At 37.6% G+C, this 62,456-nt stretch overlaps 3 protein-coding genes and 1 long non-coding RNA gene across 9 annotated transcripts; 2 read left to right on the forward strand and 2 right to left on the reverse strand.

The window, feature by feature from the left end:
• Window positions 1–11,942: 11,942 nt before the first annotated feature.
• Window positions 11,943–19,006, forward strand: LOC110679381 (alpha-1,2-mannosyltransferase ALG9-like). The gene is made up of 3 exons (XM_021853838.1): window positions 11,943–12,063; window positions 12,123–12,555; window positions 18,310–19,006. Exons 1-3 carry the CDS (start codon window positions 11,976–11,978, stop codon window positions 18,980–18,982), a joined length of 1,194 nt encoding a protein of 397 aa, XP_021709530.1. The 5' UTR covers window positions 11,943–11,975; the 3' UTR covers window positions 18,983–19,006.
• Window positions 19,007–24,006: 5,000 nt separating this feature from the next.
• Window positions 24,007–36,964, reverse strand: LOC5569008 (protocadherin Fat 4). Of its 5 annotated transcripts, none has more exons than XM_021850328.1 (7): window positions 36,795–36,964; window positions 33,260–33,329; window positions 32,910–33,199; window positions 32,735–32,847; window positions 25,566–27,034; window positions 25,252–25,412; window positions 24,007–24,129 (listed from the first exon to the last, which is right to left on the reverse strand). In XM_021850328.1, the coding sequence occupies exons 2-7, from the start codon at window positions 33,306–33,308 to the stop codon at window positions 24,076–24,078; spliced, it is 2,136 nt and encodes a 711-aa protein (XP_021706020.1). In that variant the 5' UTR covers window positions 33,309–33,329; window positions 36,795–36,964; the 3' UTR covers window positions 24,007–24,075. The 5 variants fall into 5 exon arrangements, 4 of the variants coding, with proteins under 4 accessions (XP_021706020.1, XP_021706021.1, XP_021706022.1 ...); XM_021850329.1 differs by lacking the exon at window positions 36,795–36,964 and adding an exon at window positions 36,189–36,772; XR_002501374.1 differs by lacking the exon at window positions 36,795–36,964 and adding an exon at window positions 36,189–36,290 and having other exon boundaries at window positions 24,107–24,129; window positions 25,566–25,679.
• A 4,940-nt stretch (window positions 36,965–41,904) lies between these two features.
• On the forward strand, window positions 41,905–59,179 carry LOC5569007 (putative fatty acyl-CoA reductase CG8306). 2 transcript variants are annotated; one of them, XM_001652611.2, is made up of 11 exons: window positions 41,905–42,050; window positions 45,181–45,302; window positions 45,423–45,503; window positions 45,570–45,821; window positions 52,743–52,888; window positions 52,975–53,084; window positions 53,223–53,415; window positions 58,244–58,363; window positions 58,427–58,546; window positions 58,609–58,866; window positions 58,929–59,179. In XM_001652611.2, exons 2-11 carry the CDS (start codon window positions 45,189–45,191, stop codon window positions 59,065–59,067), a joined length of 1,533 nt encoding a protein of 510 aa, XP_001652661.1. In that variant the 5' UTR covers window positions 41,905–42,050; window positions 45,181–45,188; the 3' UTR covers window positions 59,068–59,179. The 2 variants fall into 2 exon arrangements, with proteins under 2 accessions (XP_001652661.1, XP_021706950.1); XM_021851258.1 differs by lacking the exon at window positions 41,905–42,050 and adding an exon at window positions 42,420–42,438.
• LOC110678405 lies at window positions 47,943–49,859 on the reverse strand. Its single transcript, XR_002501572.1, has 3 exons — window positions 48,931–49,859; window positions 48,787–48,857; window positions 47,943–48,726 (listed from the first exon to the last, which is right to left on the reverse strand). It is a non-coding gene; the product is annotated as an uncharacterized LOC110678405 (long non-coding RNA).
• Window positions 59,180–62,456: the final 3,277 nt, after the last annotated feature.

Here is a 62,456-nt window from a genome sequence, read left to right on the forward strand (position 1 = left end):
AATCGAACCAAGAACCTTGTGATCGATAGGCTCGTGCGCACTATTCTCAACTATAGGGTTTATGGACAAAAGGTCAAAAGGACAAAAGGTTAAAGGACAAAAGGTCGAAAGGACCAAAGGTCTAAAATGATTTGCTTGGTGGGAAATTTTTCCTTCTTTGGAAAAATATTTTCGAGCAGGGGAGACAAAACCCCTTTTTTGTTCTTCGACCTTTTGTCCTTTCGACCTTTCGTCTTTCGACCTTCTGTCCTTTCGACCTTTTGTCTTTCGACCTTTTGTCATAGATTCCGTCTATCGACGCCTTGATGTGGGGTAGACTGGCCCTTAAACAAAAAAGTTGTAAAACTCAACGGGGCACCCCCTAGATATGAGCCTTAGGGTAAGAGAAACGCTCTCTCAAAATTTCAACTCAATTGGTTGCTCCACCAGCTGGCGCATTCGATTTGAAGTTTGTATGGGATATTCGTCTCAAATATATTGAAAATTGATCCTATGTCACTGTTTCGTTCCGTATACTAATTGTGCACGTTCAAATAAGCCCAGAATGACAAATACACTAGTTGATACTCTAATGAACATAATTGCAGAAGGTTGTATCTGGATTTAATCTCATTTTCATTACTCTTTCTGGTGTTGAAAGTTAGGCTTAGATCAGCACTCCCGTACAGTCACTTATATGCATGCGACATGTGCCTCAGCTCGCCCAGCGTCATAGGTGGCTATGATGCGTTTAGTGGCTACCTCCAAGCTATCTTGAAGAAATACAAGCAGTATTGCATGATATACTTCAGATGGTTAAAACACAAACTTTATTAATTTTGATCATGGTACAATCTTCTACAATATTCTTCGCTATTACATCAAGTAGTGTTTTTGACATTCTGGGTCCAATTGAACGCGATCATTAATTTTCCTGAACCAAACAGTAGATGATGTGCTGTTGCTCATATGTTTGAGCTGAAAGTCCCATATTAACTTCAATTCAAATGCGCCAGCTCATGAAACGACCAAATGAGCTGAATTTTTCAGAAAGGCTTCCTCTTACCCCAAGAAATAATCCTGGGGGGTGCCCCGTGGAATCATACAACTTTATTTTTCTCCCATACTGAGCTAGGCCAGTCTAATGTGGGGTGATGCTAAAACGATAAATAAAGCTTTCGTATTGCAATTCGTCATCAAACGTCAACATCCCACCGCAAAATCGCTAGTGTTTGGAGGGGATTTTAACCTCCAAATTGCCAAATAACCTCCAAATCATCACCTCCAAGTTAGTTCTAATACACTCCGTTATTTGAAATATGGTGGCGCGTCGATCGTCGCAAGTTTATCGTTAAACAGTCAATAGTTCCATCTTTCTTAAGACAAAATGAATGAATTTCTATAGTCCAGATCGCCGCATGTAGAATTGATACGCAATAAGAACAAATCAAGAGAATCGTGTTCGACCATTCCGCCCTCCGCAACGGTCCTTGTATGAAAAAGTAAATTTTGTGTTTGAGCCTACTCCCCCTCCCCCTAGAGCGTTACGTAATTTGTGGACGGCGCCTTAGTCTGCACAAATTTAGTAGCGTTGTGTATTCAATATGACTCTCAGCTATTCTATTTATAACTGCAATGCTGTTCTCAGTGTAGTCTGTATTTTTCTGCATTGGCCCTTTCAACGAGTAGAACATAATGGGTGACGTTCAATTTCAGGCATTGTCAACAAATATGAAAAGTTACCAATACATAACCTAGTTTTTGTACATTTTTGGATTGCCGAAGAGAACAATTTTGTTGCCGAGTAATTGCATTGCCGATAAAAGAACAAGTGTCTCGTGACTTTGGTGAGGAAAAATAGACGATTTAGAGAACAAAATAGTGTTTTGTGCATAATAAATAATAAATGAAGTGTGCTCAAGTGTAGTTCAGGTGTCTGCTGTTAATTGTTGTGCTTTGTTGTTGTGTATAATTGCCTTCTTAAAAGTTCAACTGCTTAGGCTGCCGACAATACGTAAGTTCCCCTAATTTGAGTTTTGAAGTTTGATTTGATAAAAATAGAATAAAAATTGACTAAATTTCATATTTAGGAATCCAATGTGGCGGCTTCAGGAGTGTAAGAATTGTTGGAAACCCATGCAATATGGGTATTTTCGGAACGGGCACGATAAGGATATGACGAAAATCGATATCCGACGCCATTTTGAAATCCAAGATGGCGGCCTCCGGATTAGTAAAATCATTGAAAACCCATGCAACATGGGCATTTTCGGAACGGACGCGACGAGGGGATGACGAAAATCGATGCTCGACGCCATTTTGAATTCCAAGATGGCGGCATCTGGTCAAGGAAAATTGTTGAAAACTCATGCAATATGGGTATTTTCGGAACGGGCCCGACGAGGGGATGATGAACATCGATATCCGACGCCATTTTGAAATCCAAGATGGCGGCCTCCAGATTAGTGAAATCATTGAAAACCCATGCAATATGGACATTTTCGGAACGGGCGCGACGAAGGGATGACGAAAATCGATGCTCGACGCCATTTTGAAATCCAAGATGGCGGCATTTGGTCAAGGAAAATTGTTGAAAACTCATGCAATATGGGTATTTTTGGAACGGGCGCGACGAGAGGATGATGAAAATCGATGTTCGACGCCATTTTGAAATCCACGATAACGGCCTCCGGATTAGTAAAATCATACCTCGATATAACGTAACTCAATATAACATAAACAAAAACATGATTTATGAATGATTTATGATTTCCGTCATCCCCTCATCGTGCCCGTTCCAAAAATACCCATATTGAATGGGTTTCAATGATTTTACTAAACCGGAGGCTGCCATCTTGGATTTCAAAATGGCGTCGCACATCGATTTCCGTCATCCCCTCGTCGCGCCGGTTTCGAAAATACCCATATTGCATGGGTTATCAATGATTTTACCAAACCGGAGGCCGCCATCTTGGATTTCAAAATGGCGTCGGATATCGATTTCCGTCATCCCCTCATGGTGCTCGTTCCGAAAATACCCATATTGCATGGGTTTTCAACGATTTTCCTTAACCGGAGTTCGCCATCATGGATTTCAAAATGGCGTCGGACATCGATTGCCGTCATTCCCTCGTCGCGCCCGTTCCGAAAATATCCATGAGAACATACCTTGAATTATTTTTATTGGCTTTTTCCCATTATGCGCAAGATTTTGGTTTCAGTATTTGTATCAATGATAGGATAGATAGGGATAGCTATAGAATTTTGCAAATAGTATATTTTTTCCCAAACATAGATGATAAAGATATGCTTGATCCAGCGGTGATAAAAAATGCTGATAGTATCTCCATCCGTCTATCAATTGATAAAGATAATATAGTCTATCTTCTATTCATCATTTTTAAAGAAGTGATAGTATCCCTATCACTACCCATAGTGATAGTATCTTTTGATAGTATCAAAAGATAGACGTGATAATGGTAAAGGGAGAGGGATAAATTTGAAGCCTGTTACCTGGAATCGAACCAAGAACCTTGTGATCGATAGGCTCGTGCGCACTATTCTCAACTATAGGGTTTATGGACAAAAGGTCAAAAGGACAAAAGGTTAAAGGACAAAAGGTCGAAAGGACCAAAGGTCTAAAATGATTTGCTTGGTGGGAAATTTTTCCTTCTTTGGAAAAATATTTTCGAGCAGGGGAGACAAAACCCCTTTTTTGTTCTTCGACCTTTTGTCCTTTCGACCTTTCGTCTTTCGACCTTCTGTCCTTTCGACCTTTTGTCTTTCGACCTTTTGTCATAGATTCCGTCTATCGACGCCTTGATGTGGGGTAGACTGGCCCTTAAACAAAAAAGTTGTAAAACTCAACGGGGCACCCCCTAGATATGAGCCTTAGGGTAAGAGAAACGCTCTCTCAAAATTTCAACTCAATTGGTTGCTCCACCAGCTGGCGCATTCGATTTGAAGTTTGTATGGGATATTCGTCTCAAATATATTGAAAATTGATCCTATGTCACTGTTTCGTTCCGTATACTAATTGTGCACGTTCAAATAAGCCCAGAATGACAAATACACTAGTTGATACTCTAATGAACATAATTGCAGAAGGTTGTATCTGGATTTAATCTCATTTTCATTACTCTTTCTGGTGTTGAAAGTTAGGCTTAGATCAGCACTCCCGTACAGTCACTTATATGCATGCGACATGTGCCTCAGCTCGCCCAGCGTCATAGGTGGCTATGATGCGTTTAGTGGCTACCTCCAAGCTATCTTGAAGAAATACAAGCAGTATTGCATGATATACTTCAGATGGTTAAAACACAAACTTTATTAATTTTGATCATGGTACAATCTTCTACAATATTCTTCGCTATTACATCAAGTAGTGTTTTTGACATTCTGGGTCCAATTGAACGCGATCATTAATTTTCCTGAACCAAACAGTAGATGATGTGCTGTTGCTCATATGTTTGAGCTGAAAGTCCCATATTAACTTCAATTCAAATGCGCCAGCTCATGAAACGACCAAATGAGCTGAATTTTTCAGAAAGGCTTCCTCTTACCCCAAGAAATAATCCTGGGGGTGCCCCGTGGAATCATACAACTTTATTTTTCTCCCATACTGAGCTAGGCCAGTCTAATGTGGGGTGATGCTAAAACGATAAATAAAGCTTTCGTATTGCAATTCGTCATCAAACGTCAACATCCCACCGCAAAATCGCTAGTGTTTGGAGGGGATTTTAACCTCCAAATTGCCAAATAACCTCCAAATCATCACCTCCAAGTTAGTTCTAATACACTCCGTTATTTGAAATATGGTGGCGCGTCGATCGTCGCAAGTTTATCGTTAAACAGTCAATAGTTCCATCTTTCTTAAGACAAAATGAATGAATTTCTATAGTCCAGATCGCCGCATGTAGAATTGATACGCAATAAGAACAAATCAAGAGAATCGTGTTCGACCATTCCGCCCTCCGCAACGGTCCTTGTATGAAAAAGTAAATTTTGTGTTTGAGCCTACTCCCCCTCCCCCTAGAGCGTTACGTAATTTGTGGACGGCGCCTTAGTCTGCACAAATTTAGTAGCGTTGTGTATTCAATATGACTCTCAGCTATTCTATTTATAACTGCAATGCTGTTCTCAGTGTAGTCTGTATTTTTCTGCATTGGCCCTTTCAACGAGTAGAACATAATGGGTGACGTTCAATTTCAGGCATTGTCAACAAATATGAAAAGTTACCAATACATAACCTAGTTTTTGTACATTTTTGGATTGCCGAAGAGAACAATTTTGTTGCCGAGTAATTGCATTGCCGATAAAAGAACAAGTGTCTCGTGACTTTGGTGAGGAAAAATAGACGATTTAGAGAACAAAATAGTGTTTTGTGCATAATAAATAATAAATGAAGTGTGCTCAAGTGTAGTTCAGGTGTCTGCTGTTAATTGTTGTGCTTTGTTGTTGTGTATAATTGCCTTCTTAAAAGTTCAACTGCTTAGGCTGCCGACAATACGTAAGTTCCCCTAATTTGAGTTTTGAAGTTTGATTTGATAAAAATAGAATAAAAATTGACTAAATTTCATATTTAGGAATCCAATGTGGCGGCTTCAGGAGTGTAAGAATTGTTGGAAACCCATGCAATATGGGTATTTTCGGAACGGGCACGATAAGGATATGACGAAAATCGATATCCGACGCCATTTTGAAATCCAAGATGGCGGCCTCCGGATTAGTAAAATCATTGAAAACCCATGCAACATGGGCATTTTCGGAACGGACGCGACGAGGGGATGACGAAAATCGATGCTCGACGCCATTTTGAATTCCAAGATGGCGGCATCTGGTCAAGGAAAATTGTTGAAAACTCATGCAATATGGGTATTTTCGGAACGGGCCCGACGAGGGGATGATGAACATCGATATCCGACGCCATTTTGAAATCCAAGATGGCGGCCTCCAGATTAGTGAAATCATTGAAAACCCATGCAATATGGACATTTTCGGAACGGGCGCGACGAAGGGATGACGAAAATCGATGCTCGACGCCATTTTGAAATCCAAGATGGCGGCATTTGGTCAAGGAAAATTGTTGAAAACTCATGCAATATGGGTATTTTTGGAACGGGCGCGACGAGAGGATGATGAAAATCGATGTTCGACGCCATTTTGAAATCCACGATAACGGCCTCCGGATTAGTAAAATCATACCTCGATATAACGTAACTCAATATAACATAAACAAAAACATGATTTATGAATGATTTATGATTTCCGTCATCCCCTCATCGTGCCCGTTCCAAAAATACCCATATTGAATGGGTTTCAATGATTTTACTAAACCGGAGGCTGCCATCTTGGATTTCAAAATGGCGTCGCACATCGATTTCCGTCATCCCCTCGTCGCGCCGGTTTCGAAAATACCCATATTGCATGGGTTATCAATGATTTTACCAAACCGGAGGCCGCCATCTTGGATTTCAAAATGGCGTCGGATATCGATTTCCGTCATCCCCTCATGGTGCTCGTTCCGAAAATACCCATATTGCATGGGTTTTCAACGATTTTCCTTAACCGGAGTTCGCCATCATGGATTTCAAAATGGCGTCGGACATCGATTGCCGTCATTCCCTCGTCGCGCCCGTTCCGAAAATATCCATGAGAACATACCTTGAATTATTTTTATTGGCTTTTTCCCATTATGCGCAAGATTTTGGTTTCAGTATTTGTATCAATGATAGGATAGATAGGGATAGCTATAGAATTTTGCAAATAGTATATTTTTTCCCAAACATAGATGATAAAGATATGCTTGATCCAGCGGTGATAAAAAATGCTGATAGTATCTCCATCCGTCTATCAATTGATAAAGATAATATAGTCTATCTTCTATTCATCATTTTTAAAGAAGTGATAGTATCCCTATCACTACCCATAGTGATAGTATCTTTTGATAGTATCAAAAGATAGACGTGATAATGGTAAAGGGAGAGGGATAAATTTGAAGCCTGTTACCTGGAATCGAACCAAGAACCTTGTGATCGATAGGCTCGTGCGCACTATTCTCAACTATAGGGTTTATGGACAAAAGGTCAAAAGGACAAAAGGTTAAAGGACAAAAGGTCGAAAGGACCAAAGGTCTAAAATGATTTGCTTGGTGGGAAATTTTTCCTTCTTTGGAAAAATATTTTCGAGCAGGGGAGACAAAACCCCTTTTTTGTTCTTCGACCTTTTGTCCTTTCGACCTTTCGTCTTTCGACCTTCTGTCCTTTCGACCTTTTGTCTTTCGACCTTTTGTCATAGATTCCGTCTATCGACGCCTTGATGTGGGGTAGACTGGCCCTTAAACAAAAAAGTTGTAAAACTCAACGGGGCACCCCCTAGATATGAGCCTTAGGGTAAGAGAAACGCTCTCTCAAAATTTCAACTCAATTGGTTGCTCCACCAGCTGGCGCATTCGATTTGAAGTTTGTATGGGATATTCGTCTCAAATATATTGAAAATTGATCCTATGTCACTGTTTCGTTCCGTATACTAATTGTGCACGTTCAAATAAGCCCAGAATGACAAATACACTAGTTGATACTCTAATGAACATAATTGCAGAAGGTTGTATCTGGATTTAATCTCATTTTCATTACTCTTTCTGGTGTTGAAAGTTAGGCTTAGATCAGCACTCCCGTACAGTCACTTATATGCATGCGACATGTGCCTCAGCTCGCCCAGCGTCATAGGTGGCTATGATGCGTTTAGTGGCTACCTCCAAGCTATCTTGAAGAAATACAAGCAGTATTGCATGATATACTTCAGATGGTTAAAACACAAACTTTATTAATTTTGATCATGGTACAATCTTCTACAATATTCTTCGCTATTACATCAAGTAGTGTTTTTGACATTCTGGGTCCAATTGAACGCGATCATTAATTTTCCTGAACCAAACAGTAGATGATGTGCTGTTGCTCATATGTTTGAGCTGAAAGTCCCATATTAACTTCAATTCAAATGCGCCAGCTCATGAAACGACCAAATGAGCTGAATTTTTCAGAAAGGCTTCCTCTTACCCCAAGAAATAATCCTGGGGGGTGCCCCGTGGAATCATACAACTTTATTTTTCTCCCATACTGAGCTAGGCCAGTCTAATGTGGGGTGATGCTAAAACGATAAATAAAGCTTTCGTATTGCAATTCGTCATCAAACGTCAACATCCCACCGCAAAATCGCTAGTGTTTGGAGGGGATTTTAACCTCCAAATTGCCAAATAACCTCCAAATCATCACCTCCAAGTTAGTTCTAATACACTCCGTTATTTGAAATATGGTGGCGCGTCGATCGTCGCAAGTTTATCGTTAAACAGTCAATAGTTCCATCTTTCTTAAGACAAAATGAATGAATTTCTATAGTCCAGATCGCCGCATGTAGAATTGATACGCAATAAGAACAAATCAAGAGAATCGTGTTCGACCATTCCGCCCTCCGCAACGGTCCTTGTATGAAAAAGTAAATTTTGTGTTTGAGCCTACTCCCCCTCCCCCTAGAGCGTTACGTAATTTGTGGACGGCGCCTTAGTCTGCACAAATTTAGTAGCGTTGTGTATTCAATATGACTCTCAGCTATTCTATTTATAACTGCAATGCTGTTCTCAGTGTAGTCTGTATTTTTCTGCATTGGCCCTTTCAACGAGTAGAACATAATGGGTGACGTTCAATTTCAGGCATTGTCAACAAATATGAAAAGTTACCAATACATAACCTAGTTTTTGTACATTTTTGGATTGCCGAAGAGAACAATTTTGTTGCCGAGTAATTGCATTGCCGATAAAAGAACAAGTGTCTCGTGACTTTGGTGAGGAAAAATAGACGATTTAGAGAACAAAATAGTGTTTTGTGCATAATAAATAATAAATGAAGTGTGCTCAAGTGTATTTCAGGTGTCTGCTGTTAATTGTTGTGCTTTGTTGTTGTGTATAATTGCCTTCTTAAAAGTTCAACTGCTTAGGCTGCCGACAATACGTAAGTTCCCCTAATTTGAGTTTTGAAGTTTGATTTGACTTATCAAAATTCCAAATAGATCGGCCATTGTACAAGTAAGAAAGAATATGCTGATCGCTTTCTAGAAATTTTATAAACAACAAAATAATAACAATATGTTAGTGATGCTAAGGGCTGTTGATGGCACGATGCGACGCTTTAGGAGTTTTTGATACTGATTGAACATTACTATAAAGAGCGCAATTCAATCGATGGTGATAACTTTACAAACTTTATCTGTTTTTGCACTGATTGACGATGCTGATTTATATAAAAATATTTGATATTATTAGTTCATTTGTTAAGTTAACAATAAAAAAAAATTACATACCCTTGATGAAAATACTTCCCTGACCAGAAATATTCTATTTTGAGCGCCCTTTTCGAAGCTTTTCTATCCAGGTATCCATGTACTGCTTTCAATCCTGAAATTATTCTTATTGTGCATGCTCATGCATTATATTAGTGATGCTCATAATCATGCAACAGATAAGAAGGAGAGAAAAAGAGAATATAGGAACAGTGATTAGTAATGAGTAAATTATGTAGTTTTAGAATTATAAACAATTAAACAGTATTAATGAATAGCTTATAAAATGACTTTGCAGCATAGCTGAGCCTTTCGGATCGTAAGACCGATGTATAAAAATAATTTGTTTCGAAATTGTCCGCGTGGTCTTCTAGTGCCCCTATTAGATAAGAATCAGTCATAAACATACATACCGAATGCTCGCCATGACCCTATGACCAACATTTGTATATGTATAGCCTTAGCTGATGTGGCTTTTCTAATAGGTAGTTCTTTCACTCATTGATTGTCTTCAAAATCTTGTCAAGTATAGAAAATTGATTTTATTTAATTTATTACTACATTGAAGCTACATTGTACTTATTAAATATTAGGTATTATTTTATGTTTTTATCACTATTGATATTATCAAGGCCAGAATTCCCAGTGAGTGAAGAATTTTATAGTACTACAACACCATAGAAGATCGCTAAACATTACCTAATCATGGAACGGCTTTTTGCTCTATTATTTTAAGTAGATGCTATTGATCTTCCTTTGCTCCTATCCGCAACCCGGTGCACGCGCCCTGTTGGTTTTCGAAAACCTCGTAGAAGATTACAAACCGTCAATGGCATTCCCAATTACTACCCCACATTGCACATTCAATGGTCTGATTGTGCTCCCTCAGTTCGTAATCTTCTCGCCAGCTTGAAATTTTTTTTCCCGAAGTGAAAGTAATTTTGATGAGTGATAGCCTAGTGCAGCCCAACTGCATAGTACAGTAGTTTAACCAGAATCTTTAGGTCAGAAGATAAAATCTAAATTTTGTAATAAAAAGGTTGCCATTGCTTTGAAATTCACCCAACATCTAATCAAAACGATTCTACCCCATTACCCCGAATGCCGTTTTCCCGATTGCCATCACCCCGAATTCCATTACCCCGAATGTACCATTACCCCGAATTTCATCACCCCGAATGCTATTTCCCCGAATTTACAATTATCTTGACATGATGATATCGATGACATTTTCCCACGATATTGGAATTCGGGGTAATGTCATTCGGGGTGATGGGTCGTTCGGGGCTTTGGAATTCGGGGTGATGGCGTTCGGGTTAATGGCATTCGGGGTAATGGGATTCGGGGTAATGGGGTAGAATCAATCAAGATTCTACCCCATTACCCCGAATGCCGTTTCCCCGATTGCCATCACCCCGAATTCCATTACCCCGAATGTACCATTACCCCGAATTTCATCACCCCGAATGCTATTTCCCCGAATTTACAATTATCTTGACATGATGATATCGATGACATTTTCCCACGATATTGGAATTCGGGGGTAATGTCATTCGGGGTGATGGGTCGTTCGGGGCTTTGGAATTCGGGGTGATGGCGTTCGGGTTAATGGCATTCGGGGTAATGGGATTCGGGGTAATGGGGTAGAATCAATCAAGATTCTACCCCATTACCCCGAATGCCGTTTCCCCGATTGCCATCACCCCGAATTCCATTACCCCGAATGTACCATTACCCCGAATTTCATCACCCCGAATGCTATTTCCCCGAATTTACAATTATCTTGACATGATGATATCGATGACATTTTCCCACGATATTGGAATTCGGGGTAATGTCATTCGGGGTGATGGGTCGTTCGGGGCTTTGGAATTCGGGGTGATGGCGTTCGGGTTAATGGCATTCGGGGTAATGGGATTCGGGGTAATGGGGTAGAATCAATCAAAACTACTAACAACAGCGATCAATTATCAAAATTCATCGCTCCCTGGAAAATATAATCCCAAGCCCAGGGATTAAGATCTGATATTCAACATAAAAAATGAAGAAGTTTGCACCATTTAGAATGTACCGGTTGTGGCCACTCGGACTTAATGCCCTGAAGAACCGGCTATAGTTTTAATAAATACTAAACCGTTTCAATTCTCGACAACTAAAGATCAAACAAACTAAAAAGCGTTCCAATAAGCTTGGCACAGATGTTTAGATAGAAATTGGACGAGGACCCGAAAATGGTCATTTGTAGGGTCAATCAAATGCAGGACATATAGTTATCCAATTGAATAGTTTCTCGAAAGCTTTACGCTGATGCGTTTTCCTTTAAATTCTATGATAATGGCCACATTTTAGCCGATTCCGGAAATTATCTGTGACTTGAAATTTGCCTCCTACCTACAGGGGCACAAAAGCACATTACCCTTTCCATCCGACCTGACCCACCGGAATAATTCCGACCATAGGAACATTTCCGAGATCCTTTGGCCACTTTTAGAACCTAGGTATGTGTACGAGTATACTGACAAAAAAAATAGAAAATCTGCTAAGTATTCGCCGAATTACGAGAGTTTTAGTTTGTTTTTTGTACATATGTCACTCAGGCCTACACGGGATTAATTCAAATATTATGGTTTTACAACAATATCTTCATTTTCAGCTCTTTTTCCATGTTCTTAACAATTGCCTTTGTTTCTACATGGTGGCAAAAACAGTACAAAATGGCAATCTTGAGCATAGTTATTTCGACGTTTGTTGGTAAGTTTCATGTTTCACGTTAAGGTTTTGTTAAGTTAACTATTACCGCATTTTTTCAGGTTGGCCGTTTGCAGCGCTCGTCAGTTTACCATTTCTTTACAACGTGTTAGTTCAGAAACGGTTATTCCGAATGTTTGCATATTGGAGTTTCCTATTTGCAGCTTCTGTTGCGGTTCCTTTAGCTATGGTCGACTCATATTTCTATGGAAAGCTAACGTTCGCTCCTCTGAACATTGTGCTCTACAACATTTTTTCACAACATGGACCGAACTTGTTCGGAGTGGAATCCAAATATTTCTATTTCATTAATTTGTTCCTAAATTTCAACATCGTCTGGTGCTTTGCATTGTTGTGTCCATTTTTCATAGCAGCCAAGTATGTGCTACAAAAACTGACAAAGGCAAAAGTATCATCAACCGATGTCTTCTGGAGACTGTCACCTCTGTACATCTGGATGATGGTGTTCTTCATACAGCCACATAAAGAAGAAAGGTAAGATCAGCTTTTGAGGATCTCTTTTTTTGGCTAACAATAATACCTTTAATTATAACAGAAATACCTTTTGGAATAGTTTGAGTGGGGTATAGTTCAACCATTTTTCAAATTAAGGTACCTTAAACTAGGCCCAGGGAAGTTAAGGAATATTCTTTTACGAAAAGATCCTGGACCGACTGGGAATCGAACCCAGACTATTTATTGTTAGGCTCTAAATCCATTAGATATCGAAAAGCTACTCGAACATTACCCTCAAACTCGTTTCAAGAACGGGTATTGTTGATGCATTATGCTAGAAATAATCCATTTCTGGTTGACATCAATCGTGGTAGCTTCCAGACTTCGAGGGTTCTGCTGTAATATTTTATCTGTCCATGAAACAACGATATCTATGGACAGGGTGTCGACTACCTGGAAAAGCCTGGAAGGTCAGGGAATGTCAGGGAATTTTATGTTTGACCTGGAAAGTCAGGGAAAGTCAGGGAATTTCACTAAAGGTTAGGAAAAAAGTATTAAACTTCATGAAAGAATTACAATAATTTCTTACATGCTTTGAATACGAATGGGAATCAATCTTTCAAAACAGCAATTCACCATTGGGAAAACGCTTTTAAGGTACCGTGGGGCAAGTGGGTAATGGAATTCGCATAGTTGAGATTCTTCCAATTCTAGAGACTTTAAATTGAAACAAATGAGGTTGTGTATATTTTTTAGCTTGACTCCCACCATATATAAGCAGCATGCTGAAATTTATTTTTATGAAAAATTTAAGATAAAAATACAGAAAAAGTTTTTGTAAAATGTCTGCTTACTTTTCACTTGCCCCAAAAGTGGGGCAAGTGAAAAGTTTGACCGTTTTGAACAATAAATTCAAAAACAAACAGTTATATTCACGATTTCTATTAGCTTTAACACTTGTTAAGGCTTCCCAATGAATAATAACATAAGTAACATGTAAACAAAGAAAATGTTATTCTTTTCACTTCAATTTCCTTCTGTTCAGTAATGTTGGTTGAAATGATTCGACAACATTATAACTGCAACATTTCCAATGTTAGTTCTTACATTATATGACAGCAATTGCATTTCTGCTCTGTATAATTTCCACTGCTCGTTATTTGTTTTTGAGAAAGTCGGATATGACGTCGGATAACTCTTCGGGAGAAATCAAACAGAATCCTTCAATAACGTATTTAGGGTCTTTTTTATGTGGGTAGACCTATTCCCCATTTTTTATGTTTTGAACTAGCTTTACATAGACATTCCACGAGATTTCCGTGTGTTCTCTAATATTGCAACTTTTCAGTCAACGTCTTCCTTTTAATTGGCTGCCCGAAGTAGACATATTGATATTGTAATGTTTGGCAACATCTTTTAGAGAATTTCCATGATTTCTAATGAGTATACTGCCCATAATCGCATAACAGTCCCATGTCGACTTTTGACCGATTTGCGTTTTTTGCATAAATCAATTCAACATCACCAGAAGCTCGATAAAAACTGCTAAAAAAGTAGCCTTTGTTCCTAACTTGTACAAAAACAAACCCCACTTGTGTTGTCCCATCTTGAAAATATTCACATAACAGTCTCATCAAAGTCCGCTCAAAGACATAGTGGCCGGGCTCAGAATGGGTACCACTTCTATTACTACATACATTCGGACTATCGGCACTTCTAGTTATTCACTGATGTGTAGCGAAGTAAAGGGACATCAATTATACAGAGAAATCTCCATGAGTCGACGTTCTATGCCTTAATATCGACTCATGAAACCAAACTAGAAACAAAATTTCATGGTAACTATGATGATTCGCTCTAACAGCTTTCCAAATCATTTCTGTTCCAAAGCTCGATGTTTCCATGAGTCGATTGTCGCTTCAGATATCGACATATGGAGGTTTGACTTTATTTAAAACACACTTGCTTACGGCATTGTAAATGTCATGTATTCACGTTGTTTCAAAGGGTTTATGGACAAAAGGTCGAAAGACAAAAGGTCGAAAGGACAGAAGGTCGAAAGACAAAAGGTCGAAAGGACAAAAGGTCGAAAACGATTTGCATGGCGGGAAATTTTTCCTTCTTTGAAAAAAGATTTTCGACCTTTTGTCCCTTCTTTTTTGTTCTTCGACCTTTTGTCCTTTCGACCTTTTGTCTTTCGACCTTTTGTCCTTTCGACCTTTTGTCTTTCGACCTTTTGTCATAGATTCGTTTCAAAGATATTTTTAAATTAGTGAATATTGCACATAATTTATTTTATTTTTGTATTTTCAATTATGATGCATAATAGATTTTCATTTGAGATAAATATTATTATTATTTAACGAATATTAATCTTCTTTTATGTCCGTAACCATTTGGGTGGTACGAGGAGGATAAAAATCAATGAGGAACAAAAAATAAAATAAAGTTCATTATATATTTTTTTTTATTCAAATTTTGTATACCTTCTTCAAATTATTTTTTGCTAGTGCTCAGGAATATTGAACTAAAACTTATTTTTTGCGTTTTCGATAACTGGTAAAATTGCCTCAATGAGTACTTGCTTGGAAGTGTGCAAAATAAAAACTTATCAACGCGGAAGCAAGATTTCCATATAAAAACCATCAGCGATTATCGTCTTCTTCATATGCTCATTGGGAAAATACAGAAAGACTTTGGCTCGGCATCATCCCACGAGCCAATGTATTTTAGATCTATGGTCAAGGCTTACAGATGTTGCCTGAAATATTTGTTTCGTCATTCTGGATCTCTCATATAACAGATTAGCAAGTTTCGTCCAGAATCAGTTGTTCTGAAACATCTCGAATCATTTCCATCGGATTCCATTTCCGCATTATTCAAAAAATGATCTTCTGGATCTCTCATGACTGGGACTCATTACTGTAAGCGCATTCCACACCATGACGTGTGTTTTGAGAAATCATCCAATCCGATGTTTTTTTTATCTGGTGATTCATTCATGGACATACAGTAAACTATCCGTAACTCGATATTCTGATATCGCGATATCGAGTTATAGAATGTGTAGTAAATGTGGGTTTTCGTGGATACCTCGATGGTCCCTTGAATTAAAGTTACCCCGATTTTGTATTCTTTAACACGATATTTCCCTGACTCGATAGTCGCCTTAACATCGAGTTACGAAGAGTTGACTGTACTATAATAACTAAATGTTTACGGCCAAAGAACATAAAAAGCAAATGAAACAACCAGTACTTTAATAACAATGAGTGTTTTAGTAGCTGTCGAACGAGGCGATGAACATAATGGGACTGGTATGCAAATATATTGCTATATTATATTGTATATATTCGCATAACAGTCTCGCTACGATTTTTGTGCAAATTTTCAACTTGAATTCAAAAGAAATTTATTAGGCTTGTTCGTGTACTCAACAAATAGTGATATGTAGAAATATAACACATTTTAGGCCAAATAGAGACTCAAAATGGAGCGAAATTGTGTCCACATTTCAATCGTCTTTTTCACTGTTTGTAGTTTTCCAACATGGGACTGTTGTGCAAGGAGGGGCAGTATAGTGTTTCTTGAATTATCAGCACGTTATGTTTTTCTATGATAATTGCGAACCATGTTTACTTATGGCTACTTAAAGAGAAAACACAAATTCAATCTCTAATGATAAACTTTTCACTTGCCCCACATGATAAGAAAATTGACGGTGTTTAAATTTAGTTATGTTTAGGTCTACGTCGAATTAATTCTAAAACTTTTTTTATTGCAGTTTGAAACTGTCACAGAAGACAACTAAGAAGTGGTACAGGAAATTATTTTCCGCAACTTTTTTCCACTGAAAATATTAAAATAAGATTGTACGCCGCCAACTTGTTACGGAGTAACAGTTGACAGGTTAACAATTTTTCACTCTATTATGCAATAATGGCTGAGAAATCTCAGAAATCTCTTACCTATGGTAATGTTCTCAATGACCTCAAAGGTTTAAGCATGAGTTTAAAACGTTAATTCTCATATTCAGTAAAATATATCAATTGTTTTCACTTACCCCATTTACCCACTTGCCCCGCGGTACCTTATACATAATTAAATAAAATGTAATCTTCTACATATACTTATCCTAAGAATTCATAATTTTCTAACATAAAAAGTATAAGGAGTGCTCTATCTATTTAGTTCTAAAGTTTGTTCGATTTGATCATTGACTATTTTCGCGGATTTCGTTCAAAATTTTGAGATACAAATGGAACTCACTCCATAAAATCATGTCAATTCTTAAGAATTCGCCCAAAATATCGAAGTAAAACTGGTAAAACGTTATACAGTCAACTCTGCCTTATTCGTATCTCGATATCGAATTAGAGAACCATAGTAGAAATTGGTTTTCATGGCTACCGATGGTCTGCTTGCACTGGTTTTGTGTTTTGTAACTCGATACCTCCTTAACTCGATGATCCCTTCAATATCGAGTTACGGAAAATAGTAATCTCGTAATTAAGCGCAGATGCATAAAAGCCGTACATAATTTTTTTATGACTACAAATCTGGTAAATCAAAGAACTATTCTCATTGAAAAAAAAAAAACGTTGGTTACTCACTGGTATTTTTCTATATTTGTGTTCCTGAAAATTTGTGGTGTGGTACATTTTTTCGGATGAATATTTTGGACTATTTCACAAGCACGCCTCAATTCAGAAAGCAGAAATTTTATTTCAAGACGTCTGCTCGATAGTTCATTGAAATTTTATGAGATACATGTATACTTGTCTACTTATAGAAGAATTCCTAGAGGAATTTCTTCGAGCATTGCTGGAGGCACGCTGTTCTTGGATAATTCAATACAAAAAGCAATTCTGTAACACTTTTTAGAGAAACCTGAAGGAGTGATTAGTAAAATACAAACTTTTGAGTTTGGGTTGCGGAACTTCTAGGGGAAATCTTAGAAGAGATCTCGAAGAAGCATTGGAGGAAAACCTGGTAAAAATGTTTAATAATCCCAAGAGAAATTTCTCAGACATCTCTTTTGAATTCCTTGGAGCAACACTAACTTGAGTTAAGCAATTCCGTATGTTCAGTATTTTTTTAAACTAACTCTCGGCAAAAAAAAAATACGTTTGTTAGTTGATTTTCGCAAAATATTTCCAGAATCTCAGTAAAAAATAACCCACTTACTTAGATCTCGTCAAAAGTTATGTTTGCTGAGCGCTCGGCATTAAGAATTTTGGAAAATGCCAAGACTCGGCGAAAAAAAAACAGTCTAGAGATGCATTTTGAACAGAACATGAGCTTGGCTCTTGAACAGAACACAGTGTGCGGCGTGTTCAGAACATGAGCAATAAATAGAAAAATATCAAAAATAAACGCGTTACAATCCATCATTAAATTGATAACGTGTTTCCATATTTTTTGTGATTCCTGCAAAGCATGTCATTACAACAAATGTGAGTTTTGTCCATGCTCATGCGTTCAATGGCTAAGAACATGAACATGAACAACAACAAAAAGAACATGATCTGAGCAAATGCGTCTCTGGTCATGCGAATAAACGGACATGTATCTTCTTATACAAATCTCATTTTTGTTAAAATAATCGATTTCAGTGGCCTGGAATTTTTCTAGAAAACGACTGGAAGGTCAGGGAAAGTCAGGGAATTTTATTTTACATATTGAGTCGACACCCTGATGGAATACCAGATTGATGGTTCATGGTTTCAACATTTTGCTTTTTGATAAACTAAAGAGTATTCGCTATAACTAATACGATTTTATATTTCGCAGGTTTATTTTTCCAGTTTATCCGTTGATTTCGTTAAGCGGTGCATTATCATTAATAAGCCTTCTGCAAATCAACGATCAGATTCTACAACGATGTGGAAAAAACATCGCACGTCTTATCCGCCGTTTGCTTATGTATGGAGTTACTGCAGTGTTTATCACGCTCAGCCTTTCCAGATTGTACGCGTTGTACATTAACTATCATGCCCCTATGGATATTAGCTCCGGTGTGGATGTATCTCCTGTTGTGAAAAATGTATGCCTAGGAAAAGAGTGGCATAGGTTTCCCGGAAGCTTTTTCATACCGAATAACTATCGATTAAGATTCGTGCCATCGCATTTCAGAGGAATTCTTCCGGCTTATTTTGACGAGACTGAGGCAGGCACTACTGTCGTGCATAACTATTTCAACGACATGAATCAACCTAATAGTCACATGTTGTTCGATCTCGCCCGTTGTGATTATATGATAGACTTTGATAATGGCGCAGATTTTGCGCCAAATGACGATGAGCCAAATTATTCCAAAGATAGTGCAACATGGAAAATAGTGCAGAGTATACCGTTCTTAGATGCGTCATCTTCGCATAGCTTTTATAGGGCATTTTATGTGCCAAACATAGGGCAGCAATATGTTAAGTTTGGTAACTACAATCTTTTAGCTAAGAAAGAATAGAGAATACATTTGAACACAGTTCAACATGCTTTGACTATGTATCAGCGATGACAATCTCCTCAATACATCGAAATGATTATTTACAAATCGGACGAACCAGCTTTAAAATCTCCAACTATGAGAAACTGGAGGCAAACTCTATCCCCTCGGAGGGGGGAGATCATCCCGGGTAGAGGAGAATAGCAAATGAATAACAAAATTTACCATTAAAATAGAATGTTTGAATAGCAAAATTTGTTCTTTGTTTGTTTGAAATAAGAGATAAAATAACAAAAATAATAACAAAGTTTGTATGGCGTAAGAACTAAATAATATCTTATTTTGCCATTGTAATAACAAAATAATAACAAAAATATAGGCAACAGTAAATAACAAAATATGTTATTATTTAGATATTGATAGCAAAATAATAACTAAATAAGCTATTCAAGAGTAGATCAAAATAATCGTAATTTTAGTTCTTTGAATTTAATATCTAAATTTAGCATGGTTGAAAAATAAACTTTTTGCTTTCCTGTTAAAACTTTAGCTTTTAAAATCATGAACGAATATTATACGAATAGTAAAATGGGATATTATTGCAAAATTTGATATTAGTTTGTTCTCATGAATTAATTGAAAACAGTTTGCAAATATCAAAATAAGGACATATTTTACTGTGATGGCGAAGTTTGTTATTCTTTAAATATTTTATGTTATTGATTAGTTATTACATAACTTTCAAGGATAACAGACCAATGACTAATTTTGATATGATTGTATGTTTTGCTATTGATAAGATGTTTAATGTCATATACTAATAACATAATAATGGTTTAACTTTGTTTTTATTTTACCATTATTTTGTTATTCACCTCTACCCGGGATATGATAGCTCTGGAATTGAGTTAGGGGGAATATCGAGATACAGAATATCGAGTAAGGGAGAGTTGACAGTACTTTGAAAATTTGTTGAGAAATTCCTGAAGGACTTTCAGAAATCGGTAACCATACGTATAAAAAATCTGCAATTTTCAACGATTCCTAGATTTTTTTTCTTTAGATTCTTTAAAATGCTGATTTTTAGATTATGAAAAAAAAAAAAAATGATCGAAGTTACTCAACTAGGGTTGTCTTGTCTATTATGGCTTAACCAGCCGACGGTGTTTTGAAAATACCTGAAGGTCGTAGACACAAAAGTCAATTTGGACAAATTGAAATGTAAGATTGTGAAAAATAATAGAATCGTTCTGGTGGGCTTCGATCCCACGACTCCCAATACGCTAGACTGGGCGCGTTAACCAACTACGCCACAGAACGGGTAACGATTCTGCAGCGCAATCGGCCAACCTGAAACCAAAGTCCGTCACGACCCCATTTTCTCCTTCACAACCCTACATATCCTTCGGCTCTCTGAGATGCCCAATTTGACTCTCCTAAGCGTGCCTACGAACAACAGTGAGAGATTCTATTTTTAGCGTTGCACTGTTGCCTTGTTTGTGCCACACTATTCAATTCACGTTGAAAGTATGAAGTAATCGCACATTATTATTTGAATTATTTCCGAAAGATTTGTAGCAAAAGCTTGTAGCAATCCATTCTTCGATATTCCATGAGAAATTTGAGTATACTAAAGTTTTTAAGAATATAAAACTTTTTATTGGTAAAACGTAGCTAAGAGTTTAAGCAATAAGTTTATTCATGAGAAATTATTTAAAAAAAATGATGCGAAATCGAAGAAGAATTTAGTGCTGAATAAAAAAGTATGGCTGATTTTGTTGGACTTTTCTTAAAAGTCTTAGCTAGGTTAAAATTCATTGAAAAGATCTGTAACGAATTTGCCAAAAGTCCCAAATATCTTTTGACTAAGAAGCTCCTGTAGTAATTTTGTTTATTTTCAATAAATTTTATCGAACATTATACGAGTTGTATACGAATTTCCAGGATACTGACGCATTTTAGTATAACAATGGAGATGTCGAAAATTGTGCTTATCGCACATAACATAAGCTGGTTCTATCGGTAACCAATTGAATTGTTTAGTGATGAAAAATTCACAGTTTTTTGTAGCTTGATCGAAAGAGCACATTTTTCTAAGTGTAGCACGATTTTATTGCGCTTCAATATCTGAATTTTGATATAGTAAATGATTAAAAAAGATTTCATTCCGTCGACTCAATGACATTTCAATTTACATAATGACAGTTCGTCTCGAAGTAAAACTTTCCGAGGGGTGATTGAAACGCGATTTTCATACTAAATTCAAACTTGTTTTAAAAATAGTTCCAGGGCACGGAAAATTATGAAACTTTGGATTCTGGCTCAGTTTTTAACGTAGAAATAGAATATGTGAAAAACAGGATACCCCTAAACAAGCCAATTGAGCGACAACCGGATGGTTAATATTTCGGTTGTTCCAAGATTCACCGAAGTCAGAATCGCCACACTGATGCTGTGTACGACAATTGAGGTTCTCCCACTATTGATGTACAAAATAAAAGAACATAACTACTGAAGAAAATTTATTGTTTAATTATAAAGATGTTTCTTCACGATAGAATCACGTTATCGTGCCAGTACCATATTATAAACTGCTCCATATTCTGAACGGTCCGTTCCTTATGTTGAACATTCATTGTTTTTACATCCAAAATAGTAAACTGTCAGTTCGAAAAAATGAAACAATGAACCATTGTAACAATTAAAAACTAAAATACATGATTAAGTTGTTTTTTTCAACAAAAAGTTCGTTTGCTGTCCATAATAAGGAACAACGTGTGTTCATAATTAGGACCATTGATGTATATCGCATCCATAATTAGGAACATGCATGGCACTAACATATGATTTTTTAAATATTTGATAATTGATGGACGTTTTATTTTAATCTATACGTTTATTTAAACATTAGACAAATGCAACGGCAAGAGAAACCAATATCTCAGTTGTTGAATTTAAGTTATTCAAATTGGATTTTCTGAACGGTAAACAGAATATGGTGCATGCACGGTATATATTTATTTTTAATTTTCATATATATTATCCAAAATTTCTGGGGGCCCTCCCTGTTCCTACGCCAATGACCGCGAATCCTTGAATTAGCAGAATATATTACCCTAGCCCGACAAACAAGATGAGACTAGGATTCAAATTGGTAGATCTTACCCCGTAACGCACCACGAAAAGGTGATCTATCCGCGTCACGGGTTCCAGTCAACGGCAGTTACTCTAAATGGTAACCTGACGTCCTGAAAATATGCGATAATAAACAGGGATATACCACAATAGATCAACTTAATGGTCGCGGCGCACAGTGCGTTGCTCCATAGACACAAATCAAATTTCAAGTTATTTTATGCGGCGATAATAAGTATCCACAAGTGTTTAGGCGCCGTCCACAAAATATGTAACGCTCAAGGGGGAGGGGTGGAGTTGGCTCACGTGTTACTGCTCAAACAAAAATTTAAAATTTTTCATACAAAAAGCGTTACGGAGGGGGGGGGAGGTCCAAATTTTCAATTTTAGCGTTACGTAATAAATGGATGCCGTCTTATAGATATAGATCCGTTATTGAAACAAGTATCGATAAGCTATACAAAGCACTATAACTACTACAACAAGCGTCGAAAGTGACAGTTGTCAGAATAGCATGAAAACTAAATTTTGTCGCATGTTTTCGGCATTGCTTCCAACTAGTACGAAGAGTATTGAAACCAACCTATCCAATCAAAATCTAGAAGAGAACATGGCTGAAGGTTTGTAAAGTATATCTGACGTGATAAGAACACCAATTTTCACTTTGGATATGAGAAATCGGCACGTTGATTTGGCAATGAATTCAAACTTATGAATTACTAATATGTAACTTTGATTATCGATTCAAAAAAAGTTCCACCGAGTTCCACCCTGAATCACGCACATACATGTTTCTTAGAGTGTCCTCTAAGAGGTCTGAAAGATACAGCTGCAACTCCCTGCAACTCTTCGAGATTTTTGACTATTTTTAGGTATACTCCTTAACCAGCACAAGTATGAAAATAAGTTGTTTGTGATAAAAAAATCCAAAAATCTTGCAACGCTATGAGGTCTTGGCTCAACCAGACAATACATCAGAGCAAGTTTATGCTTAAAATAATATATTTCATATGTGGTTTCCAAGATTTTATTCAAATTTTGTATAAAAAACTGAAAAATAAAAAAAACGATTTTTTGGCATGAAGGCATATAAGTCACTTTTGCAGCTACGAGTGAGAAGAGACATATTTGCAAAAAACTTCTTACATAATTATGAGCAATAAAAGTACAAATTGCGTGGTTTTTCTTGGAAAATTATGAAATTGGCGCTTGGGACAGTTTTGCGATTATGCGTATATTATAAGTCATCTATCCAAATTACAGCTCTTTTGACCAGAAACAACTTTGCCTTCCATACCAAGGTGCTCAAATGGCTTGATCTTCCAGTTTTGATTTTTTGTCCCGCATCTCCATACATTCAACGCACTGTGCACAGTGTCGTTTTGTTAGCCAAGTAATTTATAAAAGTTGTTCGAAAGGAGAAGTTACACATTTTAAGCATACGCTAAAATTTACACCATTTCACTTCAAACCTCTCAAGCCGTAATCTTTTTTTTAGAATATCATGTATATTTTAAGAGCATGGATTTCGGATCTCGCTTGATACAACACTTTTCTTTTCTTAAGTAGCGTCGCCATACACATTTTACCAATACTTTAGCTTACAGTTTGAATGAAATATGGAAATCTGTTCACACCGCCATTAGCTGATGAGCATGTTACACGAAGTACTGGTTTGTGCAACAAGACCTGCAGATGGCGGTAGTGTGAAACGTCAAACACGAATAAAAACGATGCGCCCGCCTCTGGTCGTATGGTTTGAAACATATCGAATTGAAAATGATCGTTAAATGAGAGGTCGATGAAAATATTGCCAGTTTTACGTATGTTTGTCTGTAATTCAACGCTTCCGAAGTCAATGTACTGGTATAATGTGAGCATATGCTACGCTACCTACTCTTTGAAATTGATTAATTTTGTTGTGTAAAATCATCGATTTTATTTCATGTTTTCTTAAATAACAATTATATTACTTGATCTCAAAAATATACTGTTAACTTATTTTCACCATTAGTATCGTTGTCGTTAGTTACCTGGAACAGATGATAAAATTTGTAATTGTAGGATTTATCTCGCTAACAAGTTAGAAATCAAAGATCAGTGGAAATGTATTCTATAGTGAGTGATAACCGAAGTAATAAAATAGCACTTTAATTCGCCCTGCGTGCTAATATAGTGCTGTTATACAGCTGATATGCCCTACATTAGCCGTATAGTTCTATAAGCCCGAAAAGGCGAATTAGCGCGTTAGTGGTTACTTGGAAATGCTGGTCTTCTACTGCAATTCGAGTAATGATACCGGTTGTAGTTAGAAACAGAAGGAGGCCTGGCGGTGTCGGTGCTGAGAAAGTTGATGGGGATGTGTTTGAAATTATTGAATAATTTATCTTTCAATACTTGTGCCATGTGACAATGACGTTTTGAAGCTAAAAGACAAAATATGACCCCGCAGAAACAAAACTCGCTCCTTGTAGAACGTTAATATTCCAGTGTCTCGCAACGGGCACGAAGCGTGGACGTTGATAGAGGCAGAACGGCAAGCCTTCGATGTTTTCGAACAAAGAAATCGTCAAAACGTGGAAGGTTAACAAACTCGCATAGTACGATGAAACGGAACAGCTTGACGGTCTCAAGAAACTCGTTCCATCAAAAGCTCAACACATCCTAGTGAGGTGATGGAAAGGTGGAAGTAGCACTGCGCTGAACACCTTAATTGTGTCGAGAGCGCAGGTTGAGACGATGAAAAAAATGTCTACGTCAGTTTTGCGGACGATGTAAAATAAACAGCGTTCGCTTTGTGAGATGTTAGGAATGCTATTCAACAGATGCTGATAACGATAACATCCGAGCTGGAATCCTCAGCTGACCATTTGTCATTTTCACAACAACGAGTAGGGTAACTGGGGGCATAACGCGCCGGTTAAGGAAGGAAGCGATTTTAGCTGTAAAAGACATTACTATAAGCTCTTTTTATATCATGATCTGATTGAAAATTAGACAACCCGTTGAAAATCTCTTATGCAATCTCGAGTTTATGAATTTAGAGCTTATATAAAAAAGGATGATATAACCCTACTTCAACATTATACTTTTGGGGAGTTTTGATCAAAAAATGCAAATTAATTCAGATCTTTTTTCTTTAATAAATGATTTACCTTTTCACCGAGCATGCAGCTCCTCTGGTGCCAGCTTGCCCCGGTTTGAGTGGCGGGGTACGAGCAATGAAATCCTGTTTCAGAATTCGTTAAAGAATCCTGCTCCATGTCGCTGTTACGAATCGCAGTCTTATTAGGTTGCTGGGCCCGATTAACTATATCTAGAGGTAAATGAAAAAGGATTGCATTAAAATTGGTGTTGAGCGGGATAATTCATGTTTTCAAACCAAGTTTTGGCTCCAGCCAATATTGTTCTAGTTTTTTCCAGCTGTGTTTTAAAGTATACTGAATATCGATCGATTGAAGGTACTTACCCCTTATAGTTGTGGTGTACGAGTCTTGATCCCTCTCGAGGCTGGCAGCAATAATGGTTGAGGCGCTTGCACTAATCGAGCTATTGGAGCCACGAGTGTTTGCCGTTATGATTCCTATATTAGAAGTTTTATTCGATGCTTTACTTCGACTAATCAACATGGGAACATTCCTGTTCGGCCTGTTAACCGATGATCTGCAGAAATATGTGAGCACTGCCAAAAAAGCTAGTACACAAAGCACGGTCACGCCGGCCAAAGCGCTTATAGTGGTCGTTGTCCACTTTATAGCCGATTCGGTTATTTCATCAAAATCAACTGTGAGGGGGACAATGGTAGATTTAGGTGGGAACCCTGTGTCTGTTGCGATTATATGCAGTTTAAAATTCATCTTGTCAGGTACGTCGTACTTCAACCAAACAGTTCCTCCGGAGTCTACATAAAACAAATTGGCATGGTCGCCTCGTAGCGAGTAAGTGATTTTATCCCTTACATCTCCGTCTGCCGCCTCAACTTTTCCTAAAGCCAAGGGAGTCGAAAAATTACGATTTCTAATTTTGAATGTATAGTGAGGTTTTCTAAATCGAGGCTCCCAGTCATTAACGTCTAGGACTTCAACGAGCACTTCCGCATATTCTCTGTTGCTGCCATCATTCAATTCCACGGTGAATTTATGAGTAGGCTTTGTTTCAAAATCCAGCCATCTGCTTAATTTAATATTGCCATTTCTATCTATTGAAAACCAATACAGCTCGGTGTCGTTTAGAATTCTAAGGTTGGCATTCCACGCCATGTTTCCTTTAATGAGTTTTAAAATTGTACTGCCCGGGTTATAATTCTCTTTTATCTTCAGTCTGTATGTAGATTGCATAAAACTTGCTTTATCAACAGTTTCAACGACAGTAGATTGTTTTTGTGACAGTATTACTGTGCTTAGTGCGTAACGGTCATTGTTATCTAATTGAGTGGCTTTTACTACTAATGTGATTGGATTTGAGAGGTTCAAATGTTTTGTTAGTTTTAGAACTGCTGTTTTAGGATCAATGGTGAAAAACTTGGAATGCGAAGATGGAACAATGGAATATGTCAATGAAGCGTTCAATCCTGAATCTTGATCGATTGCCCTAATGGATTCTGTGTGGAACATAACTTCCGAAGGTACTTGGTTTCCCTGGAAAGATCCGTGATAAACGTCTTGGAAGAACTTTGGGTTTTGATCATCGGCATCCAGAACAAAAACCGTAAGCGTGCTGTCGGAATATTTTGGAGGAGACCCTTGATCTTGTGCACGTAAGACAACCGTAAAATTTTTGAGTGTTTCGTAATCTAACTCGTGTTTCAGCACAAGTGTTCCTTCCAAGGGGGAAATAAAAGCTACGAATTTGGAATGTGGTCCGGGCAACACTTGATACTCAATGGTGGAGTAAGGTCCAGGCTGGTCCATATCGAGCGCTCGAATGCCCTGTAAAATTCTACGTAAAGCAATGTTAATGACAATTATTCGCGAAACAATTGGTCTGCAAAACCTTACGAATCCACCGTTCCATGAACAGTACAACATCACAGCTACAACTGATATATCACGCTATTTTTTGCTTACAGATTAATCCGTTTGCGTAGGATGTGAGAGGTGGGGCTTTCCTTAGCCTAGTGGTTAGAATCCGCGGCTATAAATCATGATCTTTTCATAATGGAAATTCATTTGACTTTCCTGGGCAATTTAGGATGCGGCTTATTTTTCAAAAGTTCTCAAAACCAAAAATTCGTGTGCTCCTATGAATTCAAATCACATTAAAAGAGAAACCTTGAGCCAAAAATATTAAGATCTAGAGGTGATGCAAGCGTCTTGAAGGTGAATTTTCAATTTATCAAAAATGTCCTTCAGTGAAGTCACCACCATATCTTCGGTAATTTCTAACCAATTTTAAAACTTTTAGCACTATTATTTTGCGCCACCTCTAAATTTTAATATTTTTGGCTCAAACTATGAGGTTTTTCTTCTAATGTGATTTAAATTCATAAGAGCACACGAATTTTTGGATGTGAGAACTTTTGAAAAATAAGCCGCACCCTACTGGGCATAGAGTATAATCGCACTTGCCACACGATATACGAATGCGAAAATAGCAATTTTGGCATAGAAGCTCTCAGTTAATAACTGTGAAAGTGTGAATAAGAAAAGTGAGCTGCTGAGAAGCAGGCTCTGTCCCAGTGAGGACGTAATGCCAAAAAGAAGAAGGATGTGAGAGATATTCTTGCAACGAACTACAGTGCGTTTCGCGAAAAGCTCTAGCGCTGACGATCTTGAAAAACGCATGTAGCTTTTGGCAGTTACTTCAAATTGTTTCGGTGTGTTCCGAGCGATCATTCCTTGGTCAATTTGAAATAATCGCTTAAGCGTTTACAAGTTTTTCAGGATGCCGGTGCAAGATTTTGTTTTGCGCAACACGCAGTACTTATGACAAAGTATATTTAGAACTGATTGAATATTGTGTACTTCACACCAGGGGCCTTTTTTGGTCTAATGCTGAAGGTTCAATTCCCGGTAGTTTTAGTTATGGAAAATTCTTCAACCCGTATCAGCCCAGCAAATGGAACAAAGTTAAAGAAAAGCTGACATTTTTTTGTAATTCTTGACGAACTGCCTTCGTGTTAATGGAATGTCTTGTTTTTCGCATTTCATTTGAATCTTTGGAAATATCCACCTGTTCGAGGTTATTCCGGTTCGGTTCTTTATGGGTCCTCCGTGGAACCGACTACAAATAGGTCAATCTTATTTTTCTTCTAAACAGGCAAAATTTAGTGTTAAGCTCCATAATTTCAAGAAACCAGCTCAAAACTGATTGAATAAAACTATTCTAAGGATATTAACCACCTAGAAGTAGAAGCTTAGTTGACAAAATTCCCTAAGTTGAAAACCTGGCTTGCAACTAAGTCATTGGACCTGTCATCTAGGTGGCAAATATTCTTCAAATGATTCCCTACGACGACCATGTCTGAGAAGAAGTGAACTTCTACCTGACGCAGGATTTTCGTCAGGATATTGTTGCAACCGCTTTAAGCAGGGTTCATCTATCAGGTTCACAACTCGATAAAGAACACGTTGTGTTGATATTTAGGTATTTTCAAAATCTCTCTTCAGTATGATGTACCTTCAGAACTCATTAAGTATTGCTAAAATTATGCCTCAAATAAACATTACTATTGCAAAACCATGGTTTTATAAATTTAACAACAGAAGTTTGAGGAACATCATTCATACGTGACAAATGTTTCAATGAAATTACACTACAAGGGTTGAACAAAACGTTTGCTGCCCATACTCGCATAACAGTCCCATTTGAATTTTCATAATTTTTTAGTTTTCTTCATGAATCGTATTTATTATTAGTGTACTTCTTGGTAGCATACCTAAAATTGTATCATTGTATGGACAAAATGCGAAAAAATATCAAACTATGGGAGTCCCATATTGAAAATACCCGCATAACAGTCCCACTTATACACTCCCGTGCATAAGTTTGGGTTCACCCCCTTAAAAACATACAAAAGTTTTCTGTTCATATCTCTGTGATTACACGTCCAATTGAAACTCTTTAAGTCGCATTCGAAAGGCAATGAGTTATTCTTACTTCGTATGTAGTTTTCCAAAAACATTTTTTGAATTTTGTACACTAAATTTTTACTTAAAGTTGTGACATTTTTCAAAAAACACACTGGGAAATCATATCTAATTTCCTCAGCATTGGATCGACCAAAATTTTTAATCAAAGTGTCATTAGAATCGTAATCTTATATTCTTTAAAGAGCACTCACGAAATTTTTGCGGAAAAATCTGATAACTATTCAAAATCAATGAAACAGTAATTCAAGTCATCGTGCAAAAGTTTGGGTTCACCCTCAGTATGGTGTATCGTGCAAAAGTTTGGGTTCACCTGAACATACTTTAAACATAAAAAATCTGTGAAATCTAAAACCAATCCTTATTTGCGCTCGAAAAAGTTTTAAACTATTAAAATCGGTTGAAAAATGGCAGAGATATTGACAAAAATGATGTGCGTGCGGCTCAGGTGAACCCAAACTTTTGCACGATTTGCATCATACTGACGGGTGAACCCCCCCCCCGGACTAGCATGCAACGCCAAATGGCACATTCGTAATACGTTCATGACGAAAAAAAAACACTGCAGCGGGAATTGAACCCACATTTCTTTGATCGATACAGCTAGTTACTTTGCAACACTATACGCACGGCAATGAGGTCCAAATTTTAATTTTTAATATATCAGTCTCAAAATTAAAAATTTGGACAATATATTTTTAACGGTAAAAGAAACCAAACGATATTTATTTTTATATGAGCAGATAGTCTAGACTCCAGAACTTCATACATTGCTTAAAAGTTTAAATGAGTATTTCATAGTACTGCAATAGTTTAAAGTTTCCCAGTTTAAAACGCATTTCGTACATCAAAATAATGAACAACATTTTTGCGAGTAATACCAGCATTGGCTGCATACATCAATAGTATGCCATTTAAAAGACTCTGCAGTACGTAGAGTAAAGTGGGGCAAAAGTTCGAGTGGGGTAAGAGTTTCTTATTAAGATGTCTAGCTCAATTCAAAACAAAACTTATAAATGTCATGGTGATTCGAATGCTATTCAAGAAAGAGACTTTCACACCAAATATCATAAAAATCGATTGAGATTTAGAAAAGATATGGCTATTTGTTGTTTTTCGACGTGAATATTGTAATTTTAGGTCAAACTTTCGTTACATGGAACCAATTGAAGATAAAATCTTTTTCAATATTTTATGTGAGGGCGTTTCTAGACCTATCATAAGGTTGCTTTGAGGTGTATTAGTTTTGGCATAATTGCTTGGAAACAATTTTTGGCCCATAGTGGGGCAAAAGTTCGAATCAGCGGGGCAAAAGTTCGACCCATGTATAAACTAACGGAAAAATTTGCAAATTGCCTAAAATCCACATATTATCTTCAAATTTAGCAAAATTTTTCTGATCATGTGAAAACTGTCACCAACTGGTGGGCTTCGTGGCCTTACGGTTAGCGGCGTCAGTCGTTTAGGCGTATTGTGCCACGAAGCGTGGGTTCGATTCCCGCTCCAGTCGGTGGAAACTTTTCGTCAAAACGAAAAATTCATCACTGGGCTACTGGGTGTTATGTGTTGTCCGTTGCCTAATGTTCGTGATTGTTCAGTCTGTGCAGCCTTTGGCTGAAGACGGTGTAAATTGTCTTTATAAAATTTTACATTTCCACTTAGTTTTGCGAAAAACTGCTATTTTTGAGTTTATTACATTTAATTCGGTTTTGGGCAATTTTATGATGAAAATTTAGTGTGTAATTTGAGCCAACCCTAAGTTTACGGCTAGTGTAAAGTATGCCTGTCATAAACAATTTTTTGTGTTTTAGCCAGCGAACTCTTGCCCCACCGTTGGGGAAAAAGTTCGTTTAAGACAATCAATTTTGAAACTGTTATAACTAAAAAAGGGTAAATATTTTGACAAAAGTTTGTTCAGCAAAATTATAGCCAATATGTTGAAGGTTCACTGTATGGTATTTGTTTTGTTTCAACTGCTATTGTTTTCCTGATAACTTTGATTATACCACTAAAGTCGAACTTTTGCCCCACCTTACTCTAAAGGTTTTCAGCTCCAGTTGTCCAACTTCATAAATATTATAGCAGATATTGAACCAACATGCATTGTAGAACACCAAAATGGATTATAGATTCAACATGGTATTGACAGATTATCAAAGCAAGGGGACATTCAAATATTACGTCCATTGTTTTTAAGTCTATCTAAATCCTTCCTATGCTCACTATCCCACTTTTTCCCAAACCCCTAGTACATGCACTGTCACACTTTCGTACACCCTCACTCCCCTAAATGATTGACGTAATTTTTCAACGTTCCCCAAAAACTTTACTGTTTCTTAAACTTTGCTATAGGAGATTTAAGACAATCAATATGATTCCCAATCTATTTCAAATATGAACTTATAAAAAAGGTTCCAAACCAAAGCTACGAGTGTCTGTTACATAGTTTTTGTGCGGTACATAGTTTTTATGATTCATTTGTAATCACTCGTTCATGTTTTAATGCAATATTATGCACTATTGTGGACATTAGATCTAGATTCAGCCACTTAACTTGATCAAAATACTGAAAATGAAAATTGGTAGTCCACAACGAACATCGACCGGGTAAGTGCCGGCACCAGCACAATTGTGCTGGTCCCACTTTGTCCCTCCAGAAATCTTTGCTGTGTGAATCAATTCTCATTTGGTCTTCACCATTTCAAAGAATGACTCTTTCACTCTCGATTGGTATTTGTGCATACCTAAAAAAACGAATAGTTGAAAAGCTGCGACAGATAAAACCTTCTCAATTCTTACGGTGTTTGTTTACATTTTGTTTACCCCGAGCTGGTGTTTTCTAAACATGATGTAAACAAAAGCTTTTGTGCTTAAATACATGTATCAATATTAATTCAATAATCGAAATCAAAAAAGTTAGTAAAACAATGATTCATTGTCTAAAAGAATCATTCAATGTCATGGGTGAGGGGGGTCGGTAGCCTTGAGGTAACGCTTTCGCTTCATAAGCGGAAGGTCATGGGTTCAATTCCCAGCCCCTCCACAAAAAAAACCCGTCCAGCCACCAGAAGACGCCGCACGGAGGACCGTGCTTTGGGGAGCACATCCATCCTTCGTCAGTATCTGATGGTGACTGAGACAAACTGATCCACTTCGCAGGCAGCTAGCCTCAAACGACTCAGGAACACGGCAAAACGAACCACCGCAAGAGCAATGGACTATGGCTTATGGAAATCGATTGGACTAACAGCAGAGCACTCTCCTACCTGCTCGGTGAGAGCAAAAGAGTAGAAGAGAGTGAAAGCAGATGTAAATATAGATTAGTTAAAAATAGATCTGTATCGGTAAAGAAGATACAGATCAACTGATTCCGGCACAGTAGTGGCCACGAGCACGGAGTGCCTTTAAAAAAAAAAACAAAAAAAAAATAATTTCATGGGTGCCGAACAGCACAATTGTGCTGGTTCGTCCCGAAAGGGATATTAAAATTATTGATTGCTGAAACAGATAGCGAAAAGTTACGTAAAATGTAGTCTCTTCTGATACTTACCTTGTACCGACAATTGTTACTTCTGATATATTGACAACGTACGGTGCGCCAATCCAGGCTGGAGAGTTGTCGTTAACATCCGTAACGCGTATATTAACGGGTATAAGGAAACTCTGAAAGATGTGGTTTTAATGGGTTATCTAGTTATTTTAAGGTTTAAGTTTTTTAATCTTACCGGATCATTGCTCATTCTTCTGTCACAAATGACATTCACATAGACTGACGCTGGACCTTCCAATCCCTCTTTGTCGAGTGGTTTACTGAGAATGATATTTTTGGACAGTGGAGCGATGGTGACCGGTGAATCCTTCTCGCGGAGTGATAATGAAATGTCTGTTTTGGGATCTCCATTGATACCCAGCGTACCCAGAACGGACCCAACAGCAGCGTCTTCGCTCGCTAGAAAGTTTTCCGCTGAACCCCCTTCGGCCAAGTAGCATCTTGAATCGATCAGATGAATTTGTGCTGAAAGGAGAATATAATGAGAATATTATAATTTTCAGTTTGTTAGGTTTCTAGGCTTACCTTTAACAAAACACAGGCCTAATATAATAAATGCACCTGTTTTCCACATGTCAAAGGATTTTATGATAACCTGTAAACGGAAAACATTTATGGATAGGTAAAATACATAAAACATGCATAAGTAGGGGGATTGTCGGGCAAAATATGCGATGAGAAATTGTCTCCTGAAAATAGCAACATATTGAGATTGCATTAAACTTGTTAAAGAGTCATAGTTTGATCCTAAATCTGTTTCGTTGGGTAACGGGCATAAAGACGCAACTTTCCAGGACTGTACAAATTTCCCAATGTTAATGATAATGTCATTATGCAAGATATTTGGTAGCCATAGCAGTAAACGTGCAGCTATTAAAAAACAACTTACTCCGAGGATCTTGGATCGAATTGCATTACAGAGGTATGACGTTAAAGTTAAAATAACGACTTCCTTGGCATGTTCCGAGATGAGCCAGCTCAGGGCAAAAAATCTCGTTAATACAGCTAAAAAAGCAAAACCATCGATGAAGGAAGTAGAGTGGACTGCAGCGGTCTAGGAAACTGGGACTGGCCATCACCAGACTGAGATGCTCAACAATCGCAAGTCTGAGCAAAGGGCGCTTATCTCTTTCACCATAGAGTTCATGCGATACCTTAAGCATCTTGCGGTAATGACCAATGGAAATCCCAGCTTCACTAATCCACGTTGAATATGGCTGTCAAAAGGCATCTACGACGGCTATTACCACGCTTTCGAGGATGATGTCTAATAGCTCTGCGAGTTAGCCCTGCCGAGGTTGGTCCCCTGTAACAATCTTTGAGTCGACTAGGAGAAGTAGTTGGCCGAGGCTACTTTTGCTATATGTCTGGCCCCTCTCTGTAGTAATTCAATGATCCACAAATTACGTAACGATTGAAGTGGTAGAGCGAATAGGGTAGGCTAAATAGTTACGCCTTATACATACATGTTATTTGTTTCGTACAAAAAGCGTTACGGAAGGGTCGCAGAGTCGATAAAAAAAATCAAATTTAGCATTACGTAATAAATGGATGCTACCTAAGGTGGTTCCAGAGATAAAAGGATCTGAGAACAAGGGTAATGCATGTGTCTTCTGTATGTGGTTGAGCATTGGCTGATTTTAATGGGTCATTACATTCCTAGCATTATCTTCTCAGGGGTCTGATTGCAGATCCCCCATGCAAAAAGAGCGCAGATTCTCCTTGCAGAGGCATCGTTCACGTTTAAGTTCCACTTAGCCTGCAAGACGTCCATCCAAAAACCACTCCATATATGCTGACAAATAATACCTTTTTCAATAATGTTCTGATTATTCATTATTCTTCTCTTGCATCCATGAAAAATGAGTACATTTTTGTCACTGGTGCAAAAATAACTCAGATACATGTAAAAAATCAAGTACTAGAGGATCACCCCATGTAGTATATTAGATGACAATCACATGACAGGTAGCGACTAAGTATCATAAAAATAGAAACTTTAGCGCTCAGTGCTCTAGTGATAAAAAAAAAAACAAAAAGCGCCAAAGAGAAAACCAAGAGGGGTTTTCAGAAAATCCTTCAAGAATTTCTACTCAAGAAAAGCCAAAGCCTTCCATGAAATTAACTAATTTCGTACAAGATTTATGTTGAGGCATATTCAAGAAATCAAGTAGTAATTTCGTTCAGGGTTTTCTAAAAAAATATAAAAGAATTTTTTACCGTCTACTTCCAAAGTCTGCACAAACTAAGCAATCACGAACATTAGGCTATGGACAACACGAAACACCCAGTAGCCCAGTGATGAGTTTTTCATTTGACGAAAAGTTTCCACAAACTGGAGTAAGAATCGAACTCGCTTCGTGGCATTCACAATATGCCTAATCGACTGACGCCGCAAATCACATGATCTCGAAGCCCACATCACATACATATATCTAAGAATACCTTTAGGAAATACTTTAGAGATTTCTTTTGAGATTCCTTCAGAATTCTTCCGAAATTGTTTGAGAAATTTTCTAAAGAAGTTCTCAATATAATAAGATTAATTAATTTAGAGAAGATAATTAAGGATATAATTAGATTTTTTTTCCCGATTAACTGCTACTACTCCTGAGCTCCTGACGAATTATTGAAAGAATTCCTAGATGGTAAGATAATTACTCAAAATCAACAATCTAATCCGTGGATTGTATCTTGCAAGATTTTGTGAAAAAAATCCATAAAACCACGGACGGAATACCGAGAAAAATCACGTAGAAATTATCGTATGAATTACTAGATATGATGGCTGAAAGAATAACTCGAAAATTATGAATAGAAATTTGTAGAGAAATTTCTATAGGCTTCTTCGATAAAAAAAACTGTAGAATAAACCTGGAGCAACAATTGATAAAATCGGTGGAAGAACTAATGCAAAAAAAACTCTGGAGGAAATCCTGGGAAAATTTTTAGAGTAATCCATGTGTGTTGGTATTGTATTTCCTGATGCAAATTCTATAGAAATTTTTCGAAGCATCCATTTCAAAATCACTGGAAAGATTTCTGGACGAATCACTTGGATAATTGGTAGGGGAGTTTCTAGAGATTTTTTTCTGGTGAAAATATTCCAAAAGGAAACCACTAGACGAATTCTTCAAGATATGATTCTTCCATGATCTACTCCCTGAGATTCTGTGGATTAATCGCGTAATAACATCTTGAATTATTTTCTGGAGCTTCTATAATTTTGTACCAGGATTCACTGCAATGAAAAAAGAAACTTTAGAGATCTTCCAATAAAAACATAGACTTTTAGGGACTTACTTGCATTAAAATAATGAGCAGGTCTCTAAGAAACCTGCTACGAGTCCTGAAATTGCATGGGTTGCCATTTGAATTTCTATATTAGTTAAAGGTTGGTCGGTATTATACTGCATTTAATTAGAATATTTCACTCATTCAATTTTAAACTAACAGTGCGTATACGCGTTCAGCTGTTTTAGTATAACCAAGCAAGTTTTTTTTAAGTTATCGATAACATTCACTCCATCCCAAGTAACATTTTCAGCTGTATAACAGTTTATTCAGCTAAAGTATACTCATTTCAGCGGACTAAGCTGTTACTCAGCTATTAATGTTACTTGGGATATTTCCGGTTTTTTTTTTAAATGTTGCTCCAAACACTACAAGTCTTGTTTACTTTACTTTCACTGTTTATACCCGAATGTACACATTTCTTCGTCTAGACATGTATGTGTGTCGTTGCATCAAGTGTTTTGTTGGACTAAATTTTCTGTGATTTGCGATATGGTTGATGTAGCAGCATATGAACTATAAAAATCCATATAACTGTTGATTTTTTTTTCAAACGACACTTTGAATTTTACATTTTAACCTAATTTAACTTTTTATTTAGTTGGAATCATGATCGAGATGGTTTGAATATTAGAATTTGTAAGTTTCAAAAAGTTAGTCAACTGGAACATTTTTTCTAGCGTGGATTGAACATGCGCTGATGCTGTTTTCTTCCAATGTTGAACATTGCTCTTGATCTTAACTCTTGCATTACATCTAGTTTTACCTTAATCAAGCCATTTCACTTCAAAAATATCGATTTGATGGTGGAAATACAGAATAACTCTGGAACAGCTCTCGTTGATTGCTTTAGTCGTTTTGAGCTGCGCTAGCTTGAATGCGAGAAACATATAAAAAGGTGAGTAATACGCAACACCTGTGGCGTTTGTTTACGGCGAAACGCAGGTGAGCAACCATGAATGGTTAGGTCATGAATGTCGACAAGAGAAGGAGCACATCTCACCTGCTCACTGCATAGGTTTCGATGAGCTTTTGTAAGTCGATATGATGTCTATTAATCAAAAGTGCAATGCTAAGCACTATAAAAAAGAATCATTCTTTATTTTGTAATATGAACATTGCAGAACCTTAATACTTGAGAACAGAACATTTGAACATTGCAGACTGTCCGTTAGTAAAAATGTTAAGGGATTGCCTCACCACTTCAGACATTTTAAGTGAAATAAAAGGAAAACGTTTCAGATTTTCAGTACGTAAGCACTAGTTTACTTATCTAGCAATCATAATTGGCAAAGTACAACTTATTATTTCTACATATTCTTTTTCTTCCTAAGTGCGAATAATAAGGAATATTTTTTCCAATATGGTATTTATTCTGCGCAGGGGTAGGGTAAGTGTTCCCTTAGTTGTGGGTGTTCCTATAGTTGCGGTAGTGCCGTTTTCACTGTTTTTATTACATTAAACACAGAATCGACACTGCAAATCGACGTATTGGCTTGTTGATATGCGGAATAGTTTAAAAGAACTTCCAAATTGCTTTAAATTGATGAAATATCACTAAAATTGCTAAAACTTTACTTGCTTGTACCAATAGTTGCGGTAAAGTGTTCCTATAGTGGAGGATCCTATAAGAAAACAACGGATACCACAACTAAAGGAATAGAGTACCAATAGTGGAGGTATTATTTTTCACTGACATGTCGTTGGTTACTGCGATGAAATCATTTTTCTCATTGAGTCAATGATCGTTTCTTCCCGTTACAACATTAACATGTAAATTAATTACGCATCTTGAATTTGGGCGTTTAAATGAAGTTCAATCGTGCTTAGTACCTCCACTATTGGTACATCTACCCTATTACGCGTAGCAAGAAAAAAATTAATTCATGGAAAATCCACGGATAATGATGGCCTAATTTTACAACAGAATTATCATAGTCACCGATCCCTCAGTTGTCACACGAGAACTTGCGAACAACCGCTATGAAAAGGGAATCCCGCTAGTTCCGAAATCATACACGAATTGCGCCATTACACTCTAAAGCGCTAACTGATGTTTAGCTAAATCGATTTTTTGTCTTTCATTGATAGTACATCTTGGACAAAACTGATTAAATTCTAAATACAGCAGTATAGTATGTGAGATGCTAACTGGTATACCACACAGATGAAAATTACATACTTGGAGGGGGAACCATTGGGTATCATTCTCAAAACTGAATAGTGGTAGTAGTCCCTGCTGTAAGAAATACTTTATCAATCGTTTCGTACTACGTTGGTCCGTAGTTAAGCATAGTTGAACAGAATACATGAAAGACCCTTGTCTACGAGATTCAAGCAACTACGAAACCTCATTCATCTCCATCATGAGTTTTAAATATGCGGAATTTCTCCAAAAACATGCCGAACTGAACCAATCGATTTGCTGTTAAAGCTAAGTATGCTGTTCCGCTTAAGAAAAGTAAGAAAATTCCTTGACTGAATGGGCCAAGAGATTTCCTTCAGAGAGCCCCATTTGAAATGACATTTTTTTTTAATTTCTTTCTTAGTATCATTCCAAACATTATATTCATTTCTTATATCTAGGTGTTCTGCGTTATTAGACAACACTATCATCCTAATTTGGTAAAACAAATTTAAGATTTTATTATGGAAGATCGCAGCAGGCTTTGCGCGTGTTTGGCTGCTTTTCAAATTCGCTGGCACGTTTCATCTCGGGTCGCGGAAATTTCGAAAATGGCTGATGGTGCTATGCCACCCGGCAAAAATATGGAACAAAAGTGTTGATTGTGTGATGCGACGATAAGAACATTAGAAATTGGCCAGAGTGCATGTGAATGTAAGATGCGAGATTGTGTGAATTGCAGTGCATATTGCGCGAATTTTCAGTTGATTTATTTTTTTTTATTTTGCCGGTGAGGAATTTAATCAGATGATGGATCTTTGAGTGGCCAATGATTGGAAGAAAAGTGTGACTTTCGTGTGTCCGGGAATGTGAAAGTGAGACGCTGAATGCCCCGGAAATTGAACGTTACAATTAGTGCTCTGTGCAATGGTACCAATAAAGAACCTACAGAAAATAGTGATTTAGGAATTAATGTGCGTAAACATAAGTTCAAATGAAAAATATCTAGCCATACGAAACTGTGAAAAAAGTGGCATGGTGTAGCGATGAACGGATGCGCGACGTGAAGGGGGAAGAAAGGCGAACCCCGCAGCCAAAGGTTGGATCGGAGGTTTCCATGGTGATGGCAACGCCGCCTTAGATGGTTTTCGGTGAGATTGTTCTGAGTATTATGCTTGCAAAACAAACTAAATACGCGCTGGTTCTAAAGACAACATCTTTTGAACTGGAAGTGTGTTTGCATTATCATTATCTATTTGATAACGGTAATGCGTACATGCGGGGCTTATTGTTAGTGACAGTGACTTCTGAATGGACGTGTCTCTCCAGCCATTCTGAAATGGGTCACTGAGATCTGCAATAGAGCATATTACATTACATTACATATAGCACATATTACATTTCATTTGCCGTAGCAGTTAAGATTTTTTACAGGTGAGTTGATTTCACCTGCTTATAAGAGAAAAAAACGCTTTGAATATACTTAACCTAACTTAACCTAAACATATAACGCATTAATCGTGGCAATAGAAGATTGTAACGATTTTTGCCTGAAATTATTAATTATTTTATTTGACATTTGTTTCAACATTGGATATTCTATGTAACTCATTACCAGGCCGCAAGCTTCAGAATCATTTTCAAAATTTTATTTTGAATTCTCTGTAGAGCTTTCTTCCTGGTATTACAACAGCTAGTCCATATTGGTACAGCATACAACATGGTTGGCCTGAAAATTTGTTTGAATATCAAAAGCTTGTTCTTAAGACAAAGTTTTGATTTTCTATTAATAAGGGGATAGGGACATTTTACATATTTGTTACATTTGGCTTGAATGCCCTCAATGTGATTTTTGAAAGTTAAATTCTTATCTAGCATGAGCCCTAGATACTTAACTTCATCTGACCAATTTATTGGAACCCCTCTCATCGTGACAATATGTCTACTTGAAGGTTTCAAATAAAGAGCTTTTGGTTTATGTGGGAATATTATTAGTTGAGTTTTGGAAGTATTAGGAGAAATCTTCCATTTTTGCAAGTATGAAGAAAATATATCCAAACTTTTTTGCAATCGACTACAGATGACACGCAGGCTTCGTCCATTGGCGGAAAGGCCTGTGTCATCCGCAAACAAGGATTTTTGACATCCCTGAGGTAACTCAGGTAAGTCAAATGTGAAAATATTGTATAATGTTGGTCCCAAAATGCTGCCTTGGGGAACACCAGCTCTTACAGGAAGTCTTTCAGATCTGGAGTTCTGATAATTAACCTGAAGTGTACGATTTGACAGATAACTTTGAATTATTCTAACAATGTATGTTGAAAAATTAAAGTTTTTTAATTTTACAATCAAACCTTCATGCCAAACACTGTCGAATGCTTTTTCTATGTCTAGAAGACCAAGACCAGTAGATTAGCCTTCAGATTTGTTGGAACGGATCAAATTTGTTACACGTAAAAGTTGATGAGTGGTCGAATGTCCATGGCGGAGTTCGAACTGTTCATTGGCAAAAATTGAATTTTCGTTGATGTGGACCATCATTCTGTTCAAAATGACCTTTTCAAAATGTTTACTGATGGAGGAAAGCAAACTGACTGGACGATAGCTAGAAGCTTCTGCAGGATTTTTGTCCAGTTTTAAAATTGGAACAACCTTAGCATTTTTCCATTTGTCAGGAAAATATGCTAATTGAAAACATTTGTTGAATATATCAACTAAAAATGATAAGCTACTTTCTAGAAGTTTCTTGATGAGGATGTACAAAATTCCATCATCGCCAGGAGCTTTCATATTTTTGATTTTTTTAATAATAGTTCACTTCTTCCAAATCAGTCTCACAGGCATTTTCGAAAACGTTCTCTTGATTGAGAATATTTTCGAAGTCCTGAGTAACTTGATTTTCAATTGGACTAGTAAGTCCTAAATTAATATTGTGCGCACTTTCAAACTGCATAGCAAGTTTTTGAGTTTTTTCGCAATTAGTTAGTAATAATTTGTTTTCCTCTTTCAATGCCGGTATTGGCTTCTGAGGTTTTTTCAAGATTTTAGATAATTTCCAAAAGTATACGAGATTACTTATCACCCAAAAGAACTTTGTTATGCCTACTGCGATCATAAACATATATACACGGTAACGCGGATCTACTCAAATCTGAGTTGTTTCAACGCAAAACCGTAGTTGAGCCCAATAACCCAAATTTGGCTAAATTTCCAAGGCCTCCATTAGGTACTTTGCCTTTAAAGCCATATGAAAAATTTACTTAAATTTGGTTTGATTTTACGCAAAATTAAGTTCATTCAACCCAAGCTTGAGAATAATGCATTTTACCCAAATTTGGCTCATTGGGCTAAACTACCCCCATTGAGTAGGTGCAGCTCTCTCTGTTTTTGACAACATTGGTGGGGAAGAGAGAGAATACCGAGAGATTTAGGGTTGAGAGAATAATCGATATACTTAATTTTGGGTAAAGTCAACTCAAAAATTAGGTAAAAATTTTTCCGTGTATAGAAAGTCGATTGTTTCCAAATGACCAATATTCTGAAAAATAAACCAAGTTTGTTTTTCAAATTTCGTAACAAAACAGAGACGGTTCGAATAGAATGATCCGTTCTAAAGTTATGCGCGCTCGTATTTTTGTCGTCCAAAGATCATAACAAAACCTGTGAACCGTAGTTTTTCAACGATCCATTTTGTTGTGCTTAAAAAGCTTCTTTGGCACTTCGTCATCTCAGCAACTCCAGCTGCGCGATCATGATGGGAAAACAGCTTCTCGGCAAGTGATGCTAGTTCAGTCTGTGTATGGCCATTACCGGAGCTGCCACGTCCTGAGAAGAGCACACGAGGATCAATTGTTTTTTAAGTGTACTTTGAGCAGCAGCTTAACCGAGGATTTAAAAGTAAGCTAAACTAGTTAATATACTGTCCAGATCTTTGATTTGCCTCTAGTTTTTTAAAATTTGTGAAATTCGATAGAAATAATCTTCTAGATTTTACGTAGTTGCTATTCATTGTCAGCGAGTTGGTTTTACGTCACTGATGAAGCAATATTGCAGCTTCACAGATCGCTAAGGTTTTGTTGATTCGGTAAATAGGAATATTTTTGTTTATATAATGTGAAATAGCCACGAGTGGGCACTTCCAGCAGATAGACACAAAATCGGAGATGTGTCGTGTCGTGGTGCTTGCTTATGGCGTGAAGTCAAACAACCGCAGTTTCGTTGCGTCACTATCATTGAGATCTCTTTTAAAGTCATCTTCGTCCGCAGAAGCCGAATGGTGGAAAATGTGTGTTCGGTTCAGCAACCAGCCTACTGCCATTGTTTTTTGTTATATTGGAAACCCAAATTTATCAAGCTTCCGTATCGCTGATTGCAACAGCCTACTTTTTGGAAATCGATTTTATTGCAGTCCATGACTGGCCCGAAAATATGATTCGTGTAGCACTAAAATACATTTGATAAAGTTGAATTTTAACTCTTCGGCTAACAGAGCGTAAAATTCACCTCTTTAAGAGATATTGAATATGAGCACCTACAGGTTCGAGAGTGAAGATTAAAAACCAAGAACAGGTTCTGCGTGATTGAGCTGGAGAGCTAGTCTTTTTCTTATGTACCCATGTTTAAAAGAGCATGTCGTTGCCTATGTGTATTTATGTTTTTTTTAAGCTGAATCCTTATTTTACATTGAAGCCACGTGAAAACATTGATGATGAATTCGCAGTGCGGAGTGCAATTATAACAAATGATAATCACGTACCAAACAAAAAAAAAATGAAATAAACAGTTTGGTGTGTGTCTGTTGCATTTTTTATGATATTTGGATTTATAGCTAATATAAAGTCAATCGTAATGTGCACGAAAATTTCTGTCTTGCACATCTAAACACTGAATTACTTTTCCTATCAATTGTTTAAAGTGTTTCACTTCGGACTGCTGAATTTTCTACCCCACTTAATTCATATTGTTGGGCAAGCCAAGAATCAATTTGTGCAAGTCATACAATGTTAAATCTAGCATCACAAAATTTAGTTTATTTCAGATAGGTATCTCAAAAGCAGAGACATCATGTAGGCTGATTACACGCACCATCTGAAAAGCCAGACAGTCTTTTGCATTGAGTTGAACAATCGGTGTCGAGCTCTGAACGTAACTGTGCTATTTCAATGTGATTTTCATTAATTTGCATAACTTCATTTATTATTCGGCCTATAAATTGACAAGTGGTCAAAATCGCAGAAATCAGGATCTGCACTGCCGGTGGACGCATAACAGTCCTATGTTAATCTTGTGTTGTGCCTACCAATTTATTTTATTTTATGAATTTATTAATATATTTCATGGGGGGATGGGGATGGGGATTTGAGAACTCAAAGCGAAAATGTCCGTCAATCCCGTCCAACGTTTATTTCAACGAAACTGAATCGACTTCAGGGGAAGAATCTTGCGAGTTGTCTATGTTTTTTTTACCAAGTAGTACTTCTCAACAGGAAGCTGAAGCTGCTGTGTCGAGTCTTCCTACTGACGCTGTCGACGATATCTTCAATATTACGTCGGACATGATTATCACCGCCTCAAGTAAATTTAAGAGTTCGTAGTCACCAGGTTCAGCTGGTGTGCCAACAGTATTGTCTATCTTAAGTCGTATATTCAACACGTCTTTTGAGCAGAAAAACTTTCCTGATATGTGGAAACAATCGTTCATGTTCCTCGTTATCAAAAAATGTGAAGAACTACAGAGGAATAATCAGCCTTTCTGCCGGATCTTAGCTGTTTGCAATTATTGTCAGTAATGTTATTCTCAACTGCACCAAGAGCTACTTCTCAGTGGGTCAGCACGGATTTATGCCAGGGGGATCTGTCACAAACATCCTTTAAAAGGAGGGACTAATTTATGAACGCTGCAATAATTATTGAATATAGTCATGTAGACAACTGTATGATGAATTAATAAAATAAATAAATAAAATAGATATGCTTGCACTCATATGCAGGGACTTAGGGAAGGGATGGGGAGAAATTAAACCCGTCTTTAAGAAGTCGAAATCGCATTTGGCATTTGCATGATAGAACTACTTCCAATTATTCATCGGAATGGATTAAAAAAAATTCTTTTATAATTTTAACTGCTTTTACTGAAACTGAATTGATTTAACTTGATTTAACTGAAAGCTGATAAATGGAAAACACGTCTGATTGTTAGGCAAAATCTGCGATACGTTTGGTCTGACACGTATATGGGTAGTAGTTTCCCATTGGTCATAGAACGGAACAAGCTCACCGATTTTCCCTTCGTAACTTCTCTGCCATAAATTTGTTAATAGTAGCCGATAGCCGATCAGCTAAAAACAAATATTGGTACAAAATCGAAAAACAAAGCTAGTAGTATTATTTTTACGTCGTCTAAAATATTATTTTGGTTTTGTAGAAAAAAAATATGAAAACAACGAAAAATGATATTTTTGCATTTAATATCGCTTGAGCCACTTTAGCGTACATACATATGTGACTATAGTAGCACTATTTTCAATTTCGGTTTCTATAGTAGCACTAGCTTCACGGCGCAGGCAATACACGAATCAAAATCGTAATTTTACAAAACTTTCATATTTTTACTTTAAAGAATAGATTGAAAGCTTTCGATCGAAGTAGAAAAAATCTTATTTTTTTTCCTTTATTTAGTTTAATAAAAATGCTTCTTTTAGTAATGATACAATAAATCCGCTAGAGATACAAACGAGCTTAAAAACAAATTACAGAATTGTCTGAAAGTTTACATTAAGAAGCACATCAATACGGTGCATATTGTGGCCAAATATGAGCTCAGTAGCTTTCAAAAAAACCCACTGCCGAAGTGAATCATAAGTGCCAAAAATAGGACCCGGTACCCTATCTTGGAATTTAATGTGAATGGATAACGTTCAGTAACAAAATCTTATTTTCGACACAAATGTACATGGGGCTTTTTTTCGTCCATCGGCAGCTTATTGATAAGAAACCTAATGATTTTCAATTATCTATATTGTTTCAGGTGCAATCATGAAGGAATCAGAAGTTCAAAATTTTTATAAGAATAAGAATGTGTTCATTACTGGTGGAACCGGTTTCCTGGGAATTGCTATTGTGGAAAAAATTCTACGGTCATGCCCTGAGGTAAAATGTTTTTTTGTCCTTGATAATTGTCCTTACTTTTTATTCATCCGGCATTTCAAGATGCAATTATTCAAACTTGCGTAATATATCGTATAAATGTATACAATTCACTTCAAACAGGTTGGTGGAATCTACTTGTTGATGAGACCCAAGAAGGGAAAGCAAATTGAAGAACGCCTGAAAGAGCTTACCGACAATGCCGTGAGTAACATTTTACTTCAAACAGTGATAATTTTATCTAAAATCTACATTTTTACATATCTTAAGGTTTTTGAAACGCTACTTCAACAATCGTCACCTGATATATTCCGTAAGTTGCACGCTATCGCCGGAGACGTCGGAGAGGAAAACCTGGGTATATCTCCAGAAAACCGTGCCTTTTTGGCTCAGACGATCGATGTGGTGATCCATTCTGCAGCTACCTTGGATTTCCAAGCTACGCTGAGGCCCACGGTACAGATTAATCTGCTAGGAACGCGAAGGGTAATGCAACTGTGCCGTGAAATGCAACATTTGAAGGTAATTATGGAAACGTGTTGGTCATTGATTAAGGCCCAAGTAAAAATGGTGAAAAAGTCAAAACTGAAAAAGCAGTTTTCTCCTTTTAAATACACAAATCGAAGAAAATAAAAACACACAGCACTTTCATTTACCAAATAAAAAGGCTGTATGTTTTTATTTTCATCAATTTGTTGTTTTAAAAGGAGAAAACTGCTTTTTCAGATCTGACTGTTGTGCCATTTTTTCTTGCACCTTAATGGAATTCATTTGTCTGCCGAACTTCAAACATGAAAGTACGTTATATTATTATTATTTATTAGAGGTTTTAACTACAGAGTCATTTGACTCGTTATATAACATATAATTTACTTTGAAAGTACCATCGAATAGTGGGTATCGCGATAACTATGAAAACACGCTTTTGCTATAGCTCTGTAACTCGATATTGAGATACGTTATAACCAATAATGTAAATTTTACTCAATTTTTTTCTGCAGAGGTACACTCAACGATTATTGAATATTTTTTGTTGATCTATCGTGGTAAAATATGTTCTCAACATAGTTCTATTCAAACATTTCAATGGTTAACAGCTGGGGCTGTCCCAAGTCTAATCATAAGGTAAGCGGCTTTTGAGCAAAGCCATGATGAAAAGTGTCAGATGTCGATTTCCGGTCAGCCTAGGATCATTCTATTCTGGAAATTCTCTTCACTTACCTAGGAATAAACTATCGAGTACCATTGTGACAGCCCAGGAGCGCAATAGTACACACAAACAAATTTTATTGTATAATCTACCGAGTCCATGGTAGAATTAAAAACTGCGCCAACGATTTTCAACCGACTACAAAAATCTGTTAAGTTTACTATAATCTGGTAAAAATCACTGAGCAGTGCAGTGAATGTGACCACGTCCATAGTAGCATCCACTACAAAGCATTGTAATTCAGTCCATGACACCCACCGTGCAACACAGTGTGGTCAAAAGTACAATGCCAAACTTGTCAACTCTAGAATATTTGTAGTCATAAATAATCGGTTGAAATTCGTTGGTGCAGTTCTCAATTTTACCATGGATTCAGTAGTTTCTACAATAAAATTCATTTCAGTGTAGTCTTCAAGACACCGCTTCAAATCTACAAGAATAAAAACTCAATAAAATCAGCCAGAATTACGCAAGATCGAGATGAAAATACATTTATTCCGATAGAATCTAGCTCAAAAAGCTCAATAGGCCATTGGAATAGGCTTTCAAGATTTTCCGTTGGTATCCCGTTCTGAGCCCCGAATAGTACTGGACAGAATAAAGTACGCATTGGCCGTTTTTCATACAAAAAAAAAAAAGTTCGGCATCTTGGCTTCTAGTGCTTCGACTAACGTGACATTTTCTCCCCAGCGCAAAAATAACTTGGATTTGACTGAAACACAAACTTTAGTGTTATCGCTAGGCTCCTACTTTTCAAAGAATGGCAAAAATTCAATTTGGACATATTTTGAAAGCAATAATTTTTACTGCAAAATTTTGTTCTACAAAATTGTTTGACTTACCCAATTGAACAATTTCGCAGGAATAGTGTTTGATTCGTTGATTCTGTTGCATGCCTCTCTGGGGCGAGAGACGGATTCCGGATCAATTGTGTCCGGATCGCGTTGTGCGGCTAAGAAAGAAGTATCGGTCATCTCTATGTATGCTCACGTATTCATTATAACATTATCGTTTACCCAAACGAATTCCTTAAGGTGAAGGTAAAACTAGGCCAGACCTCAAATTTTCAAGAGCACAAATGTGGAAAACCAGTTATCCGCTTAAGTTCAAAACCAATCGATCAAATTTTCAGCTTGAATAGCTCTGGTTCTTCATAGTTGTGATTTTAAAAAAAGGTGGTTTCGATGCATCTTCACCTTAAACAAACCTTTCCCATAACCAAACTCTTAGTGTTTTCTTGTGAAAGTGCAGAGGACTCCTCGGCTTCCATAAAGCAAGTAACACGTCAACAGTTTCTTGCCATCCCCAAATTGACCTGCATCGGATCCAGCCGGCGTAGTTATTGTTTGTTATAGCGATAAGAGCACCAGCTCTTACCAAGGATGGAAATCTAGTGATCATGACAAAATAAATGATGCATCGTGGTTGTTCTTTACCCTGCGATCAAAGCAACAACGATTAACCTTTTGTCGTCAAGTGATCACAACAAACTACGCTCCCCAAATAATGCATCGTGTTGCATGTGTGCTAGCGACTAATTGTTCGCGAATCAAAGTTCTATTATACTGCTTCGCGTGAGAAAATGGGTTAACCAACGTGCGAAGTTTGATTTTTGACCAACTTCGCCGCGTCGCAACTCGATTTTGAATAGTGCGCATAATGCACACGGCGGAGGGCATACACTGAAAATAGCCTTGCGGTCAAAATTACCATGTTGATGGTTTAATTTAAATGCACAACGCCACTTTATTTGTGCAGACTACACATTACGCTCATCTCAAACGGATTTTGTAGTGAGATTTACCATGGGGACTGCGTATAAGAGAGTCGGTAAATATTACCATGTTTTGTGGTAACCATAACAATAATTTTGAGTTATTCTGTGAACCATCAGTTGCGTTTAAATTGACAACATTTGTGTAGTAAAATGCACTGTACGTTTGTAGTATTTGTGACATCTTCCAGAACTTGATAATGTTTCACGCGCAATGCATCTGAATTTGCGAATATATGGAAAATCTGATACCACAAATTCGCAAACCCGAATGCATTGCGAATGATCTTATATAGTCAAACAACGGAATCAATCATTTTTATTAACATGACTAACAATTTTACAGTATTTAACATTTATTATTTGTATACTATAGCTCGACTTTAGCAGGCAGCTGGTATTGGAAATGTAGCATCCAGATCCAATTGCATTCATGCAGTAATCTGTTAAACAGTAGAGAAATCATTTAAAATTCGTTCAAAAATTATAGAAAGGTAACTTACCCATGTAAAAAACTACCGTAATCATTCGAAGAACATCTTGGGAAAGCATTTTCATTTCCTGATGTCTTCAGCTATTGTTTACAATGAAAGAGAAAAAATGTACCATTAGAGCTAAACCATGATTGGAAAACAAACAAAGCTTACACTTTTTATAATATCTGTTAATTTTGGCACTTCTCAAGCAATTTTTATTTAAATTTAATTATAATTTACAACTTTTCCAAAGCACATCGTTCAACTTTGCTCTTCGAAAACAGAAATGGCGCCTCTTGATGCAATTAAAGAAGAATCAACCATGACTAATTTAGGCAATTATTTTAAATGTGGCCATGGTAAAAATAAGACCGCATCACATTAGACAATACCGTGACTGCAGTTAATTTAACTGCATCCTGGAATAGTATTCTTAACTACATGGTCATGATTACGGTTACTTCAACATTGATTTCAGTGTAGATGCGCACTATAGCGAAGTGACTCGCGACGCGGCGAAGTTGGTCAAAAATCGAACTTCGCACGTTGGTTAACCCATTTTTAGTCGCGAAGCAGTATATTTTGGAGATTTTTCCGCTTTTACACATCGATTTAACTCCGGACATGCTGTTTGTGATTTCGAAATCGTCCGGACATTGTTAGAGCGAAAAATAATAACGCAAATGCGGCATGATAAAAGTTGATCGCGACTTGTAACAACATCCGATAAACTCTTTGTCCCACGACAAACAGTGCATCGGATGCTTCATATATCCGTTCTACGCGCGCGTAGTGAGCTGTTGAAATCATGCTGCTGTAAGAACGACTGCCGTCTTAGACCGTTCAAATACTGTGTTTTTAGTCGCTAGAAATGATTTTTTCCATCCTTGGCTCTTACATTGAAGATGCTACACGCAGCGAACTGGACTATCGAAATTCATACATTTTGCCTGATGAAAGGTGGAACGATTATTGCAATGCGAGCGCTTTATGTACCGTTTCAGCATCACTTCACATCAAGGCGTTGATAGGCGCGTGGTGTACGCACGGGCTTATCGATCGCACGGTTCTTGGTTCGATTCCAGGTTGCCGCGAAAACATTTTTTGTTTTCAAATTTTGGTTTCATAAGGCAAATTTATGAATTTCAACCCGATTCCTTGTGGCGAATTTTCATAATTTTCATAGTGGGCTCCGTAGCCGTGCGGTTGGCGGCGTCAGTCGTTTAGGCGTATTGTGCTACGGAGTGTGGGTTCGATTCCCGCCCCAGTCGGAGAAAACTTTTCGTCAAAACGAAAAATTCTTCATTGGTCCACTGGTCGTTCCGTGTGTCCGTTGTCTAATGTTAGTTATGTTCAGTCTCTGCAGCCTATGGCTGAAGACGGTGTTAATTGTCTATAAGGGGTTCTTATGTATTTCGATAGTCCATTTGCCTGAGTGTACTGATCTTGAGTAGCGTCTGTTGATTCCCTGTGTAAGTAGAGCTGTTCTTGCAATAACGCAGCAGTAACTGCAGGCGGTGTGCAATCATGCTCATGCCAAATTGAACAATATTGCAGGAATGTGCATTGCTTTAACTATTTCCATTTAAAAATTATTTCCATTCCAAAATTTTATATTCTTTTTTTATCAAAATTGGAGTTTTGCGATAACTTAAAAGTTTGTAAACTTCAAGTGAATCGGAGCACTCGAAACCAAGATCTAAGTCCCCAATTTGAGCATTTTTTATGAAAAAAATGGCCAATTCAATTTTATTTTCTATTACGGTAGGATCCACAGGATCTTGTTAGGAATTCTTGTTTCTGTTCTGTTGCTACGAAACCTTCAACATTTTCTTTCTCTCAAACTTGCGGATCTAGGAGTTTTTAGTGGAATCCTGAAACAAACGCAAACAATATTCTACTTGAAAATCTTTAGGAGTTTGCTGAGAATCTCAAGTTTATGTTGATAAGGACCGTGATTATGTATCCGCTAATAATACATAGAACCCCATTATGAATCTCATAATTTCACAAATGCCGCCCAGAATTCTCACGGATTCCGCTGCGATTCCGTTAAGTATCCTTAATATTGCAAATTATCGGGAATCTGATACCCAGCGTTGTCATCCAGCAGAGCTTCCACAGTAAATAACTGAGAGCTTTTTGTCAAACCTGTCATTTTTGCCTTTGTATATCATATGGCAAACACAATGGAAGTCTATCGTGCTTATTATGCGCGGCGTGTGAGGTGAGACGAGTCAAATGAGGTGACAATTGTCGACTCGCTCCCATTTGATTAACATTAGTCGTCTCACGTCACTCGCGGTGAGAGCGACTCGTCTCGATTCACACGCCGCGCAGAATAAGCACATATGCTCAGGAGAGGAAAGGAACGCCCAGAAACCTTAGGATTCTGATTTGTAGCGGAATTTAAGTTAAAATCTGGAATTTTCTAGATGGATATTGAAGTTTCCTATCTTCTGCTGGATTCCACTTCCATTTCTCCAAATAATGTCCTAGCTTCGCTAAGAATACCCAGATTCTGCTGGATACTAAAAATAGCAAAATGTTGCTAAGATCCCGATAAGAATCCTTAGATTCTGTTGAAAACTTGAGATTTCGGTTTTCAGCGAGATCTCGAAAAATATCAACGGAATCCTAGCAGATCCCTAGCAAATCTGTTTGAGAACCCTCAGATTCTGCTAAAAATACTTTAAATTCCGCTACGAATGTTTAGGATCCCGTTGGGAATTCCCAAAATTCATATATTGAGCTGTTCGGTAATCCAATCCGCATGGTTTAAAAATTAATTAATTAGCGCGTGGTAAAGATGGATATTCTACTGTATATCGCGACTCCTGTATGTCGTGGGTTTGAATTCCGCCTGAGCACGGAGATTTATTTTCATAAGTTCACTAATAATTTATCCATCTTTACCACGCGTAATAAGTTATTTATTTTTCCCAAAAATCGCTAAAAGTTGTTGAATTCAACTAAAAACTTGAAGTATTCTAGCGAAATTCTGCGAATTTCCTGTAAACTCCATCTTAATTGGACTCCTGGGATTTCCAACAGAATTCAGGATACTCCTAGCGGATATTGTACAGTTTGTTTTGTAATTTTGAGTATTTAAAAATTATTTGCATTTTTTGCGAATTTCATGGGATTTTACTGGGAACCCGCTAGAGATGGAAAGGATCTCGCTAGGTTTCCGCTTAGTATGCAAAATATTTTCCAGAAATCTTTAGAATCCCGTTAAATATCCCTAGATCTTACAAGGAAATTGAAAAAATTTTTTTTTTGCAATTTCTCATCGTAGTAGGCTATTTTTCATCACGCCAATCTGTCATGAAACGGCATACTTTCCTGCACTGAAGTATGCCATGCGCGAATAGTTATTACGCAACTGAAACCAGTGCTGTAATGATTCATTACGTAATGCTTTCTCATTACGCAACTGTTTTGAGTTGCGTAATGAATAATAACACTACATTTTTTTCTGAAATTGTAAAATAATGCTGAATGTATTCCGATATAATTTCTGATACCCTCAAGTGGTCTTCTACGAAATTGCAAAAAATGTTGTACATAACTCGTTGCAGAACTCAATTTTTGCAGCATTCGTCGTAATTATCCTACTCGCAAGACTTGTAGGATAAATCTACGACTCGTGCTGTAAAAATCATCATTCTGCAACTTGTTCCGTAAAGTACTAGTACGCAACTTGGTGCAGAACTCGATTTTTACAGCACTCGTCGTAATTATCCAACTCAGCAAGCCTTGTTGTGGAAATTTTCATTCGGCACCTTGTTGCGTAAACTACTATTATGATTTAGTATAGAAATAAACATGTAAGAGTCTTTCTACACTAAACCGTAACTTTAATTTTCCTTTTATATTGGTAAAATAAAAACTAATGAAAGTATAAATTGATTTATATATTAGAGATATTGAAACCCTAATGAAGAGATTAATAATACACACAAAAATCTTTAATTTTCCAGTGTATGGTGCATGTGTCTAGCGCTTATGTTAACTCGTACCTCAAGGAAGCGGATGAAAAACTGTATCCTGTTCATGAAGATGCCGAGAAAATAATCGACTTGGTGAACTCGTTGAAAGACGATGCCCTGGAACAATTGACTGACAAGTAAGAAATATGCATAAGAACAATCATTTTCCGAATTTTTCTATGTATCAACCATATCATTTACAAATTCTCTACATCTTGCGCAGATTGTTGAAGGATCATCCCAACACGTACACGTTCACGAAACATTTAGCGGAGCATGAAGTTAACAAATGTGCTGCCATTTTTCCATGTGGTATTGTTCGGCCCAGTATGAGTAAGTATTAAAAAAAATATTTTTTTTGTTTAAATAGTAACGCGGTAATGCTCCATGCAAAAAAAGTCGACACAATATCCAAAATGTGCTTTATTTTGTATCTCGCTTGAGCTTATATTTTGTAATTCAACTTTGCAGTTACTGGAGCATGGAAAGAACCCGTACCCGGGTGGACAATCTCGAAGAACGGCCCTCAAGGATTTCTGATGGGAGCATCCAAGGGAGTGATTCGTCGTTTACCCGTGGGGACTGAACTCATATATGATTACATCCCAGTCGACACAGTTGTCAATCAAATACTCGTCACAGCATTCCACATCCATCGAAACAGGTAATTTGTTAACATTATAGAAGAAGGCCTTCATTATTCGATTCGTCCGTTGCTGAGTGTCATCTCAAAACTGAGGCTGTACAAGCCCTTCAAAATATTCAATGGGAATTACTATGGGAAATCCAAGTAATTCATATTATCGGTCATATCTTACGCCCGAGTCTCCCATGGAAATGACTTGGTATGTTGATTCTGGTATAAAATTTAGGTAGGTATATGCTACAAGTCTTTCGAATACCTTTTTCAAATCGGACGTCTTAGTTATTAGTCATTGATTTCTATCCAAACGAAGACTGTTTTCAAACGAAACATCTCCAACAGCACATTTTTTGCTTCTAAGATAGTACAGTATTGGACAAAACATTTGCAACTTTTACGATTTTCCATACAAAATGACCAACTTTGGTAAGCTAGATCTCAGTTATTTATGGACAGATTCAAATGAAACTTTCCCAGAACATCAGATATAACTTGAATTTAAACATATATTTTTGCATAGTTTTTCCAATCACGAGTTTATAAGTAACAACGGTTTAACTAAAGTGTAAATTCTAACGGAAAATTCAAAACTATTTATCTCAAAATCTGATAGCCCTACACAAAAACTGTCCTCAGCAAACTTATTCATCTCGTTAAAATTAACAACTTTGCTGAAGATACTATGCAGCTATTCCTTCAATATGTTAAGTTATGTCAATTATAAAAAATCGTCAAAAAAATCACTTTAGTCAAAGAAACTTGTGATTGGAAAAATCACTCAAAAATATATGTTAAAATTCAAGTTATTTCTGATGTTCTGCCAAAATTTCATTCAAATCGGTCCATAAATAACTGAGATATAGCTTCCCAAAGTTAGTCATTTTGTATGGAAAGTCAAAAAAGTTGCAAATGTTTTGTCCAATACTGTATATACATATATAACTAGTGAAACCTGCAGAGCCCTGGCCACGATCACAGGGTTTGACGGTGCCAAAGTAGAAGGTGCACCATAATAATACCCGTCTGTGAAACATATCACCTTCCCAATACTTTGGCACACTTCTAACGGTTCATGATTTATCATGAAACGGCTGCATTCAGGTGGAGGATCTGTTAATATGTTTCGGCATATTATCAAGTCCTCTTCGAACGGAGGGACCGCCAGGGCTCATTAGTTACTTATAAACCAGTGCTGGTTGTTGATGGTTCAGTTTATTTACCACGAGCTGTAGCATCCTTTGTACTAAACAGTAATGGTTGTTAAGTAATTCGAAGCTAACGTGTGATCAATCGTTTTATAATGCAACATAAAAAAGACAATAAAAAAGACAATTTACACCGTCTTCAGCCAAAGGCTGCACAGACTGAACGATCACTAACATTAGGCAACGGACAACATGGAACACCCAGTAGCCCAGTGATGAATTTTTCGTTTAACGAAAAGTTTTCACCGACTGGAGCGGGAATCGAACCCACGCCCCGTGACACAATACGCCTAAACGACTGACGCCGCTAACCACACGGCCACGAAGCCCACAGCATAAGAATGGGTGTTTGGTGGACCTGCGCGTAACACTCGTTGTTATTAAATTTAGTGATTGTGAGGGTGCTAATAGTGATTTAATAATAAAATCTATGGTGATGAAATTTTGAAAATGAAATTGGAAGTGATTCTTATAGTTTTGTTAAAAATATAATAATGATGATGTATAATGATGTCAACTCTACTAATTTAATAAAGGCCATAATACATTTTGCAATCATTTCTCTGAATATAAACATTATTGCCTACTTCTTCAAACATGCATGATAAAAGTGTTAATAATGACAGCTAGTGCAGAAGAATGGATCGAAATGATTTTATTTTACTGTAACTTTCGTGATAGTGCTAAATTGTAGTTTGAATAGTAACGACTCTACAGCAACAAAAATAATGAAACATTTAAATTGAATATCTTTTAATTATTGAGTAATTACTTAGATGGTAAATGGTAATAACAAAGAATTTATATGAAAATGGTGTGATGTGAAAAGTGATATAATGGAAAGTATATCTGAAGTGTATTACGAAAGTTGATGAGTGATAATCGGTGATATACGTGATAGTGTCGAAAATAAAAGTGACGATAGTGAGTGATGAAATGAAATGGGGAATGAGGACCTTTTAATAAAACTATTTCGTTCTTCACTTTAATCACTCTAGTAGCATTTCAGGCCTTATCATAGTTTGATAGTAGTCTGAACTACTAGACTGCAAAACTACGGTAAGGGCTGATTGCTGCTAGGGTACACATTGACCATTTGAGCAACATTGCTTAGGAACGTCTGTGTGATGAACGCAATAGAGGCTTATAAAAGCAAATGCTGGGAGAGAGCTTAGGGCAGATTAAGAGTGCCAGTACTACCCCTATCGCTACCGACAAAAAAAAAAAAAAACTAGTGAAACCTGCAGAGCAACTTAACTATAATTGCAGACACTGACGACGGCAGTCACTGGCCGCTCCAGTGCAACATGTGAGGTGATCGATGGCCCGGGACTAACCAAGGCCTTGGATCGTAATAGGGAGTATCTCCAGGAAATGCAGGGACATGATGCAATCGTCGAGTTTGTTAAGATTAAAAGCTATATCAGCAAAGACTTGAAAACAGGTCTACTGCAATTGCGGTAATCAGTCCTAGCTGCAAAGCAGGACTACGAGAAAGCCAAGGAACAACTTGGCAAGGTTGAAGGCAAAAGAGACACTAAGTCGTGTCAGACCGAAGTGTTTTCCTTCACAGGCCACAATATATTTGATGATATTATTCGATACGCGATGCGAAAGCGGGGACCTTCCGAGGATGAATACGTGGCGCGAAAAGACGTATGGTTGTTGGAACGGAAAAGCTGGCACGAGCCAAGCTCCGCGATTGAAAGGACATGGTAAAAGTGGAGAGGCCAACACCAAGTCTAAGGCCAAGAAAAAAGAGCCACGGGATAGGAATCAGGCAGTGCACCCACTGCCAGGAGGGGCAGAAAAGCGTTCGAATTACCGCGGGAGTACCTCAAGGTTCATTCCTGGGCCCACTGTTATGGAATGCGATGTACGATGACGTACTGAGGCTGCCCCTTCCGACGGGTGTTAAGATTGTTGGTTTCGCCGACGGTATCACTCTAGTGGTCTATGGTGAATCGATGGAGGAAGTAGAGCTGACAGCAGCGCACTGTTTCCATAGTTGAGGAATGGATGAAGTCTAGGAAACTAGGACTGGCCCGTCACAAGACTGAGGTGGTGGTGGTCAACAACCGCAAGTCCGAGCAACGGGCGCTTATTTCGATAGGTGATTGCACCATAAAGTCCAAGCGATCCCTCAGGCATCTTGAGGTAATGATCGATGACAAGCTCAGCTTCGTTCAATATGTTTACACTTGAATATGCTTGTAAAAGGGCATCTACGGCTACAGCGGCGCTTTCGAGGATGATGTCTAACAGCTCTGCTGTAATTGCCAGCAAACGCAAGCTACTGGCAAGCGTGGCGCTATCCATACTAAGGTATGGAGGACCAATTTGGTCAAAAGCGCTTAGAACGAGCAGAAACCGTAGAAGCACGTACAGGATAATGTGCTTAAGAGTAGCAAGTGCATACCGGACGGTATCTAAAGAGGCCGTGTGCATCATAGCCGGGATGACGCCGATCGGGCTCATCATCAAGGAAGATGTTCAATGCTTCAACCAAAGGGGTACCAGAGGAGTCCGCGACACGTGTAAAGAGGAAACGCTCAGAAGCTGGCAGCAGGAATGGGATAACTCCGCTAAGGGTAGATGGACCCATCGGCTAATACCAAATGTGTCAGATTGGTATGGTAGAAACCATGGGGAAGTGAACTTCCACCTGACACAGTTTCTGTCAGGACATGGTTGCTATAGAACCTGCATAGGTTCGGGCACTCAGAATCTCCTGCGTGCGTCAATTGTGCTGGTGTGGAGGAAACAGCGGAGTATGTCGTGTTCGATTGCCCCCGTTTCATTGTTGTGAGAGGTCGCATGCTCGCTACATGCAGAGGGGACACGTCCCCGACAATATAATAGAGATAATGTGTGTGAATGCCGAGTGCTGGAATGCAGTAACTACGGCTGTCACTCAGATTATGTTAGAATTGCAGTGCCTATGGCGCGCCGACCAAGAGTTGGCTGCAGAGGATTAGCCCTGTAGATGCTGATCCCTTGTAACATTGTTTAAGTCGGCTAGGGGAAGCAGTTTGCCTAGGCTACTTCTGCTACACGTGTTGTGCTATATGCACAGGCCCCTCCCCGAAGAAATACCGTAAGGTGGTTCCGGGGAGATAAGGGTCTGAGTCCAATGGTCATGTCGATGCACTGTACACCACTTGAGCAATTCCAAAAGAATTGCTCAAGTACAGTGCATAGGCTGGTTTTAGCGTGTCGTCGTTGGTGCGTCATCCCCGCATTCCCTGAGTTACCTTCTCAGGAGATCTGTTTGCAGATTTCCTCCTTGTAAAAAAAAAAAAGAAAACGTCATTCCAGGGAGAAAAACCCAACGGTAATGCCCATATCTCTGTACACCTGCATACAGAGAATAGTACTAATCTAATGACTTGGTAGAGGTGCGTTAACCACACTCTTCGATTTATCGTCTCAGGTGTCTGAGTACAGATTTCCCCTCTGTTAAAAGGGCACATAGGCAACAACTATAACGAATTGAATTTGAAGAGCTTATGCGTCCTCAGTTTTTCTCCAAATGAGCTCAAAACTCAAGGAAACTCTCAGAATCTGATTAAAAAAAAAATTATTTTTTTTGATCCGTAACATACATTACACTAACACTAAATTTTATTTCCTCTATTCTACAGTTTCAAAGAGCTGTCAATCTTCCACTGTACTTCAAGCACGTGTAATCCCTTCCGATGGGATAGTGTGAAGGACCAGGTGAATGATTACTTACATAAATATCCGCTAAAGTCAGCCGTTTGGTAAGTACATAAACTATACTGTTGAGTTTTACCGCAAGCTTTTAATTTGGTTATTCTCAATAGGTACCCGCACCTCAAATTCCTTCCTAGTTTGTGGTTGTACAAACTGTCTGCAATTATCGTCCATTTTATGCCTGCCTATTGTCTCGATTTCATTACAAGAATCTTCGGTGGACGTCCGATGTATGATTATTAGTTAGATGTTCCTATCGAGTTAGTTGTAAATTATATTTCCTTTTCAATAGATTGGTGCGGTTACACACAAATGTTTGGGAATCCTTGAACAGACTGGAAAAGTTCATATTCAGTGAATGGAGATTCAACAATTCCCGGACGCTCGATGTCAGCCGGCAACTGAACCCGGTGGACCGAGAAATGTTTAAAATCGACATTTCCGACTTGAAATGGCCGGAATACTTTGTTTGGTTGGCACAAGGAGTCAGGCGCTATCTGAACAACGAGCATCCAAAAACTTTGGAAGCAGCTCGCAAGAAGGACAAAGTGTAAGTATTTAGAAAGAGTTAAAGGTTCCATAGTTTCAACTAAATCCTTTTTTTCATTCCAGGTTGTTCTTTGTTCACATTGTATTTCAAGTACTGTTTCTCGCATTGTTCTGGGTGTTGACAGCTAAGCTCACGGGCATGTCGCTCATTGGCTGCATATTTGTGGTACCAGTTGTGTATTTCCTGCTCAGTCTTCTGTAAAGACACGTTGTTTTAAGGAATGAACATGTGTTTAAGAGGTTAAGGTTGTTTGTTGGTTACTAACCGGAAAGCATTTTGGTAAATCAAACTATTGTGTGGTAAACGGAAAAAATGTTTTTATTATGATGACAACCTTTTCAACGCAGATCGCGTTCTTGTAACTTGGATTAGATAAATTAGTAATACTAACGGAGGCTCCATCCATCATCGATCGCTTTTTCGAGATGCGTACTGCGCAAGAAAGATTTTCAGATAAAAATCCCAAAAACCGTGTAACAATATCACCTTTACAAATGGGGGAAAAATAAGGTTTTAGCGAGAAACAAAATATATTAGCATTAGCATTAAGCAATTCGCACAAATTCGTAGATGGTTTCTAGACCGCTGTATGCGGGTTGCCTCCTTCCCGTCTGTTACCAAAGTTAAAGATTTGGGACTAACCTCTGAGTCTTAGACAAGATTGACGCATCCTCCAACGGTCGAGACGTCCTTATGAAAGCTAGGGAATGGTAAGGAGTGATTGATTGAACACCTACTTAAGAAAGATGCACGACCTCTCAAAGGTGGGAAATTGTGGAAACATTCGGTAGACGTTCTGGCAAATGTGTGTACCTATAATTTCAAAAGTACCTATTGCCTATGGATCGGAACAAACTCGCAGAATTCCTGCTTCAAAAAAATTATTGGAATTACAAGCACGACAAAATTCCGCTTACTTCCGACATGCGCCACCGTATCAACCATCCTCTCTCTCTGGTAAGCAACGTAAACGGGAAAACGAATGGGATAACACAACGCACACCGGTAGCGCGAAAAATCTTTGTTGAGCACAGGGATGGGAAAAGTACTGGAGCAAACATTTACCGCCTCTACATTTACATCTTTCTACACCACCATCAAAATCCCAAGCAAACTATGACCGTTCAAAACAAAAAAATGTCACGGCTCTTCAAAACTGTAATCTTCTTCTTCCCAACTGCTATTCAAACCCGAATGCGAAAAGACTCGAGCACAGTGGTGACACGATTTTTCCGGTTTTCGGGGTTTTGCGTTTTTGCCCGATAAAGACAACATAAAATTGAACTTGTTTATATGTATCGCAATGGAATGAATGTGCTCTTGTTGTTAGCGCTAATAGATTTAAATTAGTTGAAAACACAAGCGAAATATTAGCGATTACATTATTAAACATCTTTTTCAATCATTCACCTTGGGATGGCTGCCCGAAAACGATCACAGTGGAGAGACAAAACAGTCAAGCAGTGTGTGAACCGTTGGCAGCGCAACGCCTGATGGTATTGATGCTGCTGCTGCTTTGTGTTTTGGTTGACTGGCAGAATCGATGAACTGTGATAAATTGTGGTCACAGTTCCCAAGCCTGGTTGAGCAACCGTTGGCAAGGAACAAATATGGAGACAAAATGCAAAAAATCGAGTTTGTGCAAAATATGATCAATTTATATAGAAAAAAATATTACATTTATTACATTTTCCAGGTGGGAGTTATCTGATATGTGAATATGGTATCATAACAGAATTTTCCATCTGAATGAAGTGATAAATCATAATATTCCGCAAACTGTATCACACATCTACAGAATGTATTGCGCGAAGTTAAGACACAGCAGAGTATTGGGTACAAAGGACCAAGTCCCTGCCGGGTAGCGCGAAACTGATGAGCGATAGACAATAGAATCATCAACACTGTCATATGGGATAGTAAGCATATGACTATTGTCGAAACTATAATTAGGAGGCAAATCAACATCCCAAGAGCAAAATTTTTGTTAAAACCCAATGTAGGTATTATTAAACTAGGCTGTAGAAAATGATAAATATCTGATCACTTAGGAATGTGTTGCAAGGTAATAAATGCTCGTAGTCTGTTTTCTTCCAATACACATGTATAAATTGTTAAAATTGCCGAATCATACGCGGAATTTATTAAACGGATCATGAAATTAGGACTGAAATCATAATGATGATAGATTATCAACTTTCCTTTCGTCGTGCTATTTGTTACCGTTAGAATCACCAAACTGATTGGTTTCCCACTACATACACCAATACAACAGCAAGAAAACTTAAGTATTATAATCGCGCATTGAAACTTCAATATCCATATATTACATTAATAGTGAATTCTTGTATATAGTTGGTATAAATAACAGAATCATCAACTTCTTAAACATTCTTTAACTGAAAACATGATGCTTGTTTTATCAAACATGCTCAATCTGCACCTAAAATCTCGGATCCAAATAGTTTTCTAAATAAAACGTGTAGGCCAACAAAACATAATTGAGTAGGAGTTTACAAGTTACTTAGGGACTTGAAAGCACATGAAAAGCAGTTTATTCTCATTTCATCATGGTCCTCATTGCTCGAGCGGAGACGAACACCTTGGAGATGGAAAAAATCGACAGCGCTACGATAAGGAAACGTAACAGATGAGAAACTATCGATACATTTATCAATTATAAAACCCCGTTTTAATGTTAACACTTCAGTCGTCGCGCTGTTGTATTTTGTACAACACGGCTGAATAAACCTCGCTTTTCGTTCACAACAGCAGCGCGGTGGATCTGACGGTGGCAAACCGCGCGACGACTGGAAGGTTAACACTTTGTTTCTGTTTTTTTCGTTTCAGCAATCAAACAACCGAACCAACTCTACTATCTTTTCATTTCTTCTTCGTTATACTTATAGTCCCTCTGGCACTGTACCGAGTGGTGCGCCTTCCGCTTTCTTACTGGTGCTGTCTTTCCTGTACATTTGGCATAGTGTCGGAGGTGGTGTAGGGGTACCGGGGGCAGTATGGACACCCGGGGCAGAATGGACACCCACTGTATCTTTGCATAAGCGAATACTTTTACAATTTCGATGCAAACAATATTTCAGTTGCCTGTCGAAAGAGTAAATTATCCACTAAAATTTCAGAAAAAATGTTTAAAACATTGATTTTAAACCGAAAAATTGAGCATGATTTTATTTGGTTCGAAAATTATAACATTCACACCTCACCAAATAAGGTTTCAGAGGCAAATGACTGCGAGTTTACCGATAATGTAGCTTTAGATTGAATCTTCAACTATTTATGCTATATTGAAAAATATAGTAGATTTTTATATGGTACTTTAAGACAATAAAAAACTTATATGAAATTTTCTTATACAGTTGGGGCATTATGGACAGCGGGTGACAAAGTAGAGCTGACACTTCAAAGAGAAAGAAATGTAACTTCAAACACAAAATTATCCAAAAATATTTAGCATTTAATGCAATGATAATGACGCGGAACCACAAATCGGTTGAAAATCGTCAATTCTTGAATAAAGCTAACCTGGAGGCAATATTGAAAGCATCTCTACGAAAAATGTTGTAAATTGG

This window comes from Aedes aegypti, chromosome 3 (genome assembly GCF_002204515.2).
Source record: "Aedes aegypti strain LVP_AGWG chromosome 3, AaegL5.0 Primary Assembly, whole genome shotgun sequence".
NCBI lineage: Eukaryota > Metazoa > Arthropoda > Insecta > Diptera > Culicidae > Aedes > Aedes aegypti.

Coding starts and splice junctions, on each gene's coding strand:
- LOC110679381 (XM_021853838.1), top strand. CDS start 11,976: ATGTTCTTAACAATTGCCTTTGTTTCTACATGGTGGCAAAAACAGTAC. Junction 12,064..12,122: donor AGTTATTTCGACGTTTGTTG/GTAAGTTTCATG, acceptor GCATTTTTTCAG/GTTGGCCGTTTGCAGCGCTC. Junction 12,556..18,309: donor CAGCCACATAAAGAAGAAAG/GTAAGATCAGCT, acceptor TATATTTCGCAG/GTTTATTTTTCCAGTTTATC.
- LOC5569007 (XM_001652611.2), top strand. CDS start 45,189: ATGAAGGAATCAGAAGTTCAAAATTTTTATAAGAATAAGAATGTGTTC. Junction 53,085..53,222: donor TATTGTTCGGCCCAGTATGA/GTAAGTATTAAA, acceptor TCAACTTTGCAG/TTACTGGAGCATGGAAAGAA. Junction 58,867..58,928: donor GCTCGCAAGAAGGACAAAGT/GTAAGTATTTAG, acceptor TTTTCATTCCAG/GTTGTTCTTTGTTCACATTG.
- LOC5569008 (XM_021850328.1), bottom strand. CDS start 33,308: ATGTGGAAAACAGGTGCATTTATTATATTAGGCCTGTGTTTTGTTAAA. Junction 32,848..32,909: donor GAAGAATGAGCAATGATCCG/GTAAGATTAAAA, acceptor CACATCTTTCAG/AGTTTCCTTATACCCGTTAA. Junction 25,413..25,565: donor GTACACCACAACTATAAGGG/GTAAGTACCTTC, acceptor ATTTACCTCTAG/ATATAGTTAATCGGGCCCAG.